Source organism: Taudactylus pleione, unplaced genomic scaffold (assembly GCF_031769625.1).
Source record: "Taudactylus pleione unplaced genomic scaffold, aTauple2 ptg000161l, whole genome shotgun sequence".
Taxonomy (NCBI): domain Eukaryota; kingdom Metazoa; phylum Chordata; class Amphibia; order Anura; family Myobatrachidae; genus Taudactylus; species Taudactylus pleione.
Window position 1 is genome coordinate 4,409,099 of NW_028284563.1, and position 72,089 is coordinate 4,481,187.

General features: G+C 45.8%; 1 protein-coding gene across 2 annotated transcripts; it reads right to left on the reverse strand.

The window, feature by feature from the left end:
• Positions 1-4,475: 4,475 nt before the first annotated feature.
• Positions 4,476-42,800, reverse strand: LOC148521525 (F-box/LRR-repeat protein 3-like). 2 transcript variants are annotated; one of them, XM_088475072.1, is made up of 7 exons: positions 42,681-42,800; positions 41,318-41,377; positions 20,742-20,837; positions 17,319-17,694; positions 14,797-14,919; positions 7,025-7,196; positions 4,476-6,885 (listed from the first exon to the last, which is right to left on the reverse strand). In XM_088475072.1, exons 3-7 carry the CDS (start codon positions 20,801-20,803, stop codon positions 6,242-6,244), a joined length of 1,377 nt encoding a protein of 458 aa, XP_088331198.1. In that variant the 5' UTR covers positions 20,804-20,837; positions 41,318-41,377; positions 42,681-42,800; the 3' UTR covers positions 4,476-6,241. The 2 variants fall into 2 exon arrangements, with proteins under 2 accessions (XP_088331198.1, XP_088331199.1); XM_088475073.1 differs by lacking the exon at positions 20,742-20,837.
• Positions 42,801-72,089: the final 29,289 nt, after the last annotated feature.

The window sequence follows — 72,089 nt, forward strand, 5'->3', positions numbered from 1 at the left end:
GCGTGCTGTCAGTCAACATTGACAGCACGCCCCCTTTGATCGGACACAACGAGCGAAGGAAAGTCCTTCGCTCGTCGTGTCTGGCGCATGCGCACGACGGAGCTCCCTCCGTCGTGCGCATGCTCAGTGCAGACCATCGACCCACTTGCGAGCGTACAGCCGCTCGCGAGTGGGTCTGAATCAGGCCCATTGTTCTCTTTGATTGGCTCTCACTGTCTCAGAGAGCCAATCAAAGCGCAGCCATCGGCTCTGCAGCAGCAGTCACTCACACAGCACAACAGGTTTTTCTGTGACTTGCTTCATTCCAAGCCGCAAGTGTTGGATGCTAAATTTCTTTTTCAGCTCCCTGCCCAGTTCTTTTTTGTCACAGATGAATGGTTCATACACCTAAACCTTCCTCGACCAATGCTGTATAGAATAATGAAAACCCCATTAAAATCCATCCAGTGATTCAAGAGATTAGTTTAAACGAACAGGCAGATCCCTAAACCAGGGACTTTATTTTATATACAGTATATATATATATATATATAGAGAGAGAGAGAGAGAGAGATCAGTGCCCACTTTAAATAATTTTAATGCCCTTTATACAAAATAAATAATTGCACTGTTTTATTAAATAATACTTTATTGCTCCAATATTTTTTGTAGTGTAGTTTTTATTACACACCTTTCATCGTTTGACCCCTAGTTCTGTAAACTCCTCTCCCCCTAACTTTTGCCCCATTAAAATAGTTGATCTCCTTATTGTTAGTCCCTATTATTACTGTAACTGGATTATATTATAAGGTCTTGATATGGCCTTAGTTCCCTTTCCAATCCCCTCCCTTTTCTCCTGTAACACCTCTGCTAAAGAAGAAAAATATTGTAATTTTTTTTATTTTTTAAATCAGCTTGTATTTAATTTTCTAGCCACTATGGTAGACCATTGGCCATTATTCCATGGCAGAGGTTTCCAAATCGCCATTACAGTCCAAGTTTTAAGGATATCCATGCTTGAGTCTTGATGATTAAATCAAACTGACAGAGGTACTATTTAAGTCATCTGTGCTCAAGCATGGATATCCTTTAAACGTGGACTGTAATGGCAGAGTTTGGGAACCTCTGCCTATATAACATGCAGGGTTGTTAATATTTCCCATTCATCCTTAGGACCTCCCCTCACAGCGCAGTTATTTCATCTCAGCTGGAGTATCTGACCCCCGATAGTGGTAATTTCTCCCCTCGCGGGCTAGCTTTGCTCGCCACGCTTCGGGGTTTAACTTTCCCCTCTATGCCCACGTGGATAGTAACTGATGACGTCTGGGTCTGTTTGGTGAAGGGCATCTAGATGCTACCCAACAGGCAGTGGCACATCAGGCTGGGGGATAAAATGAACTGACTGCTGCTGCACAGATCAGCAGTCTCTCTCCCCAACATGCTGCTGCGAGCTTGGCTGTGGAGGGTACAGGGAGGCTACTGAGGCTGAGCAGCAGTAGTCAGTCCTCTATCTCCCTGCATGATGTGATAGAGGGGGAAAGCGTTAACACTGATCGCCCACCCCCTGGATCTGCCCCTGGCTGAGCAGCCCATGGTGCCACGCAGAGTTTTTGTAACTTTTTTTTTGTAGGGGGTGTGAACACGCCTCCCTGTTTTGGCCACACACCTCAGTACACGGGCCCGTCACTGCTCTTGACAGCCGTGTACACTATATTTAGCATATCATGCCATGTTTTAACTTTGTTAATTTCTTTAAATTAGTTACATTAACTCAAGTGCAAGGTAAAGGGTTCCATCATCAAATATAGCAGATAAATGAAGTAGGCAGGCAGTCCATGGGTGATATTCAAAATAGACATGACACTATAATATAAAGGATATGTGTCCCAGCAGGATTTGTGTTTTTGTTGGACAGGTTACAAGTTGCCTGTTTCCATAATTGCTCCAACTATTACCTACTGGAAATTGAGGCTTGTTCCGCAAGAATTCTGTCTTGAAATAAATCCCCCTTGAATTATATATCTCACATTCCAAATAACCACTGAAGGTTTTGCAGCTGCCCTGTGTGCCTGTCAGAAACCCTTTTCACACCAGGATGATGATGGTCCTGGGTTATTCCCAGGTCGTCACCCGTCACACCGGACCCGGATCTTCCAGTGACCCAGGTCTTCCGTCTAACGGTTGACACTTGGAGTGATTTAATCTCCAAGCGCTACTCTGCCCGCCAATCAAGTTTTTTTAGGCCATTCAGACGGATGTAGCTATGAGGCCAACGGGCGCAAGGCCGCTGGTCTCAATCCCGTCACTGGAATCCCGACAAGGGACTTAAGATAGGTGTCAAAATACTGACACCGGAATCCAGGAGGACGCGTGACCGAACGAAGGTAAGCCACAAGTCGGGGAGCCGCAGGGGCGAGGGTTAGGTTTAGGTAAGTTAAAAGGGTTAGTGTTAGGTTTTGGAGGAGGAGGTTAGGATTAGGCACCCTTAGGGGGAGGGTTAGGGTCAGGCACCACTGGGGGAGTTAGGTTTAGGCACGAAGGGGGGGAAACAGGTTTAGGCACTAACGGGGAATGCTAAGGTTAGGGTGCAGGGTGGGGAGGGTTAGGCTACAAGAAGGGAGGGTTTGGATTAAGGGGAGAAGGGGGAGGGTAAGTATACTTACCCGACCCCTGTCGGGATACCAACCATCAGGATGCCGCTATTGGTATTGTGACAGGAGGCATCCCGATAGCCAGCATTACATACCCATTCCCTTTCAGACATAAGCTGGGACACTCACCCGGGTTGGAAGTACTGGGAAAAACCCTGGTCAGTTGCGGGATCTCGTACCCGGGACTCTGGACTGGGTAGTTTCTGTTCAGACATAGACAAGGCCCAGGTCGAGGCGCGTGCACAGGAAAAAACCCTGACAGTGGTATGAGACAAGGCAGGCAGTATTTAGTCGTCTAGTTGACATTCAGAATGTCATCGTGGATGTTAAGCCAACAACCAATATGTTGATGTAAAATTAGGTTGACATGGTTAAAATGTTGACACATTCAGCATGTCGACATTTCACATGTCGACACCATAACATCAACATTAAGGTTAGTACAGAGGTTCCCAAACTCTGCCATTACAGTCCATGTGACTTAATTAGTACCTCAGTCAATTTGATTTAACCATCTGGAATGAAGCATGGATATCCAACAGAACCTGGATTGTAATGGCATAGTTTGGGAAACTGGGTTAGGTTTAGGGTTAGGCTTAAAATAAACGGGTTGGGTACAGGATACCAGTGCTCAGGATCCTGGTGGTCAGAATCCTAATCCTCCCTCCCAGCTGCCTAAACCTAACCTGCACCGTAAACCTAATCCTCTCCCTTAGTGCCTGACCTCCCCCCCTCCCCAGTGCCTAACCCCTAACCCTCCCCCTAACCCCAATACTTACCGTCGGGATGCCGGCACCAGGATTCTGACAGGTGTCTGGATTCCGGCACAGGCATTCTAAGTGCCGGCATCCCGACTGTTGGCATTATGAGCACTTCCCTGAAAAAAAACAAAAAATCATATGCTTACTTTCTGGTGTTGGCATGTAAAATGTTGACATTCTGAGCATGTTGACTTAATAGTATGTTGACCTAACGTCCATGTCGACATTCAGATACTGATGACGTTCTGAATGTTAACTAGTCATACCACACTTAGGCAGGCTGGCAGGTGTGATTCTGATTCCTGACATCACATAAGCCATGGCTTGCCCCATTTCATGTGATCTAGTATTTCTCTGTATATGTGTGACTGGCAGCACACACAAAGCATCACAACATTTTTCTCTATAGGTGTGACTGGCAGCACACACAACGCATCACAACATTTCTCTGTATAGGTGTGACTGGCAGCACACACAAAGCATCACAACATTTTTCTCTATAGGTGTGACTGGCAGCACACACAATGCATCACAACATTTCTCTGTATAGGTGTGACTGGCAGCACACACAAAGCATCACAACATTTTTCTCTATAGGTGTGACTGGCAGCACACACAAAGCATCACAACATTTCTCTGTATAGGTTTGAGAGGCAGCACACACAACGCATCACAACATTTCTCTGTATAGGTTTGAGAGGCAGCACACACAACGCATCACAACATTTCTCTGTATAGGCGTGACTGGCAGCACACACAAAGCATCACAACATTTCTCTGTATAGGTTTGAGTGGCAGCACACACAAAGCATCACAACATTTCTCTGTATAGGTGTGAGTGGCAGCACACACAAAGCATCACAACATTTCTCTGTATAGGTTTGAGTGGCAGCACACACAAAGCATCACAACATTGCTCTGTAAAGGCGTGACTGGCAGCACACACAAAGCATCACAACTGCCAGTCAGTCCAAGACATTTAGCCTAATGTAAAATCATTGCAAAGAAGTGACAATACAGTTTACATTTTAATATACATACATGAAAACAGTTTGTACAGTATGGTCTACTGAAGCTTCACATACTCAAACACGGATAAATCCATATAATCAATAAAAGGACATGTACATATCATCTAACTCAGTATGAGCCATTTTTAGAAAAAAAATGTTTTTCTTTTTTTTTTTTTTTTAATCTTACAGTGTATGTACCACTTGGGTATAAACTAATTCCCCAATATTTCGCATGCTTCCATACCCCTGTTTGCAGCATTGTAGTATTGTTGAAATGCAATGGGAAATCTGGCCGCATAAAAGGGCTGATTTATCAAAACTTCTAAATAGGACAAGTGGAGGGGCAACCAATCAGCTTCTAGCCATCATCAATCTTGTATTTTACATAAAATAGCTATAATCTGATTAGTTGCCATGAGCAACACTGCCGCTTGCCCTCTTTGGGAGCTTTGATAAATCTCCCCCTCAGAGAATAACTAAACCCAACTTGTGTTTTCATGGCAAGTATGCAGGATGCCAACCTTTCATCTGGTGCCCCTTGCTAAACCCATCCACCCTGTGATGCCATCATACTTTTCTTGTACTAAGCCTGATGCCATCATACTATAAAGATGACAGACACAGTCCTAGTTGGTTCAGTGATAATAGGAATTTCTAATCTAATGCACTTCTGCAAATGTAGCATACAGTCCATATGACGTGCCAGATGTAAGACCCTTGATGTAATCTGTAACCACAAATGACATACCATACAGCATTATGTGCAGCTACAACTCTAATAAAGTTGACCAAAGGAAATATAAGATTTCCAAACTTTTTTTTTAAATATTACTAAATATATTCCAGTAGTATTCACACTGTATGTACACGAGCTGATAAACTACCCACACGTTACTGCACATTTATCAACCCTGGGCCAAAGTTTCTTTGATCAGCATAAAGCGTCTGAAGCTTTGGCACACTTATTATAAATGATTTATGCAGACGGGCCTGATTTCGAGTTATACGCAGCTCCCTGTGCAGCCGCATCTAGCGAGCTTCAGCAGACGGCGCATACGCTATAGCGCATCTTTGCATATCTCCGAGCAATTTGGAATGGGACGGATCTCAGCTGTTCCTCTTCTTCTGTTAAACGGGCATTTCCGGGTGTCCGCTGTGCGAACGCAGAAGTGAATCATCTCGTGGGAGTGACGCGGCAGAGTTGCACCATATTCTGAGATGTGCATCTGCCAAGGGGGCAAATATTTGTTGCACCCAGCATGGTGTACATATGAGTGCAGGTGCAATTTCTCCATCTGTGTCTGTGCTACTACAGCTTAGGGGCAGTCACTGTCAGCGACACCCCCGCGTCTGCCCAAATACCCCCCAGGAATGAACACTGAAACACAAGGCTCTTGCAACTAAATTCGTTCTGCGTCTCCCGGCGGTAAACATCAGGGCGCATGCCCAGTACTTCCAACATCGGCGAACTGCGTGAATATTAGCATTGGCCCAGTTAGCGGGCACCGCTGAATTAGGCCCAAGTCACTGCGTTTTAAATAATCATTGGTTTTTTTATAATATCTATCTTTTCACACCAAGCAAGTCAACTAATAATCAAACTCTGTGATCTGTGCAAACAATATAGTTGCAATTGGACAATACTGAATAGTATAACTGCTTTATAGATGATGTAGGGTTAGATTTGGTCCATGCACCCAGTGATGTTGATGTTGAAACATGCCTTATTTGACCTGTAAGCAGGATTCTATATGCTATGTTTATCGATGTATCGTATGATATCATTGCATAGTAAGCAAATGCAAAAAAGCGTCCTAAAACAAAGTCTTCTCCTAGTCTACCATGTGGGCATCATATCGGGAAACCACATTCTTCCAAGATGCTTTGAAACTTCATAATGAATTTGCTCCAAGTTGTATTTGTTGTCTGGGATGAGTACTTCTTCCATAATGGATAGCTGCGTCAGTCTCCTCCCGCACATTTTTACAAACTGAACAAATGCACTGCAGGAAACCTCGCACTCTCCAAGGCCAATGGCGGTCAAGTTTTTGCAACGATCAGCAATGCGGATCAACTCATCGTCCAAAGGCTGAAGTCCATTTGCGCAAACGACCAGTTCAACCAGACGCGGGCAATTGAGTCCTATACGGCCCAACATCGCCTTGCTCACGGCACGACCAAAGTAAAGGTGAGTAACTGGAGTCTCCTCTCGGAAAAATGCATCGAATTCTTCTTCGTACAGGAAAAAGTACATAACGATATTGACCTTGGGGGAGTGCTTGATAAGGGCATCCCAGCTTTGCTTCTTTATCGTGTGAAAATGCGTTTGACCGGGATTTTCACTTACGACATCGATACGAAGGTGCTCAAGGCGGACGTGTTTCTCGGTCGAGAGAGCCAACAGTAACTCATCGCTTAAGAGATGATAATTCAGTGCCAGTTCTCGAAGTCCATGGCACTGGTCAGCCACGCACAAAATTCCTAATGACAGAAGAGATGGTGGGCACAGTGTTAGTACTATGAATTTTTCCCACTCACACCTATCGTAGGTCCATGTTTGCAAAGTAAGTTTGCCATTACTTTGGCTGTAAACTTTAACAAAAAAAAAAAATGTTCTTACCAGCAGGAGATACGTGAGGACAGCTGCTCATTTTCAGCAGTTTCAGGGTATCGCTGTTATTTGCCACCAAGACCTTTAGCGAAGGGTCATCCACTGGGGTGTCATCGATCTTTATTGAAGACAATGACTTTGAGTTGACAAAAACTACAGTCAGCGCAGAAACGAAGTGAGACTGCAAAAAAAAGGGTATTTTTATTTTGGTTATACACATTAAATGAAAAACTATCATATATATAAATATTTATAGTAAAAAAACTGCTTGCAAAGGAACGACTCTTCACACCATTAGGTTATGTCAGATGGCTTTTTACTCCTTACAAATGTAATAACAACACATTTGTACATCTGCGATGGCTCCCTGACACTAGCTATTCCACACCAGCCCTTTCTATAGTCAGAAGCCCTGCCCACTGGATTCCACAATCCTATATACCTTCACACACAGAATCAATCACACTCAGTTGTGTGTAAGACCTTTGCATCCTGGCCCTGTACCTGCAGTATAGAGCTGCAATTTGTGTTATTTTTACAGCGGGGGGCAGAGCGTCATGCAACCTCCCAGCTGCCCACTTCCGTTTAGGGATGGCCATTGGTGAGACCTCCATTGCTTGTAAAAACTATGCTATAGTGTACCATTGGCTCCTACCATCGAAGGTTTGTGCATGTACAGGAGAGACTTAGGCCTGATTCCGAGATGTACGCTAACCTTATAGTTTGCCTACATATCCAATGGTTTAGAGCCTGCGCATACATAGGATCTATTCTGCGCATGTGCAGAACAGGTCTTGCGATCTTGCTCGCAAACCCGCAGCATCTCAATCGTTTAGGGAGCAGGGCGTGGGCGTGGCTGGTCACCGTTCCCAGAAATGGGGGAGTATCATCCCTGTTTTCTGGGAGGGGCGAGGCCAGGGACTGCACCGGTGGACACAGATATCCAGGCCTTACAGCTGCCAGGGCCCGGCCTCAGTCGCAGAACTGGGATCGCAGATGTAGCAAGAAGGTGTCTTTTTCCTAGAAGCACCTCCTGCTGCATTTGCATTTCAGATGAACGCAGTGACGTCAGAAACTGAGTCAGCGGCAGTTCCCTCTGCACATGTGCGGTGCTGGGCTGTGGTTGCTGATGCTGAATAAGAGCAGAGGAGAAGGTCTGCACTCAGGAGGACCTCTCCAGCAGGTTTCCTAAGCGCATGCGTGCTGGCTGGCGCAGCGCCCACTCATTCTGCTCACTGTATGTGAGTCGAGGCGTGGCCTGGGAGCTGGACTGCTAAATGACAGCTGATCTCAGCCAGTTTTAAGACACCAAAGCAAGCCAGCCCAACTCATCTCGGCTGTCATGTGTGTTTGAGTTAGGGGTGTGCACCGGCCACTTTTCGTGTTTTGGTTTTGGATCTGGATCTTTCTTCGTGTTTTGGATCTGGATTGGTTTTGCCAAAACCACCCTTCCGTGTTTTGGGTTCTGGGTTTTGTGTTTTGGATCTGTATTTTTTTTTAAAAAAGCATAAAAACAGCTAAAATCACAGAATTTGTTGGTTTCTCTGCTCCTATGCTATTATTAACCTCAATAACCTTAATTTCCACTCATTTCCAGTCTATTCTGAACACCTCACACCTCACAATAGTGTTTTTATGTCCAAAAGGTTGCACCGAGGTAGCTGGATGACTATGCTAAGCGACACGAGTGGACGGCACAAACACGTGACCCATCTAGGAGTGACACTGCAGTGGCAGACAGGATGGCAGTTAGAAAAACTAGGCCCCAAACTGTACATAATGCAAAGAAAAAAAAGAGGTGCAAGATGGAATTGTCCTTGGGCCCTCCCACTCACCCTTATGTTGTATAAACAGGACATGCACACTTTAACAAATCAATCATTTCAGCGCCAGGGTCTGCCACACAACTGTGGCTGAAATGATTGGTTCGTTTGGGCCCCCACAAAACAAGCTGGCAATTAATGTATCCCTGCACAAACTGGCTCTACGGAGGCAAGATGTCATCCTCATCCTCCTCATCCACCGATTCCTCACCCTCTTCAGTGTGTACATCCTCATCCTCACAAAGTATTAACTCGTCCCCACTTGAATCCACCACCACAGGTCCCTCTGTACCTTCTGGAGGCTGGTCTCCCTGGAAGAGCTGATAATTCATTTTGATGAACATCATCTTCTCCACATTCTGTGGAAGCAACCTCCTACGCCTTTCGCTGACAAGGTTCCCGGCTGCACTAAACACTCTTTCGGAGTACACACTGGAGGGGGGGCAACTCAGGTAAAATAGAGCCAGTTTGTACAGGGGCCTCCAAATTGCCTCTTTTTCCTGCCAGTACAGGTATGGACTGTCTGACATGCCTACTTGGATGCTGTCACCGATGTAATCCTCCACCATTCTGTCAATGGTGACAGTATCATATGCAGTGACAGTAGACATGTCAGAAATTGTTGCCAGGTCCTTCAGTCCGGACCAGATGTCCAAACTTGGTCCTGCCTGCCCTGCATCACCGCCAGCGGAAAGAGAGACACCACATAGGCTTTAAACCTAGGATCGAGCACGGTGGCCAAAATGTAGTGGTCTGATTTCAACAGATTGACCACCCTGGAATCCTGGCAAAGCGAATGAAGGGCTTCATCCACAAGTCCCACATGCCGAGCGGAATCGCTCCGTCTTAGCTCCTCCTTCACTTTCTCCAGCTGCTTCTGCAAAAGCCTGATGAGGGGAATGACCTGACTCAAGCTGGCAGTGTCTGAACTGACTTCACGTGTGGCAAGTTCGAAGGGCTGGAGAACCTTGCACAACACGGAAATCATTCTCCACTGCGCTTGAGTCAGGTGCATACCCCCTCCTTTGCCTATGTCATAGGTGGATGTATAGGCTTGTATGGCCTTTTGCTGCTCCTCCATCCTCTGAAGCATATAGAGGGTTGAGTTCCACCGCGTCACAACCTCTTGCTTCAGGTGATGGCGGGGCAGGTTCAAGAGTGTTTGCTGGCGCTCCAGTCTTCGGCACGCAGTCGCTGAATGGCGAAAGTGGCCAGAAATTTTTCGGGCCACCCAAAGCGTCTCCTGCACGCCCCTGTCGCTTTTCAGAAAATTCTGCACCACCAAGTTTATTGTGTGAGCAAAACATGGGACGTGCTGGAATTTGCCCAGATGTAATGCCCGCACAATATTGGTGGCGTTGTCAGATATCACAAATCCCCAGGAGAGTCTAAGTGGGGTAAGCCACTGGGCGATGATTTCCCTCAGTTTCTCTAAGAGGTTGTCGGCGGTGTGCCTCTTACTGAAACCGGTGATACACAGCGTAGCCTGCCTTGTAACGAGCTGGTGTTTCGGAGATGCTGCTACTGGTGACGCTGCTGCTGTTGCTGCGTAAGGTGATACATCTACCCAGTGGGCTGTCACAGTCATATAGTCCTTAGTCTGCCCTGTTCCACTTGTCCACATGTCCGTGGTTAAGTGGACATTGTGTACAACGGCATTTTTCAGGACACTGAGGACACTTTTTCTGACGTTTCTGTACAGTCTCGGTATCGCCTGCCTAGTGAAGTGGAATCTAGACGGGATTTGGAACCGGGGACACACTACCTCCATCAATTGTCTAAATCCCACTGCACTAATGGCGGATACCAGACGCACGTCTAACACCAACATAGCAGTCAAGGCCTCAGTTATACGTTTTGCTTCAGGATGACTGCTGTCGTACTTCATCCTCCTCGCTAAGGACTGTTGGAGGGTCAATTGTTTAGTAAAAGTAGTGGTGTTCCTACTTCCTCTCTGGGATGATGAACGACTCCCAGCAGCAGCAACAGCAGCAGCGGCAGCAGTAGGCGTAGCAATGCAGGATCCTCCGGAGGAATCCCGGATAGGAGAGTCAGTCATGCCAGTGACATGGCCTGCAGGACTACTTCCGATCCTGACTAAGGAGGAAATTGACGAGGAGGGAGTTGACGGTGTGGTTTGCAGGCGCTTGGATACAACAGGACAACGGGATTTAGGTGTCCCTGGACTGCTTACGGTCTTAGCCAAAGTTTCTGAACTTGACAGTAACTTTTTATGAACGCGCTGCAGGTGCCGTATAAGGGAGGATGTTCCTAGGTGGTTGACGTCCCTACCCCTACTTATTTCACCTTTACATATGGTACATATGGCAAGACAGTTGTTGTCCGGATTTGGATAGAAATATTGCCAGACCAAAGAGGTGGAATGTTTGGTCTTCTGCCCAGGCATGACCGTGATGGGCTTTTTCATCCCACGGACAACAACTGTCTCCCCCGGAGCCTGATTTAAACAAACCACATCACCATCAGAATCCTCCTCGCCAACTTCCTCCTCAGCGCCAGCTACACCAGTATCCTCATCCTGTTGTACTTCAACAGTGACATCTTCAATTTGCATATCAGCAAGTGGACTGTGGGTGCTCCTTTCAGCACTTGCAGGGGGCGTGCAAATGGTGGATAGAGCCACCTCTTCCCATCCAGTGCTGGGAAGGTCAGGCATCGCAACCACCACCACACTTGGACTCTCCTTGGGGATTTGTGATATCTTCTTAGAAAGCACAGTTCTTCGCTGTGCTTTTGCCAGCTTAACTCTTTTGATTTTTTTAGTGGGAGGAGGGCTTCCATCGTCATGTGAAGCTGAACCACTAGTCATGAACATACTAGGGATTGACCTTAGCCGTTCCTTGCCACTCCGTGTCGTAAATGGCATATTGGCAAGTTTACGTTTCTCTTCAGCTGATTTAAATGTCTTTTTCAAGGTCATTTTCCTGAACTTTGCCATTTGGGATTGTATGTGCCCTCTACTATGACATTGGGCATCGGCCTTGGCAGACGACGTTGATGGCATGTTATTGTCTATGTCATGACTAGTGGCAGCAGCTTCAGCACTAGGAGGAAGTGGTTCTTGATCTTTCTCTATTTTATTTTTATCGGAGAAAGTTTGGTCCTCCATTTATGTTATATCAATTTGATATATACGTGCGGCTAAACACAGAAAATAATTTTTTTTTTGGTTTGGACTGGAGTGTACTTTCGGGGGTTACAGCACCCTTAACGGTCAAGCCAGCCGGCCCTTTACTTATGACACAGGCGCACGCTTGGCACTACTTTGTTGATGCACGTGCGGCTACTGCGCACACAATTCACAAACACAGAAAATAATTTTTTTTTTGGTTTGGACTGGAGTGTACTTTCGGGGGTTACAGCACCCTTTAACGGTCAAGCCAGCCGGCCCTTTACTTATGACACAGGCGCACGCTTGGCACTACTTTGTTGATGCACGTGCGGCTACTGCACACACAATTCACAAACACAGAAAATATATATTTTTTTGGTTTGGACTGGAGTGTACTTTGGGGGTTACAGCACCCTTTAACGGTCAAGCCAGCCGGCCCTTTACTTATGACACAGGCGCACGCTTGGCACTACTTTGTTGATGCACGTGCGGCTACTGCGCACACAATTCACAAACACAGAAAATAATTTTTTTTTTGGTTTGGACTGGAGTGTACTTTCGGGGGTTACAGCACCCTTTAACGGTCAAGCCAGCCGGCCCTTTACTTATGACACAGGCGCACGCTTGGCACTACTTTGTTGATGCACGTGCGGCTACTGCGCACACAATTCACAAACACAGAAAATATTTTTTTTTTTTGTTTGGACTGGAGTGTACTTTGGGGGTTACAGCACCCTTTAACGGTCAAGCCAGCCGACCCTTTACTTATGACACAGGCGCACGCTTGGCACTACTTTGTTGATGCACGTGCGGCTACTGCGCACACAATTCACAAACACAGAAAATAATTTTTTTTTTGGTTTGGACTGGAGTGTACTTTGGGGGTTACAGCACCCTTTAACGGTCAAGCCAGCCGGCCCTTTACTTATGACACAGGCGCACGCTTGGCACTACTTTGTTGATGCACGTGCGGCTACAGCGCACACAATTCACAAACACAGAAAATAATTTTTTTTTTGGTTTGGACTGGAGTGTACTTTCGGGGGTTACAGCACCCTTTAACGGTCAAGCCAGCCGGCCCTTTACTTATGACACAGGCGCACGCTTGGCACTACTTTGTTGATGCACGTGCGGCTACTGCGCACACAATTCACAAACACAGAAAATAATTTTTTTTTGGGTTTGGACTGGAGTGTACTTTGGGGGTTACAGCACCCTTTAACGGTCAAGCCAGCCGGCCCTTTACTTATGACACAGGCGCACGCTTGGCACTACTTTGTTGATGCACGTGCGGCTACTGCGCACACAATTCACAAACACAGAAAATATTTTTTTTTTTGGTTTGGACTGTAGTGTACTTTCGGGGGTTACAGCACCCTTTAACGGTCAAGCCAGCCGGCCCTTTACTTATGACACAGGCGCACGCTTGGCACTACTTGGTTGATGCACGTGCGGCTACTGCGCACACAATTCACAAACACAGAAAATAATTATTTTTTTGGTTTGGACTGGAGTGTACTTTGGGGGTTACAGCACCCTTTAACGGTCAAGCCAGCCGGCCCTTTACTTATGACACAGGCGCACGCTTGGCACTACTTTGTTGATGCACGTGCGGCTACTGCGCACACAATTCACAAACACAGAAAATATATTATTTTTTTAGCACTTGGGGGGAGCACCCCTGATGGACAGTGCACCCCCGGGACAACACTACAGCACCCCTTTAGGACTGGGACACTGCACAGGACTTTGGAGTGGACACAGCCCCTATGGAGAACTGAGTGCACAACACAGTCCAGCCAGCCCCTATGGACTTTGAAGTAGTGGACACAGCCCCTATTAACAACAGCAGCACAGCACAACACAGCCAGCCCCTATGGACTTTGAAGTAGTGGACAACAGCAGCACTACACTACACTACACAGCCCTAACTCCCACCCTCCCTCTTCACTGTCCACAGCCGAGTGAGAAAATGGCGCCGACGCGGGTACCTTATATAGGATCCAAAACCCGCGAGACTCGGAAGGCGGGATGATGACGTTTTGCCTCGATTTCAGATCCGAGTCAGGCGGGAAAAGTCGAGCCTGACTCGGATCGGACTCGGATCGGGGGGGCTCGGGGGGGTTCGGATTTCAGAAATCCGAACCCGCTCACCCCTAGTTTGAGTGCTGTGTTGAGTTGAATTAAACTGTTAGAGCTGCCGGTCTTGGAGCCTAGTAGTTCTGCGCTGTATTGCAAGGATGAAAAGAAAACCACCGGGCCCACGGTTTCCATCGATGGTGAGAAACTATCTGTATCTCTGCCATCGAATATAAACCCATCGGTGGGAAACCATCAATGGTTTCTATCCATCAATGGTCGACGGCCATCCCTACTTCAGTTGGGAAGTGGGCAGCACCAAGGTACTGGCCCACTTTGTCGAGAGGCAGGTAGAGCCCCCCAAATTCGTCACTCTCCTGGTCTCTAGTCCACTGCACGCGTGTATGAACCCCCTTTTTTATTTTGTTTGGAAATATTTCCACTTACAAGGACACAATATAATGTAAATCCAGTTTTGTTAATAGACTATGGGACAAATTAAATTAGTGAAGTTTCGCCAGAACCTCACGTGGAGCGGCGTCCGCGCCCATTCCTGGGTTTTACTGTAGGTAAAACCTCAATTATTCTGGCTTGCAACTCTATCGGAAGCAAGGAAAATTTCCAGTTATATCCTGCGATCCGATAGAACCTCGCAGATAATTGAATCTGCCCCTGTGGAGTCATTCTCTGTGTAAGCAAATCTTGACATGAATACAAAGGACAGCGATTTATCTTATTAGTGTTACCTTAGAGACATTCATGAAACTGGGCTTTGCCGTTGATATCAGACCAAGCGTTTTGATGGAGCAATTCACCAGCTGAGAAAGGATGTCACACGCGGCTTCCGCTGACTCCGTGCAGCTATCAACCTGACAAATGAAGAGTATAATTAGTTACCCAGAGTCCAGTACCTATCATCATAACCTCTCCTACACTGACTTATTATTTATCTATTAACAGTTATTTATATAGCACACGCATATAACAAAACTCACCAGGAGGGGGCACATTTATAATTAGAAATAAACTATATAATTGACAATACATACGGTTTTTTTTTTTGGTTTGGTTTTGTTTTTAAAATTGGTTGTAAATGGGGTCCCTCTAATATAGAGTAATAATTATACTAATAGCTTGACTTGGACCTTTGAGTTGTGATTGCCTGAGCTTTATTGTACCCAGTGTATATTATTGGTGCTCAGTGTACACAAGCGGGTTTTCAGCACTAGTGTAATCCACAATGCAGACAAAAGTGGTTGGACATTGACAGCAAATTAGACATGTGCAGGCACGGATTAGTTCAGATTTTCCCGCCAAATTCGAAGAGGCAAAACGTTATCTTTCATGGACTATTGTCCAGGAAAGATGATGTATGTCCATGAAAGATGACATTTTTTGTTTCTTTCTGAGACCCAGTTTTTGGCGGAAAAAAAATCCGAATTTGGCGGGAAATCTGAACTAATCCGAGCCTGCACATCTCTACAGCAAATAGATCAATGAGATTTTATGGAGGTCAGTACTATGTAGGTCCACCACGTGCAGTGATTACTGCAGACACCCTTCTTGGCAAACTGTCCACACGTTCCTGGACAACAGCAGGTGGCGTGTTTTGCCATTCCCCCTTACAGTGAACAATTGTGACACTGAAGGTCGAGTGGGCCTAGAACACACCTGTCGCACCAATTCGTCCCAGCGGTTCTCATTAGAGTTAAGATCTGGGGCGGGATGCACTAACAGAGTGCAAAACTTACCGCCAGACATCGCTTTGGTACTGGTCGTATATGCACTAACATGCGATCAGTACAGCAAAGGATAGCTCTTATGATAAGAGCTGTCCTTTGCGATCTCTGCTGTACAGTGGACTTTATGACTCGGGAGTCCATCTGCGCATGTGCAGAGTGACGCGGCGGCCGCGGGGCATGCTGTGGAGGATCCGATCAGATCCCTCATAGCAGCACGATGTAGTAGAAGCCCATAGGCTTCTATAGGGTAACGCCAGCAAAAGCTGGCTTCACCCTCCACATTGGAGCCCGGCGGCCAGGAAAATGATGCATACGGAAAATGCGGTAAACAGGGGTTTTGCCACATTTTCTGTTTAGTGCATCTCGGCCCTGGACTCTGAGCTGGCCAGTCCATCCGGGTTACAGTAATAGCCTTATCAGAGCTACAACATACATATAATATTTCACAGCGCCGCCTGAGGTGCTCATAGTTACTGCTAATGGTTCATTATAAAGAGGGGGAGGGACGGGGGGATAATTATGCACTGTGAGCTCATGTGCTACCTATTATACTGTGTTTTCTCCTTCCTATTTTTGTATTAGGCTTCCTCATTTTTCCTTTGATTAGGGGTCTACGAACTAAGCCTTGGAAACAGATAAAGTGGACAGAGATAACGTACCAACCAATCAGCTTCTAACTGTCACTTTACAGGCTGTTTTTGAAAAATAACAGTTAGGAGTTGATTGGTTGGTACTTTATCTTTGTTCACTTTATTAGTAGTACATAGACCCCATGTGTTACAAAGTAATGCTCTTACGTTTATCCTGAGTATAATGTATATAGCAGATTTCTTGTTCTCCTGTTCATCTGACTTCGCTTGCAAAGAACCTGACTTTACATATCAATATTCTAATAGGTTCGTTCTCCATCACGCTCTGGCCCCACTACCCATATAAGATGAATTGTAGCTGAGCAAAGTGACTACGTGGACCAATGACTCCTTATTGATCCATGCGGTCACCCTCTAGCGGCTGTGTGTACAGCATGTGGGGGGGGTGAGAAGTGACTGCATTGGGCCACAGGTTACCCTCAGCTGGCTTATATTTTGACATATACAGTACTGCATAGTGCATTTATTTCTAAATTAGTTAGTTAGTTAATTATTATTAATTACTGACAGATAAATACTGTAAGTATATCAATAATTACTGCACAAATTCAGAATAGGGCGCACCGGGTGACTATCCAGGCTGCAGGGTGCCATTCTGGGCACTCTGCAAGACAAATACAGGTGCCACTGGGGCAGCAATGGTGCGGCCCTTCCTGCTTTGCACCCCGGGCAACAGTACCAGTCGCACACCCCTAGTTAGGGCCCTGTAAGTAACGCTGCCATTCAGTTATTGGAGAGTGCAACAAAACAAAATGGTTTGCAGACCATATTAATAATGTCGATTTTTTTTACAAGAATAATTTTATTATTTCTATTGCTCTAATTTTATTTTTATTTTTGATATGTAATTGGAACAAACGAAGTTGTGAACTGTACCTTGAAACTAACATACTGAAGGTGGTTAGCATGTTTTTTAATGATTTGCTGAATGAGATCAGGGTGAGTAGACTTCAAGTATGAAGTAGCCGGCTGATTAAGCTCAAACTCAAACTTTCTCCAAAGCTCTGGGATATGAAAGACTTCATTCCACCGGCGGCAGACAGATGACGCACGAGCCCTGTCCACAAGCGGGAGGTACTGGAACATATGCAGCACTACATGGTGCGGGAGACTCCCCCAGTCCAACATGTAAGACTGCATTTGAGGTTTGTATAGTTTAGGTGACTGAATGTCCTTTTTTTGTTTCTTTGGTCTTTGTGGTGCTTCGACAACTTGACTATCAATGGTAACAGTTAGCCTACCTCGTTTCATTCTGGAAGATACAAGAAATAAAAACACAAAAGCATTACGATCAGTATTGCAGGTAGCGTTCTCCACATGTTAATGACAGAGGGGGAGATGCATCGAAGCTTCTAAAGAGGATGAAAGGTAGGTGTTGCCCATAGCAACCAGATGCTAGCTATCATTTTATAGAATGTACCTGATAAATTCTTGCTACAACCTGATTGGGTGCTTTGGGCAAAGCCTCCACTTGTCCTCTTTAGGTTTGATACATCTCCCCCAAAAAGCGTTATTGGGGCAAAACAGCTTACAGTATATCATTACTGTGAAGATTCCAGGCTTCTAAAACGTTAGTTCTCTGCTCAATTTATTAGGCACATTTCTTAAGGGAAAAAAATATGTCTTCACATGGCTGGTTAGTTGCCTGAGGGCCTGATTAAGAGATTTACGCAATTTTTTTGCATATCGAGCGAATGTTTGCCGTTGCGCATGGGTGTCAGCCGCACTGCACGCGAGCAGCAATTGTTTTACGATTCCGCCCGCACAGAGGATCCATTCGCAAAGTGAGTGACAGGTAGTCAGCGTTTGGGGGAGGTAACGGGGGGTGGCTAGGCAAGCGCAGGCGTGTCTGACCAATGAAACAATGGCGAGCATAAATTAGCCCTCTGTGTGTCAGGAGAGCTGCAGTGTTTGCGGCTGGTCAGACTCGCCGCATATGCAGCATGGCTGCCCGATGGGCATCGATGGTACCGATGTTTACGCTGATGTACATCATCGGACAAATATGAGAAGGCAGCAGTGGGCGTCCCTATGCTTGGCGGTGCTTTGGAAGGCATTACCATATTTTAGCGACTGCGATCCGTGGGAGAATGCAGTGCGTTTTCATTAGCGTCCATCTCTGAATCAGGTTCTGAGACTCATGCAGAGCAGCTCCTTTGTATGCATGCTCCTAAACCGTCTCATTATCTGCCAGCGGGCCTGCCATGGGAATAAGTCTCCATGCCCCAAATCATAGCTGCCACTCATTTTGAAATAACATTTTTAAATAAAAACAGAAGGGTTCGGATAGGGCACAACGATCTCAATTATTGAAGGAATAAAAATTGCAAAAACCTCCAACAAGCTTAATCCAGAGCTTCCCAAATGCGGTCCTCAAGGCTCCGCAACAGTTCAGGTGTTAGAGAGATCCATGGTTGAGCACAGGTGACTTAATTAGTACCTCAGTCAATTTGATTTAACCACCTGTGCTCAACCATGGATATTTCTAATACCTGAACTGTTGGGGAGCCTTGAGGACCACGTTTGGGAACCTCTGGCTTAACCACAAAACTTAATAGTAAACTATGAGCCTATCCCTGACAAAATGGGGGTCCACACATATTCTTTGCCAGGTAGTGTGGAAATGTACAGTATAATACCTTCGAAAAAGGTAGAAAAGTTGAGCAACCAATCAGCTTCTTACTAGCAATTATCAAGTGCGTTCTATAAAATGATAAGTAAAAGCTGATTGGTTGCAATGGACAATTTCTCCACTTCTCCACTATTTGGAAGGTGTGATATCTCTTCCCCTGTATTCCTTAATGCTATGATTGGGAGTTTTGGGAGGTCTGGGTTGTCCAAATTTTGTTGCTGAATTTTATTACTATTATTATGTAAAAGGCGCCTACATATTACATAGCGCTGTAATTGATGGGATGAAGATACAAACAAATTTGACGCAATAACAGGAAATATAAAATAGGCTATACTGCTGGAGGGCAAATGGTGATTATTATTTTTTTACAATGTACTTTTCATATAATTTAAAATTATGTGTTGTTTTCATAATGTCAGGACGTCACCAGATTTTCCTATGTTTGTTTATAAAAATTCAGATATCGGAACATTTTGATGTAACATTAAATAAGCCACATCTAAAAGCTGACTAAATTCTTGTGTGAAATAATGTTCTTTGCAAACATTATACTGGAAAAAGTATATTAATACTTATTCCCTGGTGAACTTAAAATTCTAAAACATAATTTACCATGGAAGCTTACTGTGAATTTGTGCTGTGATACCTTATAACTATGTTATTTGTAAAAAGAGCACATTTACTTTTCATGTTATTTTTGTGTATGTTGTAGAATAACGTATATGTTTATATTTTCACTATATTTTGGGGGGTTAATAGCAGAAGGCTGTATTTAAGCCTGTTGACCTGTTAATTCCCGAGGTTGTGGCGAATGTGGCCCCATTTCTTGTGTCAGTGTATGTTGTTTTACATTTTTGGTGCTGGGGGGTTGCTGATTGACATCCAGTTTTGAATGAGCCAATATGGATGAGGGAACTGCTACCAAAGGGTAGGCCGGTAGATGTTTATTTAAATGAGGCTCAGCAGTGGGCGGGAAATTGGAGACTCAACCCATAGCAACCAATTGCGGGCCACACCTGGGTGTCACTGGCCGAGGGGTGACACCTAAGTGGCGACTTCTCCTCAGTGACAGGAGCCAGGTGCGGCACTCGGCTACTGACCCAGTGAGGGAGCTGGCACTGCACACAGAGAGTTCCCTGGGGCCAGTCTGCACCTCTGGGACCCACCAGAGTGATTACAACGGGGGTTTGGGCCTTGATGCCATGCCCCCTACAAACAAGGTCACTCCCCTTTTTGTTCAGAGCCATGCACATGACATCCTTCCTCACACCGCGTGTCACTGCGGGGAGTGACACCACTGCTTCTAGCTATTGTTTCTCAGGAACATTCTATAAAATGAAAGCTATAGTCTGATTGGTTGCTATGGGGAACTTCACCTGTCCTCTTTAGAAGGTTTGATTCATCTCCACCTGTGAATGAAAACTCCCCACAATGGAGAATAAACAGTACAGCCATGCACAATGCAAATGCTTTTATAACAATAATAATAATTAAAAAAAAAAAATTGCTATTATTTAATTTCGAACCTATAACTCAGCGTTCATTTTGCTTTAAACAACAAAGAGATTAACATAAGTGACAGGCACTCATCTAAACACGCATGACGGCAAGCTATCTTCCGACAGTAAGAAGTGTTTTTCCATAAGGGGAAACAAATTTCTTACCTAAAAAACGCTTCCAAGTTATAGCTTGCACTTGATGTATGGACTGATTTAGCCGCTGCCATGGGGCATCCACCAGCATCCGTCCACTTTCACTTCCTATCTCAGCGAAATACCACAAAAATAAACCCGTCAGAACATCTTGTAACTAAGACAAGACACATGTAACACAGTCCACCACTTGTGGAGTTGTACTACTAAATGCAATGTAGAGAAATTCACACCAGAGCTGGTAGAGAAAGAATTGGCAGCAACGTATGGAACCTGGAAAATTCAGACAATTTGAAAATAATTTTTTTTATTTTGATAATTTTTTGTCGTAATTTTACAAGCATTTCCAATGAGCTGGAAATCATTTGATGAGCAAACAATCATTTGATTTCATTGTTTAATTGTTGTAGTTTGATAAAGTTTTGGAGGTTTTTTTTTTTTTTTGCATCTTTTCACTTGTTAGTAAATCTAACTGAATTTTTCTAAAAGAAAACATGATAAAATAAAGCATATTTCATGTAAATATGTCTACTATGCTGCATACCCTCCAACATCTGAGGTCTGCAAAGTATGTCCACACCACATTGGGCATCTCCATTTTTTTTTCTACCTCACACCATGGAGACAGCTGCTATACATAATAATATAGTATACTATATACTATAATCTCCTACAGTGTGTGTCTAGCTGTAGGAAGGTCCAGCTCTCTCCCACCCCTCACAGCTCTCACTCGCTGGCAGACTTCTGGATACAGGCTCAATGCTGTCTCCACCCCAGCACTGATATGGCACGGCTGTTCTGTCCTATCAACACCTGCAGCCAGTAACCCCATTCCACCACAGAACCCCCCCCCCCACACTTCCCCCCCATGCAGGCAGGGGAAGCAGCTGCAGGTGCTGGCAGGAGGTACTGTAAAGGTCCTGTGTTAACAGTGTCATCCCCTGTGTGTCCCTCCCCCCATGTCCCATTGCAGAATTGGGGATAGAGATGAGAAAGACTGACAGGTGGGAAGGCAGGGTTTGGTAACGGAGATTAGAGAGACTGAAATTAAGGACACAGATGTGAGACAGTGGGGGGGGGGGCATTGGGGGGATGTAGATGGGAAACGGGCATAGGTGGTGAGTGGGACAGGGATGAGTAACAGGGAAAGGGGGAGGTCCGGGGTACAGAGATGAGGGACAGATAGACGAGGGAGGGTTCTGTACATATGTTAGACATTTAGAATGTCGACATACATTATTTCGACATGATTGTCATGTCAACATTGAACATGTCGGCATTCAACGTGTCAGCACTGATGTTATATTGACATTATTAGAATATCGGCATACTATTTTTCTAGTCATTCTGTCCCTAACCCTAATGGTAAACCTAAAACTAACCCTAACCCTAATGGCAAGGTAACCTTAATCCTAACCCTAGCAACAACTTTAATCCTTAATGGAAATATTGACATGTCAACCTTTTGCCATTGTCAACACGAATGAATTAATAGGCTGGCTGAATCATGTGACCAGAGTTGCTGGAGACTGGTTTATCAGGGCGGATCATTTCATACTGTCCAAGATGGCGGAGCCCACGTTGCAGAAGAGCAAAAACTACACGTTTACAGGTGAGTGACCGCAGGTCTCAGGGATGCTGCAGGCAGCCAGCGGGGACACAGATGGGAGTAAGGTGACAACGGACCCCGGTGTGTGACATGTCCACAGGAACTACCTCTTATCTAGAAACTCAAATATGGGCACGTGAGCTTGCTTGGCCTTGTTGTTTTATAACAGGGATGGGGAACCTCAGGCCCGGGGGCTGTATAAGGCCCTCGGGATCATTTGGTCTGGCCCTCTGAGCTTTTTTCTGCTAGCCTCATCTGGCTAGCAGGGTGCCTAGAATGGCACCTTGCAGCCAGAATCTATGCAGCAGTGCCACCTGGAGCATCCTTAGGATGCTTCAGATTATCACACCACTGCCCTTACATCTACCCGGAACATCCTCAGGATGCTCCGGGCATTTCTGTAATCACCGGCAATTTTGACCCCGGCCCCATGTGATGTCACACGGAGGGGGCATAGCCTGCAACGGGCCCACAAATAATGTTATGTATATCAAAACGGCCCTCTGCAGAATAAAGGTTCCCCACCCCTGTTCTATAATAATCAAGAGATTAGTCCTCTGGTGCACACCCCCTCTCCACTACCATTTAATGTTAGTAAACAAAATTATTATGCCAGTTGAGTAATACACAAGCTTAAATGACCGCCATATATACAATATTTTCAGAGTGAGGCTTTAGAAAATGTAACCTAGTTAATATGGCCTAAACATTTTTCTCTTGTTTTTAAATGTAAGGCATGGGTGTGGGGTTGGGTGGGGAATTAGCTGTTTATTTAATTCATGAGAGAAAAAAAATAATCTTAAAAACACCTGTTCCCAAGGGCGCAACTATAGTAGGTGCAGAGAGTGTGGCTGCTACGGGGTCCAGGCCACCTCTGGGGCCTGACAGTGGCGGTTCTAGGGGTGGGCTAACAGGGCCGTCGCCCGGAGCGCCGGCCCCTAGAGGGCGCCACTGAGTCCCCGGGAGGCAAAAAAAAAAAAACAGCTTTGCTTCCCTCCCGCTAGCCGCCGCCACAGGGAGGCTGCATTTGCCGGGCACCCGCTGATATTTGTTATCAGCAGGCACCCGGCTCCCTCCCTGCAGCGCCAGCCGAAAGCTAGAGCTCATTCCTGAGCTCCGGCTTCCGGCAGAGAGCACTATGGGAGGGACATCATGATGTCATGACGTCTCTCACATAGATGCGAGGAGCCGGAGCTCACTTCTGAGCTCCTGCTCCCGCAGAGAGCTCTATGGGAGGGACATAATGACGTCTCTCCCATAGATACGTGGTGGAGCCGCGGTCAGACCGGACAGCAGCGGATGCAGGAGCGGGGCTTAAAGTAAGTATTGTGTTTGTATTTTAATAGTTTTTTTTTTTTTTCAGCACCAGCACTGGGGCATGGCTATAGGGGGGCATTACAACTGGGGGCATGGCTATAAGGGGCATTACTACTTGGGGCATTGCTATAAGGGGCATTACTACTGGGGCATGGCTATAGGGGGGCATTACTACAGGGGGTATGGCTATAAGGGGCATTAGTACTGGGGGCATGGCTATAGGGGGCATTACTACTGGGGGCATGGCTATAGGGGGGCATTACTACTGGGGGCATGGCTATAAGGGGGCATGGCTATAAGGGGTATTACTACTGGGGGCATGGCTATAGGGGGCATTACTACTGGGGGCATGGCTATAGGGGGCATTACTACTGGGGGCATGGCTATAAGCGGCATTACTACTGGGGGCATGGCTATAGGGGGTATTACTACTGGGGGCATGGCTATAAGGGATATTACTACTGGGGGCATGGCTATAGGGGGCATTACTACTGGGGGCATGGCTATAAGCGGCATTACTACTGGGGGCATGGCTATAGGGGGCATTACTACTGGGGGCATGGCTATAAGCGGCATTACTACTGGGGGCATGGCTATAGGGGGCATTACTACTGGGGCATGGCTATAGGGGGCATTACTACTGGAGGCATGGCTATAGGGGGCATTACTACTGAGGGAAATGGCTATAGGGGGCATTACTACTAGGGGCATGGCTATAGGGGGCATTACTACTGAGGGAAATGCCTATAGGGGGCATTACTACTGGGGGCATGGCTATAGGGGGACATTACTGCTGGTGGCATTACAACAGGGGGCATTACTACTGGAGGCACATCTATAGGGGGGGGACTACTATATTACCAATACATTAACAATGGGGGCATTAACACTGTGAGCATTACCACTGCGGGCACTACTAATGAATGCACTGCATGGGGGACACCACTAATGACCCCATTGTGTAAGGGGCACTACTACTGTGGGTATTGTATTAGGGGCAATACTACTGTGGGCCTTGTGTATAAGGGGCACTAATTTGGGCATTGTGTAAAAGGGGCACCACTGTGTGTCATAACATGAATAAGGGACTTCTGTGTGGCGTAATTCGAATTGGGGATAATGTATTATAAAGGGAATTACTGTGTGTGGCACAATGTATTATACAGGACATTACTGCGTGTGGTATAATGTATTATACAGGGCATTACTGCGTGTGGCATAATGTGTTACACAGGTTATTACTGCGTGTGGCATAATGTGTTATACAGGGCATTACTGCGTGTGGCATAATGTGTTATACAAGGCATTACTGCGTGTGGCATAATGTGTTATACAGGGCATTACTGCATGTGGCATAATGTGTTATAAAGGCCATTACTGTGTGTGGCATAATTTGTTATAAAGGGCATTACTGCGTGTGGCATAATGTGTTATAATGGGCATTACTGTGTGTGGCATAATGTGTTATACAGGGCATTACTGCATGTGGCATAATGTGTTATACAGGGCATTACTATGTAAGACATACTGTGTAAGGTGCATTACTGCACATGGCAATTATTCGCCACGAGGGGAGAGCTTGGGGGAAGCCCAGCACCTTTGTAAGTGCTGGGCACGCCCCACAGTGTGATGAATTGGGGGTGTTCCGCAAGGACACGCCCCCTTTCCGGATGCGCTCGCGCTTTCAGCACGCGCAGAGGGACGCCATCTAATAAAAGTATTTTTTTTTTGAGGGGGGGGGGGCGCAACTGGGAACTTTCGCCCTGAGCTCCACAATGTCTAGAACTGGCCCTGGGGCCTGACCCCCTCCCTGCATTGATTAATACTGCCATCTCCTGAGACCCGGCTTTACTATTCTCACCACAGTGCTGTTGCAGGGCATCTGTGCCCAGAGCTGATCTCAGCTACTGCCATCTCTAGCTGCTGCCTGCAGGCATTGTGATGTCACAATGCAGGTCACAGCCCTATATAAAGGATGCCCAGCTACTGGCAGCCATTTTGTGGTGACATTTTGTCCTACATTGGTTCTCTCTGAGTAGTTCCTGCTTTATTTAAGCAACTTTGGATAACGATTACTGATATGAATTTTGGATTATATCTTCCAATAAGGTCCTGAACAGCAACATCTTCAGGTAAGGACTTTATAACAAATGTTGGCCTGTCACCCTTACCCCTTCGGAAACTTCCTTACGTAATATCTTCAGTTTTTAATTAAGAGTGGATAAAGTAAATTATTCATCTGATATGATGCTGCATGACTTAAGATGGGTACACACACCAATCCTCTGAGGATTAAACTCCTATTGGAAAACCTGGATGCAGAATTAACACCCAATATATGCCTACACACCTGTCCAGTTTTGCAGCAGATCTCAGAGAGTAGGGGCAGAGAATGGGGCTGCTACAGGGCATCTGCTGTCACTGGCCCAGCTGTCTCTGCCTCCATCTACTCACTAACTGATTTACTAGTAAATCACAGACTTCGTTCTTATATACCATGTTATATCATAGACATTTAAGATTAGGGAGACTATATAATTTAACAAATATATGTATTTTTCCATTTATAATACTTACTGTATGCTAAACACCATTCATTTAATCCTGCATGTCAGCTAAGTAGGCAGATAGTGCAAATATTAGATCATTTACAATCAAACTTGATAAATTGCAAAATAATTTGCACAGGGGGGCTCTTTGCAAGTTTTGCCCCATAGGTATTGCTATGCCTCTGCCTGTTCCATTCATATCACACCCCCATATACCTGTCCCACATCAATTAACCCGTTTCCTCCACTTTGAGACTTTTTCACCCCAAAAATTATGTAATTGTTGCCCAAATTAAGCTAATTAAACAAGTATGTTTGCCTAATTAGTCGTTAAGGAGGGTGACCCAATGGCTCCGAACCAAGTCCCGACATTTTTACCTTGAAATAGGGATTTCCACAATTTTTCACCTGCTCGGGAGGTGGTGAAAGCTGCATGTCGAGATTCGCACCCGCCAAAACTGCGGCTAATAGGGTTGATCTATGAGTATAAACGCGCACAATATGCCATTTTACGTGAAAAAGCGGCTTATTGCAGCTAATTAAACTCCCCCCCTAAATGTTTAGAAAGATCCTGTTCCTTGTTAATATAATTAAGAGCACTGTGAAAAACCACAAATAAATATAAAGCTCTGTTTAAGGTGCTAAAGGCTGGCGGAAGTAGGTCTACTAGCTATTAATTTATCTTTCATCCCAGTAGGTTTCTCTATTAAAATAAAAGGTGAGGTTTCCTAAATTAGACCCCAGTGTTCCAATTAAAGAAGAGAGAGGCATTGTGTGACTACAAAGAGACATTGCAAGAGGCGGCAGATGTCCAAAAATGAATCACGACCTCGACCTAATTACCAAACACTACGAGACACGATGTTCCCTTGTATCTGAGGCCAGGGGTGTGTGGGGAAGGGGAGGGGGGCAGAACCAGTCCATTCAAGCCGTTCTTTTAATATTTTTTTCTCGGAAACAGAAAAATATCTTAAACTCGTTTTCGTTGTGACTTGATATCCATTTCTGCCGCTACATCTCTACAAATGATATGGTTCATTAGTGCTAAATCATTTGGGGCAGTTATGGGGGAGATGTAGTAAAGTTCCTAAAGAGGACAGGCGGAGAAGTTGCCCATAGTGACTACGATCCCAATTTGATGTGCGTATCTTAGTGGAAATGAGTCCTGGTCTCGTGTTCTCAGGGATTTCTCTATTGCACATGTGCGTATCTCCGGGAAAATAGCACCTGCTCGCTTTTATCAAGAGATTTCTTGTGCAGCAGCCGCAAGGTAAGTATATTTACTGGGTCCAAAGTCCCTTGTACGCGGGTGTGGTATAATAGATCCACACCAGATGGTCAACAGCCAATAGGTCCAAATTATCGACACACAAATGGTCAACACTTTTTTTGCTGTTGTAATTTAACCCTAATCCTAACCCTCCCCCTAGTACCTAACCCTCTCTCTGGTGCCTAACCTTTTCTGGTGCCTAACCCTCTCTCTGGTGCTAACTCTCTCTCTGGTGCCTAACCCTAACCCTCTCCCTGGTGCCTAATCCTCCCCCTATTGCCTAACCCTCCCCCTAGTACCTAATCCTCTCTCTGGTGCTTAACCTTCTCCCTGGTGCCTAACCCTAACCCTCTCCCTTGTGCCTAATCCTTCCCCTATTGCCTAACCCTCCCCCTAGTACCTAACCCTCTCTCTGGTGCTTAACCTTCTCCCTGGTGCCTAACCTTCTCTCTGGTGCCTAACCCTCCCCCTGGTGCCTAACCCACCCCCTAGTGCCTAACCCTAACCCTCTCTCTGGTGCCTAACCCTATCCCTAGTGCCTAACCCGTCCCCTAGTGCCTAACCCTAACCCTCGCTCTGGTGCCTAACCATCCCCTTGGTGCCTAACCCTCTCCCTGGTGTCAAACCCTAACCCTCTCCTTGGTGCCTAACCCTCTCCCTGGTGTCAAACCCTAACCCTCTCCCTGGTGTCAAACCCTAACCCTCTCCTTGGTGCCTAACCCTCTCCCTGGTGTCAAACCCTAACCCTCTCCTTAGTGCCTAACCCTCTCCCTGGTGTCAAACCCTAACCCTCTCCTTGGTGCCTAACCCTAACCCTAGTGCCTAACCCTCCCCCTAGTGCCTTACCCTAACCATCCCTTCAGACAGCCTAACTCTCCCCTAACCTTTAAAATGTTGGAACATGTTTTGATCACTTGTGTGTCGACCATTTGAACCTGTCGACCTTTTAAGCCTGTTGACCTTCGGCACTGTTGACCATTTGTCAGTCAACCTTTTGTCCCTGTCAACCTTGTGACCATGTCGACCTATCGACTGTCGATCTATTGACCGTTAATCTTCTATCCTAATACCCTTGTGTACCGCACACCCGGCTCCCACTGTAGTTATGCCAATGGCCGCAGTGCTCCACAGAGCAATGGGGAAAACAGGGCATACATAAAATAGGGAACTACACGGTATAGAAAATAAATTCAGGCATAAAAACAAAGAATGGGTCAGGGGAGCAATATGAAAGCGTGGGACCACAGTCTATATCAGAGGTTGCCAAACTCGGTCCTCAAGGCACCCTAACAGTCCAGGTTTTAAGGGCCTGACTCAGATTTGACAATAGAGTAAGATACAGCTAGTAATTCTGAACCTGGACAAACCATGTTGCAATGCAAGGAGTGCAGATAAATACTTTTTTTGCATGTGGAGTAAATACTGGCTGCTTTTGCATGTAGCCTACAAATGCTGGACAGCTTTATTTTTAAATTGGAATTAAGATTTCAGTTTGGACACGGCCCTCCCAAATCTAAATGTCTCTGCACATGTTAAATCTGCCCCACCTGCAGTACAGCATGGTGTTACCAAGGTGCACAGTTACTTTCTTACTCTATTCCCAAATCTAAATCAGACTTAGGGGTAAATTTACTAAGATCCGTGTTTGTCCCTATTTGCAATTTCGGGTGATAATATCACTTTTTTGCAAATCAGGAATTTACTATCATTAAAGTTGGGTGATTTCTTCATTTTTTCAGGTTGAAATCGGGTGATTTAATGCACCAAATTCGTCCGTTTTGAACAATAGAAATGATATCACCATCAGCTCAAATTCGGAAGTACTTTTCACTTTTTTAATAAAAATCGGGAATTTACCATTATTCGTTTTGCTAAAGTCGCCCGTTTTACACTCAAATCGGGGACTCAATAGAAGTTTTAAATGCCCCACCTCCAGAGCTGCGAGTTGCCATCGAACATACACAAATCAGTGTATGTTTCTGAATGGCAAGTGTATTCGAAGGGTTAATAAAAAAAAAAAATGATGTAAGGTCTCCCCAAAAAGGCTAACCAGCCCCTGACTTGCCAGCCTGTCCTGGTACCTAAAGTTACGGGAACAAAACGAGTAGTGTTCCATTGTAAATAAGGTACCAGCACCAGGCTGCAGGGCCAGTCCTTGTTTTAAGTACAGAGGGGAAAAAATTTGCATAGGGGTACCCCTATAATTAAAAACCAGCACCGGACCCTTTCACCGGGCCGCCCAGCCACCGCACCAGTCCTGACCGCTAGTCAGCCCAGGCCAGGAATCCCTGGAGAGTTGGGGACCCCCACAATAAAGGTATCCCCCTCTCTAGGGCACCCCTGGTCTAGCCTGATAGCCCGGGGCTATACCCGCCACCCCTGGCCGGTGGGTAGCGGGTTGATAGTGTATGTGGTGTGTAAAACATAGAAATATCAACATTGTCTTTACAGTGGAACTACAGGTCCCAGCAAGCCTCCCCTGCATGCTGGTACTTAGAGAACCACAAGTACCAGCATGCGGGGCATTAAGGGCTCGCTTGTTCCTGTAGTTCACCTGTAAAGAAATGTGTAAAAAAACACACACACAAAACAGCAATATTTTCGCCAAAAAACAGGCGAAAACGCAATTGGAGTAAAAAAACAGGAGAAAAGGTTTCTCCATCCCAGATCAGGCGAAAAAAAATTCTAAATGCCTATTTTTGGCTAAAAATGTGGGGATTTCTTTCAGAACCCTTTGGACAGCCCCCCTAATAATACTTTAGCGAAAAAAAATTGGAAGTTGCGCACTTTGGCGAATAGCGACCGCTGAAATTTCGGTCAAACTTTTTTTTTGTCCGTGAAAAATCCATTTAACGTATTGTAGCTGGGTATTTCGTGGTGCCATAAGGATGCGTCAAGTGTTCTAAACTTCGCACGTGGCTGGCGCAGGTGTTTTTTTAGCGGTTATAAAAAACCACCTGCGCCAGCCACGTGCGATGTTTAAAGCAATTGGCGCATCCTTATGGCCCCCTGAAATACCAGCCCCAATACGTTAAATGCATTTTTCGTGGAAAAAGAAAAATTTTGACCGAAATTTCAGCGTTCGTTTTTCGCCAAAGAGCGAACTTTTGATTTTTTTTCCCACTAAAGTATCATTAGGGGGGCTGTCTAAAGTGTTCTGTAAGAAATCCCCGCATTTTTACCCCAAAATAGGCATTTTGCTAATTTTTTCGCCTGCCCTAGGCTGGAGAAAAGTTTTCTCCAGTTTTAGGCAAAAAACAACCGTTTTTCGCTGTCGTTGGCGAAATTGGCTGCAAAATCGGCCGCGATATCGGCCGATCGGATGGCCGATTTCGCCAATGACGGCGAAAACGGACGATTTTGCCTGTAATTGAATACCTTCCTTAGTGTAAGATTAGAGTTTCTTCAGTGACTGCTTCACTAAAATAGTCACTGCTCGGCTCCCTTTTGTTACAGAGTAATGGTTCATACACCTAATCCTTCCCCGACTAATGCTGTATAAAATAGTGAAAATCCGATCAAAATCCGTCCAGTGTTTCAAGAGGTTAGCCCGGACGGACACACAGATCCCAGAACCAGGAACTTTAATAGATATAAATATATAGAGAGAGAAACATTAAAAATACAAAAATACTAAGAATTCTAAATTATTTGTAATTTATCTCAAACCAAGTGGGGTTTAGATGACAAGACCTACAGCTTTATTGACAATGTGGACTGCAGTCTGATCCCTATGTACCAAGCCCCAATAAGAGTAGCATTTCTGAGCGCTCGCAACCTGGTCGATGGTGGCCCAGAGTGCATGCGCACGACGGAGCCGGCTCTGTCGTGCGCATGTGCAAGACCCGGATAGCGACGAGCAATTCGTCGATCTGGGTCTCGCACCAAAGGGGGCGTGCTGTTGATGTTGAGTGACAGCACGCCCCCTTTGGTGGGCGGGCCGGGGGAGGTGGCTGCCCAGACGGAGGCGTTCCCATGAGAATGCCTACCGTCTGGGGGCGGCCCCACTGACATCACAAGTGATGTCAGTGGGAGAGCTTTCGGCTCTGTTAGAGCCGAAAGCTCTCTGGGGCTTGTGGCAACGAGACCCTACCACAAGGGTCTCGTCGCAAGCCCGATGGTCAAGACCATCGCCACCATCATCCTGGCCGCTCGCATTAGCTGTAGGTGGCAACCCACAGCAATGCGAGCGGCCAGGAGGCCGCTCCATAAAAAAAAAAAAGAGACGGCCTGATTCAGAGCGAGCGCTCTGTCAGAGCGTCTGGCTCTGAATCAGGGCCTTAGTCCCGAAAGCTACCACCATCCTCACTTGCTTATGGAGATATTTTGTTAGGAGAGGGAACTTATGATCACTCTCCAGCAGCTTCCAAGTTTCAGTACTAGGCCGGGATGTACTAAAGGAAAAATGTGATTTCGGGGTTTTTACCGCATTTCCATATGTACAAAGCCCCGGCCGCACTTTTATCAGTGCAGAGGGTAATGCCAGGAAAACTTGGCGTTATCCTATAGAAGCCTATGGGCTTCTTACTGCACCCCGCTCCCGACGCTTCGCCACCGCCTCGCCACCACGCCGTCGCCCAGCGCTGGCCCCCACTCACCTGCTCTCCATGGTCGCTGGCCCATGCTCCTCCTGGGTCCTCCGCCTCCTCCTAATCTTCTTTCAGGTGCAGGAAGGAGGAGGAGGAGCCCGGAGGTTCCTGCACAGGTGACCAGCAGGAAGCTCCCGGGGCTTGTAGGGGGCGGGGTCCCCCGCCGTCACTCGGCGTCTGCTGCTATGCAAAGGGCAGCTCTTATCGCAAGAGCTATCCTTTGCGATGCTAGTACATATGCAGTTAATAAGGTTGCGGTGACTGGCGGAATGGTCACTGCAACCTTAGTACATCCCGGCCCTAGTCACTGCAGCGGAGTCTTTCGAAAACACAAAAGACTCCTCCATTGTCATGGGAATTATTTTACAGTGGCAGTGCTTTATCGAAAGCTCTCTCCCTGTAGAAATTGTTAGTACATAGCAGATAATAAAGTCAAAAATTATTCCTGCCGCGATGTACACTGAAAGAAAATTGTGCACACCCACGATTTTTTGATACATATGCCCCTAAATAACTTCCCTGCTAGCAGATGCAGTAACTGGAGTCTCTGGGCCAAGGTGCAGTTAGGGCTGATTAAGCTCTAGTCCTCCCTCTGTGAGTGTGGAAGGAGCAGCATAACCTGTTTAGCAGTTATAGGATACTTTCTAAACTTGAATGACTGCAGCAAGAAATTTGGGCGCAGTAAATAAAATTACTTGATATATAATGTTTATATAAATATATATCAAAGCTCTGCTGATCTCCTGTTTATATTAATTGGCTCTCCTTAAGAATAACTCTGAATTACGCCAGCTATAACCATACTTGCCGACCTTTGGGCTGCCCCTTCCGTGATTGGGGCAGCCAGGTCTACACTGAGGGAGGCGTGGAGTTGCCCCAGATAATGCCACGATTACCGCATTGTAAAGTGAGAGTGAGGCCAAGGGGATGCGATTCACAGCTAATTGCATCATCAGCTGCCTGTATCGGCCACTTCACTCTAGGGATGTGCGCCGGACCATTTTTGCCGGATTTGGATTTGGATTTGGTTCTAATTCGTCGTCCGGCTTTGGATTTGGATTTGGATTTGCCAAACTGCGGTGACTGGCTTTGGATTTGGATTTGGATTTGGATTTTTTTACAATAATTGACAAAAAAAGCTAAAATCACATAAATTGGTCTTTTTTTTCTTCCTAGAGTATTATTAACCTCAATAACATTAATTTCCAGTCAATTTAGACCATATCACAGCTTATAATATTGTTTTCAACATTATTGGCCAAAGGTTGCAGTGAGCCGACTGGTTACACTAAGCGACAAAGCAGCGGCACAACGACACAGACACCACAGTATAAAGCACATCTATGACACATTGCCACACAGCAGTGGCAGAAATGAAAAGTAGTGCACCCACCCAGTGGGGTACGGCCAGCAGAGTCACAGTACTTGTTTACAAAGTGGGCTACGGCCCTAGGAGTCACAGTGCACAATCTTATTCGCATTACACCGCACATAGGGCCTGATTCACATTACACCATAAAGTAGTGTCTCTTATTTATGTTACGACACACAGTAGTGCCCCTTTTACACAATGCCCACAGTAGTGACCCTTTTACACAATGCCCACAGTAGCGGTGTCCCTTACACAATGTCCCTCAGCAGTGGTTCCCCCTATGCAGTCCCTTTAGTAGTAGGGTCCACTATGCAGTGCCCCCAGTAGAATGCCCCCCAGTAGTATGCCCCCCATTAGCAGGCCCCCCCAGTAGTATGCCCCCCATTAGCATGCCACCCAGTAGTATGCCCCCCATTAGCAGGCCCCCCCAGTAGTATGCCCCCCATTATCATGCCACCCAGTAGTATGCCCCCCATTAGTATGGCCCCCCCAGTAGTATGGCCCCCCCAGTAGTAGGCTGCCCCAGTAGCAGGCCCCCCCCAGTAGTAGGCTGCCCCTGTAGTATGGGCCCCCCCTGTATTATGGCCCCCCCTGTAGTAGGCTGCCCCAGTAGCAGGCCCCCCCCAGTAGTATGGCCCCCGCCAGTAGCAGGCCCCTCAGTAGTATGGGCCCCCCAGTAGCAGACCCCCCAGTAGTATAGCCCCCCCCAGTAGCAGGCCCCTCCAGTAGTATAGCCCCCCCCAGTAGCGCCCCCGGCCCTTGCACAAATTAAAAAATAAAAACTTACCTGTATCCCCGCTCCCGCGCCGTCTGCTCTGTCACACGCTGAGGAGGGAGCCGGAAGACGGAGCTCATGTGTGAGCTCCAGCCGGCTCCCTCCGTGCAGCAGCCAATGAGAGTCTGTGTGACTCTCATTGGCTGCTGTAACAAACACACAGCTGCCGCTGGCGGCTGTGTGTCTGTGTCTGTGTAGGGCAGAGCGCTATAACTGCGCTCTGCCCTACACACGAGGAGACCTGATGTCGGATTCTCTAGTGAGAATCCGACATCAGGCGGCCGCCGTTCGGCCCCGAACGGGGATCCGAGTCAGGCGGTGAACACCCGAACAGAGTTCGGGTGGACTCGGATCCCCAATGTTCGGAGCGGTTCGGATTCCACAGAATCCGAACCGCTCATCTCTACTTCACTCAGGAAGCAGTGGTCTGGTTTGGGGGCATTCCGGGAGACCTGATTTCTCTTCCAGGCGTCCGGGGGCACCACCTGACTATCGGAAGTTCATCCAAATAAATAGCAACTCCAAAGTCACTACGATCATCCAAAGATGCTTATTATGGGATGCAATCAGGAAGCTGGCTGACATTATACCGACAGCCAACTTCCCGACTGTCATATCCCGGCGGGGTGAAATGACCGGCGTCTAGATGTAGACGCCGCTCATTTTACCGACGCCGGGAGACCGGCGCCCGGCATCCCGTTCGAAGGGATGCCGGGCGACGCGAGCGGACAGCCGCAGGGGGGGAGGGTTAGGTTTAGGGCTCCCGGGGGGGGACTTAGTTTAGGCACCCACCCCCAGAAGGTTAGGGTTAGGCTAGGGGGAGGGAGGGTTAGGGTTAGGCACTACCCCGGAGGACTTAGATTTAGGCAGCGGGGAAGGGGGGGTTAGGTTTAGGCACTTAGAGGGGAAATTAGGGTTAGGCACTTGAGGGGGAGGTTAGGGTTAGGCACCCCTAAGGGAGGGTTAGGGTTAGGGGGGCAGGTTAGGTTAGTTAGTACTTACCTTGGGACGATCGAGATTTCCAGCGCTGTTGGGCTGCCGCTGCCGGGATCTGTTCCTCTGTCGGAACTGACGCTGCCGGAATTCGAACTGCCGGCCATGTGGCCGGCGGTATTACATACCGATTTACTTATTATATAGCTGTGAGATGCAGGTAATTGCCAGGTTACAGCTCTGGGCCCTGCTCAAACTCCCAATCCCCCACACCCGTATATAGACTCACTGCTACCAGATTTTCCCTGCTGATAAGGTAAACTATCTCTTCTCCCCGGTGCTGCACCAAACTTGTAAATGTTTCCACAGTGTTTAGGATTCTGTATAATGGGGACCCTGACCGGCTTCTCCGCATCCACCCAACAGCGGTTTCCTCACAGGGTTTGGCGCATAAAGCTTGGGTTGCTCAGACTTCATGTTTATACATAGGATAGCCAATGACATGATTCTTTTGCTTATTGGCACCTGAGTGCAATAAAGTGCTTTGTTTCAATGCATTACAATCAGGAGATCAGTATAAAGCAGATTTGTTAAGAATAAACTGATTGTACAAACAAAATTACCACAATTCTATAGCAGTCTTTATTTACTTTAAAAGGGATATATAAAAAATAACACAGGCATCACTTTAGGAATTCACAATATGTAGTTACTATGGGGTCTGTTCATTATGCTAATTTTCAGGGTCCGGGCTTACCCCAATAATTAACATTTCAATTAACAATTCATCATTGCACCGGAGCGGAGACAGCTGATCTGAAAATCTTCTGTTTTCCCGAACGCTTTCACTGATACTTTTGGAGCAGTAAAACTTAGCATTGGCGAGTCTGACTCCTCAGTGCTAGTGCGCAGGGCTGGATTATGGGCGGGGCGATAGGGGCGGTCGTCCAGGGGCCCCCACACATAGAGGGCCCCCACACAAAATCAGTGTAGTGCGGACTGCAGTAGTGCGGTCTACACTACACACAAAGCAAAGAACACACTGCCGCCGGGTGCCGGTGGTGGTGTGTTTGTTATTACTACAAACACATCGCCGCTGACACCCGGCGGCAGTGTGTTTGTTTTGGCAGCCAATGAGAGTCACACAGACTCTCATTGGCTGTTGCACCCACGGTGGGAGCCGGGCTGGAGCTCACTCATGAGCTCCGCTTTCCGGCTCCCGCAGTGGGTGATGGGAGAGATGTCATGACGTCTCTCCTCATGACATCTCTCCCATAGACTGCCTGCCGGAGGAGCGGATAGCAGCGGTCGTGGCAGGATTCAGGTAAGTGGGAACTACTACAGGGTACTGCATAGGGGAGCATTACTGGGGGCACTATATAAGGGCCTGCATAGTGGGAGGCACTACTGGGGGCACTGCATAAGGGGAACTACTACAGGGGGCACTGCATCGAGGAGCATTACTGAGGGGACTATATAAGGGGCACTACATCGGGGGGTCTACTACTGTGGGTACTATATAAGGGGCACTGCATAGGGGGGACTACTACTGTGGGTACTATATAAGGGGCACTGCATAGGGGGGACTACTACTGTGGGCACTATATAAGGGGCACTGCATAGGGGACCTCGATTGGGGGCACTGCATAAGGGGAACTACTACAGGGGGCACTGCTACTGGGGAGATTGCATAAGGGGCACTACTACAGTGGGAATTGCAAGAGGGGCATTACTACTGGGGGCATTAAGGTGCATACAAAGAAATAAATATTCCTAGGGTGACAAAAAACGGTGGTATATAGGGGCCCCAACAAGTTTGTTGCGCAGGGGCCCCCACAGACCTTAATCCGGCCCTGCTAGTGCGCCTGCGTGAACTAGTGTTCACGTAGCCGCACAAAGCCCCAGCGTTCGCGGGAAGAGTCGGAGAGGGGAAGAGGGACCTGAAAGGTTTCCTCTTCGCAACCCTGGACCCTGGAAGGAGTGGGGTGTGGGAACAGACACCATCAGAACTTTGGCGAATGCTCCCGCAGTTGATAAATCTAGGTCCCCATGCTAGTGTATGGGGACAGCGGGCCATGCAAACTGCCTGCACTCTTTACAGGTGACATGTCTATATTGCGTAGTAAGTCATTGTAACTCAATGGCTGTGCGTCACCAATCCTGTGTTCAGTCAGAAAAACAATGTAATGCAATCCTATTAAACATCCTACAAACCATATGATAAACACAGAAACATATGCAGAGGCGTCTTTAGAAAGGAGTAGGCCCATGTGCCCGTCACGGACCCCCTCCTCTCACCCCGGCGGCCGGCAGCTGACTGACGTGGCTGGCCGGCCACCGCAGAATCAGTAGATTCTGGGCACAAGAGTGTGCCCAGAGTCTACTGCACATGCACAGATCGCCAGGGAAATGGCGCGGCTGACATTTTTCCGGCGATTTCCTCATAGCGCATTCGCAAAACGCTGGAAAATGGCCACGACGGCCATTTTCCGGCGTTTTCAGCAGCGCTGAGGGACCCGATGCGGGATCTCGGAGAGGTAAGTTTTAGATAATATGGGTGCAGGGTGTGCGCTGCGGGCCCCCCCTGGACCAGGTGGCCTGTGTGCACCGCACACCATGCACCCATTATAGATACGCCTCTGAACATATGCCAATTGATACATAGGGGTGTATTTACTAAAGTGTTGGTTTTTAGAAGTGGATCTACTGTATGGTGACAGCGGGTCATTCCGCCAGAGGAAGGTAAGCAGGAGATATCTGTGATACTAGTGTATGGTGACATCGGGCCATTCCGCCAGAGGAAGGTAAGCAGGAGATATCTGTGATACTACTGTATGGTGACATCGGGCCATTCCGCAAGAGGAAGGAGCACCCCTCTCCCAGCAGTTTGCATCACAGCACCCCAGCCCTCTCCCAGTTTCAAATTTACTTGCGCAGAGCCGTCCGACTCAAGGTACAGCAAGCCACGGGCGGCGGAACCGCTTTTCTCATTTCACTGGCAGGCCGCAGCAGTGTGTGATGATTGCTGGAGGCGGAACCCAGAGTCGTTAGATATGACTTACTACTCCAAGCTCCGCAAAGGCCCAAGGGGCAGCAGCCCTCTTGTGACCACTTTCTAATAGTCCTGAATGAGCCTCTGTCCATGCGCAGAAGCTCATTCTGAAAGTGTGATGCCTCAGAGTCGGCCCGACACTAACCACTAGCCGCCGTCCAGGTGCTCTGCCGCAGCAAACTACTGCCGGGTGTTCCGCCACTGCCCACTCACTGTTTGCTGCTGCCAGGCCCGATCGAAACTGTCAGCTGAGCTCTGATCATGGAAGCTACACAGAAGTAGCAGCTGCCAGAGTTTCTGCCCAGCCGGCAACAGGTGCCAGGTTTGGTATTCCTGTACCAAACCTCCACCAGCTCTAGGCAGGCTTGGATGCCCCTAGGCATTCCAAATGCCCTAGGCATTTGCTTAGTTTGTCTATGCCTAGGGCCGGATCTGGCTGGAGTGAATCTTCTCGCGTGCTGAAGGCGTGGTCTCGGTCCGCAAAGTCACGCCCCCTTATGAGTGCCAATGTTGGGTGCATGATCGCATGTCACGCCCCCCCGTTCTCGGCACACACAGTGGGCTTGCCTTACCCAGCGCTCCAGCAGCTGCTGGGGTAGCCCCCAGCCTCTCCCTACCTGCTGTGTGGCTCTGCTATTTTGGTGTCACCTCCTTGGACGGTGTCACCCAGTGCGGCCCGCACCCCACTAATGATGGCCGTGAATACACCCCATATCTCAAATTAACACTACATAGATTTACTAAAGCTTCCAAAACACACAAGTAGTGGTGTCGACGTAGCTACCAATCAGATTATCACTATCATTTCTTTATTGCATTCTAGAATATGATAAACAGAATCTGATTGGTTACTATGGGCAACACCTCTACTTGTCTGTTTTAGAAGCTTTAGTAAATGTTCCCCTTTATATAAATTGCAATGTCCCAGTGGTCTAATGCAGCAGCAAAACCAACAGAGAGTCACTGGTTTGACTCCCACCTAATCTTATTATTGTGTAATTGGGCTATTTTAATATTAACTAACTCTAAAATTAATAGAACTTATACATCTGAAAAATCTTTAAGACTTGTTCACACGTCTCACTATTAGCGAAATGCTGGGGCGTTTTCAGACAGGAGGGGGCCCGTATGCAGTCTCCATGCAGACCACCTCCTCTCCAGCAGCGCAGTAGACTCTGACTTTGTGCCTGAGCCTACTACGCATGTGCAGGTCTCCGGAAACATGGCGCCTGTGCTATGTTCTTGGAGACATCTTTAGTGCGCAACTGCACATGCATCTCCCCCTATAAATCTGATTTTCATTTGCAAAATAATGCCTGAAGAACGTATTAATGATATGATGAAGGGTATCTTTGATGATATGATGAAATGTATATTTGCAATTTAATTTTTTTACAGAGCAGCAGCCGTTTATCATGGCATTGATAGCATTTTAACATTGCAATAGTTTGCATTAGTCGAAGTGCAATGAATAAAAAGTGCATTACAAATGTGTGAAAAATGCATCAATGAAAAGCAATTTGCTTTTCATTTAATTTTTCCCATTTTCCCACAACGGTAGAATTTAAAGCAGCAATTGTTAAAAGCAGACCCATGCTGGGTTCACTACTAAGAAAAAAAATCCTGTGACAAAAATTGCCAAAGCCTCTCACAAAACAAACCTGTAATTATGACAAATCGCTGGTCGTTATATTGCACATCACCATGTTTGTAAATAATCCTTTAAAGTGGTTCTGACACCTACACACATCGGATAAACTAATATTCACTTGGAACCAGGACCTCACAGATATCAGTGATGTCACTGGGTTTCTAGAAAACTGCCTGCACTCTTTACAGGTGACATGTCCATATTGCGTAGCAAGCCATTGTAACTCAATGGCTGTGCGTCACCAATCCTGTGTTCAGCCAGAAAAACAATGTAATGCAATCCTATTAAATAAGCCATCTGATAAACACAGAAACATATGCAGAGGCGTCTTTAGAGAGGAGGGGGCCCGTGTGCATATCCCGTCACGGCCCCCTCCTCTCACCCCAGCAGCCGGCTGACGTGGCTGGCCGGCCAACGCAGAATCATTCGATTCTGGGCACTAGAGTCTGCCCAGAGTCTACTGCCCATGCGCAGATCGCCAGGGAAATGGCGCAGCCGCCATTTTCCCGGCGACTTCCTCATAGCGCATGCCACGGCGGCCATTTTCCCACGTTTTCAGCAGTGCTGAGAGACCCGACGTGGGACCTCGGAGAGGTAAGTTTTATATAATATGGGTGCAGGGTGTGCAGTGCGGGCCCCCCCTGGACCCGGTGGTTTGTATGCACCGCACACCCTGCACCCATTATAGATACGCCTCTGAACATATGCCAATTGAGTGTGGGTTTTTAGAAGTGGAGAAGTTGCCCATAGCAACCAATCAGATTCTAGCTATTATCTTCTAGAAGGTGCCAGATACATGATAAGTAGAATCTGATTGGTTGATATGGGCAACAAATCCCCTTTTAAAACCCGCACTATAGTAAATATAGCCCATTGATACAGTATATTGCCATAAAGAAAACTACCCCCACCTAAAAGTAGAGATGAGCAGTTTAGATTTGACCCGGTTCTTTCCACCAATTTATCGCAAGTTCGTATCTGAAAACGAGGCAAAACGTAATCTTTCATGAATGTTTTGTATCTTCCGTGGCGGTAAGATAACGTTTTGCCTTTTTTTCAGATCTGAGCAAACCGAGTCAAATCCGAATCTACCTAAAAACATCAAAGCAGACACTAAAAAATTAACATATATAATATGCACTCCTTAAAAATGATACATCTTATAAATGTATAACTGAGCATCTGAAGAATCATTTTAGGCAAATGTGAAAAAAAAAAAAGTATTATATCAGTTTTATATCTGATAGATACAAGAATAGTTCGATTGACCAGAGATAGAAGCAGCTATAGCTACAGAGACTCAATAGGTAAGTGACATGTCTATACCAATTCTACTAAAAACACTAAAGACAAACAAAAACAAGCACAGTACTAAAATAAATGAAATAATAAAAAATGTTCAACTTTTATACATTTACACATATGTAGTTACATAATACAACCATAACATTACAAATAACATAAAACTTACCTGTAATCGAAGATTGAACTTGCGTTTGATAATAGTCCTCAGTCGTCTTTTAAGATGTCTCTGGAAAAGAAAACCACAATTATGGGAAACACGGATATTTCTTTGTTTTACTCTCTGTTCCAAGCAGCTTTAAAAGTAATCTGGTGTAAATGATAAAAACAAAAACAAACAAAAAGCCCAAAAATATCAGATGAAAAAGGAAACGCAATATAACAGAACGATCCGTCTGTTATATTGTTATATACCTGGCTACCAGGGCTGCTGGTTTTCTATAAAAGTGTCCCACACTTCTAAATCACATTTGTGTACATTATTTGTATTTTGCGACATGGTGTAACTGAGACATGGAAAATAAAAAAAAGCACAATTTTATCTGTAAAATGGACGAGGTAAAAAATATTTAAGGTATTATTTTTAACAACTGTAGAAAATTGCACATTTTTTTTTGCATTCTATAATTTAAGTAGAGTATAACGTGGAATAGCATTGACATCTGATTTTAGTGCTAGCAGCCAACTATTCAAACCCATCACTCTTACAGTACAAACCAGGCTGAAATTTCACACCATAGTTTCCTACAATATCTGGAACAGGGTAATAAATCTCTTCTGTCGTCTTGACCTAAAGCCCCCATGCTCCAGAGACTGGAAAGGATATTTCTCCTCTTTAATCCATATACCTTCTCAAGTGCGTCATACGAGTCTCCAAAATAATTAACTGATTTAGGCGACATGTCGCATATACAGTATACATACTGTACTTCCCCACATGCGTATAATCACATATACACACGAGAAGCACAATAACAGTCATTATAATGCAATCCTATTATATATATAAAAAAAGCATCTGTTAAACAAAAACATATGGCAATTGGTACGTAAATATATTATTGTAAAAACAAAAACTCCTCCCACTTTACAACATTGAGAAAGGCACTTAAATATATTGACATATATATAATGCACTCATTGAATAATGATACATCTTAAATGTAGAGCTGAGTATCTGAGGAATCATTTTACGCAAATTTGAAACAATAGATTTATTATACGTGTTTTATATCTGAATCGGTAGTCACAAGAGGAGAGGAAATATGACTCATGTACTAACCCAGCACAGACATTGTTCCTCAGGGGTAATTTAAAAATCCTACATTTCAAAATGAAATAATAATGTTTCTATATTCCGTGAACCAATTGAGAACACAGTGACCTGTACTTACTGGCCTTTACGTTTAATGTAATAAATCCATGTATGTAATGTACGTAACGTATATACGCAAAGACCAAAAACATCCAACCACTGCTAAAAGACCATAGTAAACACTGAAAGAATAGGAAATACAAACAGCTTATTGTACCTGCAACTTGTTCCACCAGCACCTACAGCCAGGAGTAGAGTTATTGTTCCCGGTATCCCTGTGAGAGCAGAATGTCTGTGTTTGTGACTTGGCGACTATTCCTCCTACGTCTATCTCCCATCCCTCTCTGTGGAAAGTAGGTCACTGTGTCGGTGAGGTCTCTGGAAAGGAGGAGACCTGGCAAAGCTCCAGTGTGGGCACAGCAGTCACTTAAGCGTTCTAGCAGCAGGGTTAGTACGCAGCTTTAATAAAGTACATTCTGCCTCACAAACAATACAGATATGCTCGCTTTAATAAAGCTATGCATTATTGCAGGTTTAGAGCGGCAAAACCTAAACTATATTAATAGTAACCAACATACATGTTCGTATCAAGCCACATCTAAAACCTTGTTCAGTATTGTCTGCCATTAGTCAGTTTCATATGTGATTTTCATATTTATATACAACAAAGGGACTGAACAAATCCTTCACTAGGCAACCGTTCGGCTTGACTGCAGAGAGATGAGTAAAGAGTTTATTTTTAGCCAGGCCCAACAGCAGTACAGATTTTTATCATCATCGTTATTATTATTATTATCCGCTATTCATATGGAACCACAAGGGGCACACAGCACCTTACATAGTACATACACAGAAACAGTGCATAACATGGATTGCATAACATTAGAGATGTGCGGTTCGTTTTATGAGAAATATAAACACACCAGAATTTAGGTGTTCCTGGTGAATCCGAGTACCGCCTCCGGTCTTCCCGCCATGTTTGGATCCCAGAACGAGGCAAAATCGGCATCCCGGAAATGTTGAATCTCGTATGTTTTGGATTGCATAGAAGAATCCTTCCCCCATGATCAGGAGCTATTTCACACAGGAGAGTGGAGGGAGAGGTTCTGGAATGGTGGGATATGCATAAAAACCGCCATTAGAACGCCATTAGGGCAGAGAAAGTTGTAGTAGATATGGATGCTGTGCTTGGGAAGCAGGGGCGTGGTTTTAAGAGAGGAGGTTGCCCGTGTGCAGACTCCTGTTTGTGGGCCCCCTCCTCTCTCCGGCGGTCCTGCAGTGCAATAGGTTCTGGCTCAGTGCCAGAATCTACTGAGCATTTGCAGGTCTCCAGGAAAATGGCGCCCCTGCTGTTTTCCCGGGGACAGCGGTACTGCGCATGCGTGAGTCACCGGGAAACAGTCCGCCGCAATTTTCCCAGAGCAGCACTACGGACAGGTAAGTATAAGACTATGGATGCAAGGTGTGCAGTGTGGGACCCCCTGGACTCAGGGACCCGTGTGCACCACACACCCTGCACCCATTATACAAACGCCCATGGTGGGAAGGATGACTGCAGGCATCTTTGTCACTGCAGTATATATATATATATATATATATATATAATCATGTGGTCGCCAAGCCCTGGCACTCCAAGTCCAATAGGCAATAACTCGCTCTGCTGCCCTCCTAGGGGGTCGGCACCCTCACAATATAACAATGTGCAGAGGGAGGCGGCACTGAGACTTTCTACCAAACAATGGGGTAGATGTATGATAGCGTTACTTAAAGTGCCGCTATAATGCTTCCCGCTTCGCCTCTTTACCGAGGCGAAGCAGGAAGCACTACCGATGAGATGTAAGAACATCTCATCGGCCGGAGAGGGGGAGCGATATCTCCCCCCCTTCGGCGCTACCCGCTAAAAACAGCAGCGCGTCAGCCTAGTGCTGACACGCTGTGCCTCTGTCCCGGCCGGCTCCACTGAGCATGCGCGGGATCTCGTAAGTATCGCGAGAACCCCGCGTGCAGCCTGGGGGATAGGCTAGCGCCAGGCTGTAGCTGTCGGTAACGACAGCTACAGCGGGCCGAACGCTCAGACGATCTGACCATTCGTACATAGCCCAGGCTATCGGCGCTGCTATATTGTAGATAGCAGCGCCGATAATGACAGGGGCGCATAGCGCCTCTGTCATTTACCGCCCAGACCCCCGATCATACATCGGGGAGAAGCGGTACCAGCGCACCTAACGTGCGCTTATACTGCTTCTGGGCTTCTTACATCTCCCCCAATGAACCCTACACCAGAGCCGCTAATTGGCTATGGCTCCTGACTCACTGACCAGCCCACGTCGGAACTGTAAGGAGCCGGAGCCAGTCAGCGGCCGCTCTACAGTTAGCGGCTGTTGATTAGCTGGTGGCTCCTGACAGTTCACACTGATCAGTCAGGAGCCGGTTAGCGGTGTGTATTTGGTCACACACGTACACCGCTAATGTAAGTATATGGATCGGGTGCCGGTTTGTTTTTATGCCAAGACCCCTGGATGCTACAGAGACCAGCACGAGGATGGAGGTGAGTATAGGATCTTTTATTCAGATACTCCAAATGGGATCTGCGGGGACAAGTTGATGTGAACTTCTGGCAGTAGGTAAGTATGTGTGAGTGAGGTAGGTATGTAATAAAGCTCTACTATATACGGTGTGTGTGTGTTCTGTCTTTTATTAACTGTTTATTTTACAGTGGGGGTATGGTTGCCGGCCGTCTGTGCCAAAGGGCAGGCATGCTGACATCTGTAGTTCCACTGTAAAATACAATAGTTTAATACTATTTTACACTTTATTACCCCCGTACCCACAGCTCAGGGGTGCGGGGAAGAGCCCCGGGCTTCAGACCAAGCCTGGGATTTCGGGAGAGGGGGGACCCCTTTTTTGTGGAGTCCCCACCTCCCCTGTGATCCCCGGCTTGGCCTGACCGGTTTAGAATGAGAATGCTTTGGCCATGGAGACCCGGTAATAGGGTCTCCTGGCTGTGGCATTACACCCCGGTCGGTTTGGGTCTGGTGCTGGTTTTAAATATATGGGGACCCCTACTCAATATTTTTTCCCCTCTATTTAAAACCAGCGCTGGCCCTGCAGCCAGGTGCTGGTTCCTAAATTGCGGGGGAACCCTACTCGTTTTGTTCCCCGTAATTTTTGGAACCAGGGCTGGCTGACCAGTCTGTGGCTGGTTATTGCTTTTGGAGGGGGACCCTATGTAATTTTTATTTAATAAAAACACTATACATTAACTACACATGCAAAAACATACACTAATCACACTGATCTGTGTATGTTTCTGGCAAAGTCGCAGCTCTGGACGGTGAGTGTTTGAAACTCCAATTTCTCAGCGAGTTTGCTGTAATCTCACCCGAGATTGAAATCTTGAATCTTAGTAAATTTGTAAACTGCATCTTTTTCATCAAAAGTACTTCCGAGTTTGCCCGATGGTGAGAAGATTTGAGTTTGCGATCTCACCTGAATTTTACAAGTGATAATTAGAGAACTCTCTCCCAAACTCACTAGAGTTTGCCTTTAGTAAATTTGCGAGATGAAAAACATAACTAAACTCACCTGAGATTGCAATCTCGACCAAACTCGAATCTTAGTAAATTTACCCCCTGTAATGATGAATGTGTTGGACAAGAACAAATTGATAAAATTCAGGAGGAGGATGTTGTTTGTATCAAAGTAAGTCAGCCACCAGTGGCAGGAGTTCTTTCCAGTGATCAGAAGAAGGTCATTGTCATGTCTGGGCATAACACCAAAAAAGCCTCCTCTTCCGTGTGGAATAATTATTTCCCCAAATCCTGACAACACTTTCAAGGCATCTGCACAGTTTGTGAGGCCAAAGTAAGTAGAGGTAGAGACGTTAACCATCTAGGCACCTCCTCCCTGTTACGTAATTTGCATGTTCATGCAAATTATTTAGAAAAATCTCAAATTTCTGTAAAATAATAACAAGAATTCCAGCATCAGCTGCCAGCAGCATGGATAGATCCCAGCACATGCAATCTCCACTGCCTATACCTTCATCATCAATCTCCTCCTTAATGATCAGAGGTAGTCCTACATCCAATTTGCAAAAGGAAACTGACCTCCCCTATACAGGATTCCCATGATGAATCCTTGCACGCTAGGGCTGCTGCTACCGCTAGGGGTGAATCTTCATCACAGAAGGGGACCAAGAAGATCCAAGAGGAATTATGTATGACAGCTGCCATCTTGTTGCACAACGGACCACTGAAGCCATGATGGCTTTGCTAGCATTAGATCTGCATCCAATATCTGCTATCAATGCATCTGTTTTTAGACAATTAGTTAAGGTCATGTGCAGTGTCAGACTGGGGCATGAGGGGCCCACCGGGGAATGCAGTGATAGGGGCCCATACTTAGGGGCGTGGCCAGCCTCCAGAGGGAGAGTGGCTAACCATTAGAGAGTGCACAGACTGGGCCCCTTTAAAAAGATATTTAAATACTGCTAGTGCATGCATGACAATGTACCAGATTAATGACAGCAATGCATTGTGGAAAATACACCATAGTCCTGTGCAGTATAATGCAATATGCAACATATGTATAATGTATTGTTCAAGTGCAGTCTTTATCCCTAGAGAAGGGGGAGGGCCTCAGGCAGTGGGGCCCACCGGGAGTTTCCAATGTACCCCTGTGGGCCAGTCCAACCCTGGTCATGTGTTAATGCTACCAAATTCCATCTCAGGGTCTGATTCAGAGCCGGATGCTATTTGCGCTCGCTCGTTCAGAAAAAGGGGGTGGCTATTTAAATTAACCGTTCGCTCTTTGCGGTCTGTTCACGCCTCTATGTCTGAACGAGCGAACAAAACATGCGGTCATTATTTTGAAAAAAACGCCCCCTGGCCGCTCGCATCATACGTCATGTCCGCTATTTATAAGATTAATCGAGTACATCGAACGGCGTATGAACTGCTCGCTATTCTTGTGGTTGGTTTTTCCTACCGCAATCATGCAAGCAGTTCTGACTATAAAACAACCAAGTGACGTGGTCGATGACGCTGCTTTATTAATTATGCACACCCTTAAAACGCCCGTTTTGACCTTTAGGCACGCCTGCGTTCTGAACTCCACTCCCCGTTTTCAAGCACCTTCCCCTGTTACCACCCACATACGCCTCCTCCTGTCACTCAAAATAGCAGGCATTCGCTATTTAGCGAGCACATGATTTTCGGCCGCACTGACTGGTTCGCGTATGCGTATTACAATCCATACGCATGCGCATATGTGCGAACATCGCTCGGAACGAACAAGCGGCCGCTTACGAGCGGCTCTGAATGAAGCCCTGAATTCCTTTTTTACCAGAACAGCAATTCCTCACCTCTACCAGGACACATTCTTGGAATAGAAAATGCCATTGCACCAACTATCCACTTAACTACAGATATGTGTACAAGTGGTACTGGTCAAACTAAAGATTATATGTCACAGCCCATTGGGTGGGTGTATCACTTGCAGGAGCAGTAACAGCAGTATCTAACACACAACACCAGCTCATTCACTACTCTCTGTATCACCGGCTTCAGTAAGAGGCATACCAGTGTCAGTCAAACTCAGGGATATGATAGCAAAATGGCTCTCCTCAAGATTTGTCTTATCTGATAACGTAAGTAACATTGTACGAGCATTAAAACTGGTTTTGAACACATACCATCAGGGTCGGTGCTTGGGTGTTCGGTGCGCCCCTGCAAACTATAAATTTGTGCCCCTCTTCCAGCTTTTATTAAGGGACAGAGCGCACCTTCAGCACGCACCACAAAAAAGGCGCGTGGTCTCACAAGGAATGGGCGTGGCTACACAATAGTACCCCTGATTCCAATTACTCCACACAGTAGCACAATCTTATTCACAATACACTGCACTGCCGTTTCATGGGCGTGCATAAATTAGCCACTGCTATGGCGTACTCCGCTTGAGTACTCACTGCGTGCGACGAGGCTTGCAGTTTCTGTGTAGGGTCTGGACATGCTGTAATTGTGCGTCGATGTCCGTCGATGTTACCAATGTTTACACTGGATCGCGAGGTAGGACGGATGTGAGAAAGCAGAAGTGGGCGTCTTTATAGCGACTGAGCTTCTTTTAGGCATTAGCATATTTTCGCAGCTTCACTGCGTGCGGAATCGCAGCTGCGATCGCAGTTGTGAACCATGATGAATCGGGCCCTTAGTACGAAAGCAGATTGCAGTACTGTTTAGCTTGGGTGGAGTTAATTTTAAAGTAAAGGTGACTGCTAGATAAGACAGTGTTGTAGTGATCCCCAGATAATATAAAGAGCATCACAGTGATCACCAGATAATGCAGAGATCGTTGCAGTGACCGTTACATAACGCACGGAACATCGCAGTGACCATCTGATAATGCATAAAGTGTAACAGTGAGCGCCAAATAATACAGAGAGCATCGCAGTGACCACCAGATAATGCAGAGAGCGTAACAGTGACCGCCAGATAATGCAGAGCATCACAGTGACCGCCAGATAATGCAGAGAGCGTCGCAGTGACCACCAGATAATGCAGGGAAACTCGCAGTGACTGTTAGATAATGCAGAGATTGTAGGAATGACCGTCAGATAATGCATAAAGCATAACAGTGAACGCCAGATAATGCAGAGATTGTTATTTAAATATCGCAGTGCAAATTTAGGTGAATTTATCACATCCCATCTGCATCTGAGATGCGGATTGTGATAAATGTACCCCTTAATCCGCCCCTGGACCCATGGCTTACTTTTCATCATTCATTTTTCTACATAATTATTTATACTGCACAGAATTACAATTTTTGGAATGGACGAATGCAATTAGAAATATAACTTATTTACAAACAATAGCACAGTATATTTTTACATTAATTACAAAAAAATATTACCACTAGTTACTTTACTGTACAGCTCCAATGAATAGAATATTGGGACATGCTGCAGGTGAATTTCATTTTCACTGGGTTGCACTGCATGTGTACCTTAGCAGTATCAATTCAGGCTATCAGGCAGTGGTGCAAGTAAATCGGTACGGGCCGGTACGGTTTACCATTAAGAGATTAGTAGCCGGTACACCGTACTGCCCGACCACTTTTCCGCCGCCATTAGCTGCACGCCTGTGTTGCCGAGCAAGTCACAGTGTTCGGTGGCGAGACGGACCCCGGTGCGTGCGGGCCAGCCCGTGAGTGACCGGGGGCAGCCCAGCAGCCCCTGGAGCATGGGCATGCCCCAGAGTGCCGAGTAGCAGGGGCATGTCGTGCAGACACGTCCCTGTGCCATATGGCCACAGCCTCTTGTGACTCAAGGCGACAACCATTTTGCTTGCGCACAGAGTACCAGCAAAAAAATTTATATCACTAAGTAATGGTGACATACCCTATGGCCTCCAATAGAATGAGCTTTGCTTCGGGTGTAGGCACTCCCACAAAGTATGACGTGCAGCAGGTAATCTAATGAAGCAGATCAAGCTCCCAGTCTGACGAATGCATATGATTAGGCCTTAGTAAGTAGGTCAGTGTGTCATGTCAGACATGTACCAGCAATCTTAGGATACCGCTTCCAAAGGCATGCGACAACAAGCAACACACTGCACAATGCTTAATAATAATCTACTTCATAATATTTAATTGCGACAAACTGCATTATCAGCACATTTGCACTATATACTGTACATGCCACATATATACATACTGACACATACATGCGCACTGTATTTCATGCAGATGATTTAGCTTATTGGCAAATTGGCTCCAACAAATTATAATCCTATAGGGTTTTGATTTTTCAGATCTTTCAGAACGGTCTGACAATTTGGTTGAAATTGACCGGATTGGCATAACAAAGTAATATGTGTGGTCATTTTGCAGCCTTTGTAATGGCATTTCTAATGTCTAGATCTGAACAAAAACAACAACAAAAAAACATTCTCTAAAAATACTTGCATTCCAATATTAGAAGGTCAGCCACTTAGGACCTTTTAAAGAATATTAAACCTTTTAAGGAGTAGAGAAGTGCAAAAGTAGAGAAGATGCCGACAGCAACCAATCAGCTTCTTGCTAGCATTTATCAAGTACCTTCTATAAAATGAGAGGTAGAAGCTGATTGGTTGCTGTTGTAAACTGCTTCATCTGTCCACTTCAGCACTTGTCCACTTCCCCACTCATTAGAAAGTTTGATACATCTCCCCTTAATGCAATCACGTTCCCTGGACGAGGGTCACCATTGACTGGGCCTATGGTGTAAGTGACCACCTCACCATTTGGACAGACTCCCCTGAGCTGGTCAGTTGTTCAGAGGAAGCAATGCCTGGTAAACACAAGGACAATAGCCAGTTGGAAACCAAAAAAGGGAAGGGATCTAGTAAACTATAAGTTTAATCACTTGGTGTAAAATATATTTACTTCCTGTCTGGCCACCAGAAGTCCCCATGAAGGCACATCCAGATGCTCAGTAGACTGGGACTTATGCAAATGAACAAAGTTCAGCATAATGGGCTTGGGTATTAAATATAACAACAGCAATGTATTAGATGTAATAAATAGAATGGAAATCCAGTAGAAGAACCCTTTTTTTCTTTTCTGCTGCCAGGTGACCACTTTATGTCACATTCCTCCCCCTTATAATGTATAGGGTACTGGGTACTCATGCCTGGACAGTCCATCAGCATTGCCGTGATCCTTGGCATTTTTTGCAAGGAATTACCAAGGACCATGCACATCCATTCTAACTTTCCATTGTCATGTGCAACCAGCTAAGCGAGAGATGATGAGCGGATTGGCCATGGTTTTCACCGGGAGTTTTCTCAGGATGTCGGGGCTGTTTGGATAGTTTGTTGCCCTGGTTTGGGCAGCCCGGACACATCAGGGCTAGTTATGTGTAATTGGTGGCCAGTGCCAGCATAGTTATGCTTCATAGAGGCTGGCACTTCACTAGTCACGTGCCTCCTTAATACTTAATCTGCACAACTCTCCCCTGCCTTCCCCAACGGTTAGGCTTGGCCTGCTGATATTTCTCCTTCTCATTAATACCCACCACTCAATAATATAGTCCTGCGATCCAGGAAAAAAAAAATTCACCCCTCACCTGTTAATTGTTCCAGGCACTTACCGGCCTAGTGCAGGAACACAGCTGTCAGAGGCATGTGATACATTTATTACACACTGGCACGGGAGCTCATAGTGAAGGTGCCAGAGACTACGCTATAGGGAACTGGTGGAAATGTAAGGTGGAAGACTGAAGGATGGGTTAGTATAGGAATATGTAGGAAATAGAACTGAGCTACTGTATATAACCGTGACTTCAGTGATCTCGGCTGCAGATTTAAAGCGCCAATCATTTAAATGGCAAAACCCGCCTGGTTATGCTTCTGAAAACTTGGGCTCTATGACATAACTCCCGATGTGTGAACAATGGGAACTGCTTGTTCCGGATTTACCATCCTTGCTGAAATATATTATTTGTATAACGCCTTATTTTCATTTATGTGCTACATTTATGCTGGAACTTTTAAGGGAGGTGAGACTCAAGGGGTGATTCTGAGTGGCTGCATCTTTATGAGCATCCTATTGAGAAGCCTTCCGACTGCAATGCGATTCTGACGATGTGCGTACAAAGATGCACTATCGACAGACTACTGGCCTGGCCATCGGACAATGCACCTGCCCATGGTAGGCAGAGAATGTCCGACTCACCATGGCCATCAGTGTCAATGGAACTGTCTTCGGACACAGTTGCTGACACTGACACCCCCCGACATGCTCCCGTCACGCCCTTGACCTGTAGCCACCACCCAACCTCCATTGCCACCCAGAAACGCCTACCGAAATTACATGGATCTCCAGGCAATTTCAATCTGCGCCCCCTGGCGGTAAACATTGGGAAACATTGGGCACTTACGACTCTGAATCATCCCCCCCCCTCCGTTTTTTAATTCACATGCTTATAATAGATTACTGGAAACTGGCCAAATAAAATACACATTAAGTATTTAATTTGGTACATCTAGAATCTGGGACAAGTTCTGCTATTGTATTAATAAATATTAGAGATGTGCACGACCCCCGTGTTTTGGTTTTGGATCTGGATTCATTTTTGTGTTTTGAGTTTGGTTTTGCAAAACCACCCTCAAGTGTTTTGGTTTTGGATTCAGATATAAATTGATAAAAATAAATTAGAAATGTCTAAAAATCAATAAAAAAAAATCGATAAAAAAGCAGCTAAAATGTCCAAATTCAAAACCTAAGTTAGGTTTTTATATCCGAGTTCCAAACTGGCAACAGATCCGAGCCCGGGACTCGGTTCGAATCGGGTCACAAAAGTAAATCTGAACCTTGATCTGGTTCTACTTGGAACCCCTAAATTCAGGTGTGTTCGGATTTCAGAAAACCGGACCCGCACATCTCTAAATAATATATACTAATTATTAACACTATATTATTTTTGTTCACAGATAGACGTATCATGACTGAAATTTATATTTTATATTATATGTGTGTCTGTGTTTATTCTCAAATATATATGTGTATTTTTGAACGTTTCTTATATTTATGAAAATAGCATTGAGAGAAATTAGTAGATGCAGTGTGCCATAGTGTGGTGTTCACATTTTCTTTCTGTTTTTCATTCGCAATTACTAGGAGGTACAGTAGCAAGTCTCCAGAGACACTACCAGCTGTGGTTTAATTAACTGACTTAATATTATCAGTTTACTCAGTACGTACCTGAAAATTTTTTTTTACTTGAGGGAAATTTCAGCTTAGTATGAAGGGTTTCAAAGAATGCTTTCCAATTGGTCAGAGGAATAAATTGTACCATTTTGGAAAACCTGTCTACAAACTAGGGGTGTGCACCGGCCACTTTTCGTGTTTTGTGTTTTGGTTTTGGATCTGGATCTTTCTTCGTGTTTTGGATCTGGATTGGTTTTGCCAAAACCACCCTTCCGTGTTTTGGGTTCTGGGTTTTGTGTTTTGGATCTGTATTTTTTTTTAAAAAAGCATAAAAACAGCTAAAATCACAGAATTTGTAGGTTTTTCTGCTCCTATGCTATTATTAACCTCAATAACCTTAATTTCCACTCATTTCCAGTCTATTCTGAACACCTCACACCTCACAATAGTGTTTTTATGTCCAAAACGTTGCACCGAGGTAGCTGGATGACTATGCTAAGCGACACGAGTGGGCGGCACAAACACGTGACCCATCTAGGCGTGAAACTGCAGTGGCAGACAGGATGGCAGTTTGAAAAACTAGGCCCCAAACTGTACATAATGCAAAGAAAAAAAAGAGGTGCAAGATGGAATTGTCCTTGGGCCCTCCCACCCACCCTTATGTTGTATAAACAGGACATGCACACTTTAACAAACCAATCATTTCAGCGCCAGGGTCTGCCACACAACTGTGGCTGAAATGATTGGTTCGTTTGGGCCCCCACAAAACAAGCTGGCAATTAATGTGTCCCTGCACAAACTGGCTCTATGGAGGCAAGATGTCATCCTCATCCTCCTCATCCACCGATTCCTCACCCTCTTCAGTGTGTACATCCTCATCCTCACAAAGTATTAACTCGTCCCCACTTGAATCCACCACCACAGGTCCCTCTGTACCTTCTGGAGGCTGGTCTCCCTGGAAGAGCTGATAATTCATTTTGATGAACATCATCTTCTCCACATTCTGTGGAAGCAACCTCCTACGCCTTTCGCTGACAAGGTTCCCGGCTGCACTAAACACTCTTTCGGAGTACACACTGGAGGGGGGGCAACTCAGGTAAAATAGAGCCAGTTTGTACAGGGGCCTCCAAATTGCCTCTTTTTCCTGCCAGTACAGGTATGGACTGTCTGCCATGCCTACTTGGATGCTGTCACCGATGTAATCCTCCACCATTCTGTCAATGGTGACAGTATCATATGCAGTGACAGTAGACATGTCAGAAATTGTTGCCAGGTCCTTCAGTCCGGACCAGATGTCCAAACTTGGTCCTGCCTGTCCTGCATCACCGCCAGCGGGTTGCTTAGGATACCTAAGTTTTTTCCTGGCAGCCCCAGTTGCAGGAGAAAATGAAGAAGGAGCTGTTGACGTGTCACGTTCCGCTTCAGCTGACAGTGTGTTCACCAGCAGGTCTTTGCACCTCTGCAGGCTTGTGTCGGCCGGAAAGAGAGACACCACATAGGCTTTAAACCTAGGATCGAGCACGGTGGCCAAAATGTAGTGGTCTGATTTCAACAGATTGACCACCCTGGAATCCTGGCAAAGCGAATGAAGGGCTTCATCCACAAGTCCCACATGCCGAGCGGAATCGCTCCGTCTTAGCTCCTCCTTCACTTTCTCCAGCTGCTTCTGCAAAAGCCTGATGAGGGGAATGACCTGACTCAAGCTGGCAGTGTCTGAACTGACTTCACGTGTGGCAAGTTCGAAGGGCTGGAGAACCTTGCACAACACGGAAATCATTCTCCACTGCGCTTGAGTCAGGTGCATACCCCCTCCTTTGCCTATGTCATAGGTGGATGTATAGGCTTGTATGGCCTTTTGCTGCTCCTCCATCCTCTGAAGCATATAGAGGGTTGAGTTCCACCGTGTCACAACCTCTTGCTTCAGGTGATGGCGGGGCAGGTTCAAGAGTGTTTGCTGGCGCTCCAGTCTTCGGCACGCAGTCGCTGAATGGCGAAAGTGGCCAGAAATTTTTCGGGCCACCCAAAGCGTCTCCTGCACGCCCCTGTCGCTTTTCAGAAAATTCTGCACCACCAAGTTTATTGTGTGAGCAAAACATGGGACGTGCTGGAATTTGCCCAGATGTAATGCCCGCACAATATTGGTGGCGTTGTCAGATATCACAAATCCCCAGGAGAGTCTAAGTGGGGTAAGCCACTGGGCGATGATTTCCCTCAGTTTCTCTAAGAGGTTGTCGGCGGTGTGCCTCTTACTGAAACCGGTGATACACAGCGTAGCCTGCCTTGTAACGAGCTGGCGTTTCTGAGATGCTGCTACTGGTGACGCTGCTGCTGTTGCTGCGTAAGGTGATACATCTACCCAGTGGGCTGTCACAGTCATATAGTCCTTAGTCTGCCCTGTTCCACTTGTCCACATGTCCGTGGTTAAGTGGACATTGTGTACAACGGCATTTTTCAGGACACTGAGGACACTTTTTCTGACGTTTCTGTACAGTCTCGGTATCGCCTGCCTAGTGAAGTGGAATCTAGACGGTATTTGGAACCGGGGACACACTACCTCCATCAATTGTCTAAATCCCACTGCACTAATGGCGGATACCGGACGCACGTCTAACACCAACATAGCAGTCAAGGCCTCAGTTATACGTTTTGCTTCAGGATGACTGCTGTCGTACTTCATCCTCCTCGCTAAGGACTGTTGGAGGGTCAATTGTTTAGTAAAAGTAGTGGTGTTCCTACTTCCTCTCTGGGATGATGAACGACTCCCAGCAGCAGCAACAGCAGCAGCGGCAGCAGTAGGCGTAGCAATGCAGGATCCTCCAGAGGAATCCCGGATAGGAGAGTCAGTCATGCCAGTGACATGGCCTGCAGGACTACTTCCGATCCTGACTAAGGAGGAAATTGACGAGGAGGGAGTTGACGGTGTGGTTTGCAGGCGCTTGGATACAACAGGACAACGGGATTTAGGTGTCCCTGGACTGCTTACGGTCTTAGCCAAAGTTTCTGAACTTGACAGTAACTTTTTATGAACGCGCTGCAGGTGCCGTATAAGGGAGGATGTTCCTAGGTGGTTGACGTCCCTACCCCTACTTATTTCACCTTTACATATGGTACATATGGCAAGACAGTTGTTGTCCGGATTTGGATAGAAATATTGCCAGACCAAAGAGGTGGAATGTTTGGTCTTCTGCCCAGGCATGACCGTGATGGGCTTTTTCATCCCACGGACAACAACTGTCTCCCCCGGAGCCTGATTTAAACAAACCACATCACCATCAGAATCCTCCTCGCCAACTTCCTCCTCAGCGCCAGCTACACCAGTATCCTCATCCTGTTGTACTTCAACAGTGACATCTTCAATTTGCATATCAGCAAGTGGACTGTGGGTGCTCCTTTCAGCACTTGCAGGGGGCATGCAAATGGTGGAAAGAGCCACCTCTTCCCGTCCAGTGCTGGGAAGGTCAGGCATCGCAACCACCACCACACTTGGACTCTCCTTGGGGATTTGTGATATCTTCTTAGAAAGCACAGTTCTTCGCTGTGCTTTTGCCAGCTTAACTCTTTTGATTTTTTTAGTGGGAGGAGGGCTTCCATCGTCATGTGAAGCTGAACCACTAGTCATGAACATACTAGGGATCGACCTTAGCCGTTCCTTGCCACTCCGTGTCGTAAATGGCATATTGGCAAGTTTACGTTTCTCTTCAGCTGATTTAAATGTCTTTTTCAAGGTCATTTTCCTGAACTTTGCCATTTGGGATTGTATGTGCCCTCTACTATGACATTGGGCATCGGCCTTGGCAGACGACGTTGATGGCATGTTATCGTCTATGTCATGACTAGTGGCAGCAGCTTCAGCACTAGGAGGAAGTGGTTCTTGATCTTTCTCTATTTTATTTTTATCGGAGAAAGTTTGGTCCTCCATTTATGTTATATCGATTTGATATATACGTGCGGCTAAACACAGAAAATAATTTTTTTTTTGGTTTGGACTGGAGTGTACTTTGTGGGTTACAGCACCCTTTAACGGTCAAGCCAGCCGGCCCTTTACTTATGACACAGGCGCACTCTTGGCACTACTTTGTTGATGCACGTGCGGCTACTGCGCACACAATTCACAAACACAGAAAATAATTTTTTTTTGGTTTGGCCTGGAGTGTACTTTCGGGGGTTACAGCACCCTTTAACGGTCAAGCCAGCCGGCCCTTTACTTATGACACAGGCGCACGCTTGGCACTACTTTGTTGATGCACGTGCGGCTACTGCGCACACAATTCACAAACACAGAAAATAATTTTTTTTTTGGTTTGGACTGGAGTGTACTTGGGGGTTACAGCACCCTTTAACGGTCAAGCCAGCCGGCCCTTTACTTATGACACAGGCGCACGCTTGGCACTACTTTGTTGATGCACGTGCGACTACTGCGCACACAATTCACAAACACAGAAAATAATATTTTTTTTGGTTTGGACTGGAGTGTACTTTCGGGGGTTACAGCACCCTTAACGGTCAAGCCAGCCGGCCCTTTACTTATGACACAGGCGCACGCTTGGCACTACTTTGTTGATGCACGTGCGGCTACTGCGCACACAATTCACAAACACAGAAAATAATTTTTTTTTGGTTTGGACTGGAGTGTACTTTCGGGGGTTACAGCACCCTTAACGGTCAAGCCAGCCGGCCCTTTACTTATGACACAGGCGCACGCTTGGCACTACTTTGTTGATGCACGTGTGGCTACTGCGCACACAATTCACAAACACAGAAAATAATTTTTTTTTTGGTTTGGACTGGAGTGTACTTTCGGGGGTTACAGCACCCTTAACGGTCAAGCCAGCCGGCCCTTTACTTATGACACAGGCGCACTCTTGGCACTACTTTGTTGATGCACGTGCGGCTACTGCGCACACAATTCACAAACACAGAAAATAATTTTTTTTTGGTTAGGACTGGAGTGTACTTTCGGGGGTTACAGCACCCTTTAACGGTCAAGCCAGCCGGCCCTTTACTTATGACACAGGCGCACGCTTGGCACTACTTTGTTGATGCACGTGCGGCTACTGCGCACACAATTCACAAACACAGAAAATAATTTTTTTTTTGGTTTGGACTGGAGTGTACTTTCGGGGGTTACAGCACCCTTAACGGTCAAGCCAGCCGGCCCTTTACTTATGACACAGGCGCACGCTTGGCACTACTTTGTTGATGCACGTGCGGCTACTGCGCACACAATTCACAAACACAGAAAATAATTTTTTTTTTGGTTTGGACTGGAGTGTACTTGGGGGTTACAGCACCCTTTAACGGTCAAGCCAGCCGGCCCTTTACTTATGACACAGGCGCACGCTTGGCACTACTTTGTTGATGCACGTGCGACTACTGCGCACACAATTCACAAACACAGAAAATAATATTTTTTTTGGTTTGGACTGGAGTGTACTTTCGGGGGTTACAGCACCCTTAACGGTCAAGCCAGCCGGCCCTTTACTTATGACACAGGCGCACGCTTGGCACTACTTTGTTGATGCACGTGCGGCTACTGCGCACACAATTCACAAACACAGAAAATAATTTTTTTTTGGTTTGGACTGGAGTGTACTTTCGGGGGTTACAGCACCCTTAACGGTCAAGCCAGCCGGCCCTTTACTTATGACACAGGCGCACGCTTGGCACTACTTTGTTGATGCACGTGCGGCTACTGCGCACACAATTCACAAACACAGAAAATAATTTTTTTTTTGGTTTGGACTGGAGTGTACTTTCGGGGGTTACAGCACCCTTAACGGTCAAGCCAGCCGGCCCTTTACTTATGACACAGGCGCACTCTTGGCACTACTTTGTTGATGCACGTGCGGCTACTGCGCACACAATTCACAAACACAGAAAATAATTTTTTTTTGGTTAGGACTGGAGTGTACTTTCGGGGGTTACAGCACCCTTTAACGGTCAAGCCAGCCGGCCCTTTACTTATGACACAGGCGCACGCTTGGCACTACTTTGTTGATGCACGTGCGGCTACTGCGCACACAATTCACAAACACAGAAAATAATTTTTTTTTTGGTTTGGACTGGAGTGTACTTTCGGGGGTTACAGCACCCTTAACGGTCAAGCCAGCCGGCCCTTTACTTATGACACAGGCGCACGCTTGGCACTACTTTGTTGATGCACGTGCGGCTACTGCGCACACAATTCACAAACACAGAAAATAATTTTTTTTTTGGTTTGGACTGGAGTGTACTTGGGGGTTACAGCACCCTTTAACGGTCAAGCCAGCCGGCCATTTACTTATGACACAGGCGCACGCTTGGCACTACTTTGTTGATGCACGTGCGACTACTGCGCACACAATTCACAAACACAGAAAATAATATTTTTTTTGGTTTGGACTGGAGTGTACTTTCGGGGGTTACAGCACCCTTAACGGTCAAGCCAGCCGGCCCTTTACTTATGACACAGGCGCACGCTTGGCACTACTTTGTTGATGCACGTGCGGCTACTGCGCACACAATTCACAAACACAGAAAATAATTTTTTTTTTGGTTTGGACTGGAGTGTACTTTCGGGGGTTACAGCACCCTTAACGGTCAAGCCAGCCGGCCCTTTACTTATGACACAGGCGCACGCTTGGCACTACTTTGTTGATGCACGTGCGACTACTGCGCACACAATTCACAAACACAGAAAATAATATTTTTTTTGGTTTGGACTGGAGTGTACTTTCGGGGGTTACAGCACCCTTAACGGTCAAGCCAGCCGGCCCTTTACTTATGACACAGGCGCACGCTTGGCACTACTTTGTTGATGCACGTGCGGCTACTGCGCACACAATTCACAAACACAGAAAATAATTTTTTTTTTGGTTTGGACTGGAGTGTACTTTCGGGGGTTACAGCACCCTTAACGGTCAAGCCAGCCGGCCCTTTACTTATGACACAGGCGCACGCTTGGCACTACTTTGTTGATGCACGTGCGGCTACTGCGCACACAATTCACAAACACAGAAAATAATTTTTTTTTTGGTTTGGACTGGAGTGTACTTTCGGGGGTTACAGCACCCTTAACGGTCAAGCCAGCCGGCCCTTTACTTATGACACAGGCGCACGCTTGGCACTACTTTGTTGATGCACGTGCGGCTACTGCGCACACAATTCACAAACACAGAAAATATATTATTTTTTTAGCACTTGGGGGGAGCACCCCTGATGGACAGAGCACCCCCTGGACAACACTACAGCACTCCTTTAGGACTGGGACACTGCACAGGACTTTGGAGTGGACACAGCCCCTATGGAGAACTGACTGCACAACACAGTCCAGCCAGCCCCTATGGACTTTGAAGTAGTGGACACAGCCCCTATTAACAACAGCAGCACAGCACAACACAGCCAGCCCCTATGGACTTTGAAGTAGTGGACAACAGCAGCACTACACTACACTACACTACACAGCCCTAACTCCCACCCTCCCTCTTCACTGTCCACAGCCGAGTGAGAAAATGGCGCCGACGTGTGTACCTTATATAGGATCCAAAACCCGCGAGACTCGGAAGGCGGGAAGATGACGTTTTGCCTCGATTTCAGATCCGAGTCAGGCGGGAAAAGTCGAGCCTGACTCGGATCGGACTCGGATCGGGGGGGCTCGGGGGGGTTCGGATTTCAGAAATCCGAACCCGCTCACCCCTACTACAAACACTAATATAGTAAAATAACCCTACGATGGAGGAAGGTTGGTCTACGGAAATGTCTTTCCAAGAAGCAGAATGAATTCGTAAAGGTTCAAATTGACCATTAGGTGGGGTATGAGACAACTTATTCCTGGCCTAAATTGGTCTACTGCATATTGCCGAACTCTTTGAGTGAATTGACGTGCAGTTGCTCAAACAATTTATTAATACCTGGATACCCGGCAATAGGTGAGTGATGGAATTACTGTAGAACTTCTTTTTGCAATTTCAAAAAGAAGACATAGAGAATTCATCTCCAACCAGCCATCTCTAAAAATCCCTGCACCTGTGGACACCAGATCAAATTTTACTTTTGTCTTCATTCATCAAGTGGCTGTAGCAATGTGTTTCTTTACAACTGAAGGAGTAAGAGTAGAAATTCTCTTCAATTAAAATTGGCAAAATTACTTGGGAATTATCTTGAACTTTTTCAAAATTCGTCTTTAGGTGCAGGTCTATATGTTACCACAAAGTTGCCAAAAATAAGGCCTGTATTAACAAATTTGATGTAATCTAGGTTACAATGATCTAAACTGTTACAGGGTAAATGGGTAGTTCAAGTAAATGTCTCCATTCCTTAAGAGTCATGACAATTGCTAATAATTCTCGGTCACCAATTTAATAGTTTCGCTAAGTAGCTAGCAATTGGTTTAAACTGACCAGTACAACTAGCTTCATATACCTATAATTACAAAGCTTTCTATTCAGAGTAATATATCTTCATGTGTTTTGTGTCTGACTATAGTATGTGAGGTTGAGAGTTTGAGTCCTGGGTAAGGCATGCTGGCCAATGTGTGTTTTAAGTACAAAGGCGGATTTAAATAGAGGTGCCAGGGCCGGATTAATGGGGGGGGGCAACAGGGGCAGTCGTTCCAGGCCCCCACACCCACCAGGGTTACAGTGGGCTGGAACGGGAGATGGAACCAGTTCCACCTCCTCCGGCCCACCTAACCCCGGCGCCGCAGGGGGGCTCCATTTGCCGGACGCCTGCTGAGATTTGAGCTCCGGCTTCCGGCTCCCGCAGTGTGCAGTGCACTATGGGAGAGAGACGCCATGATGTCTCTCCCATAGTTCCGAGGAGCGGCATGCCGGACGAACATGGGAGTGAGGCTTAAGGTAAGTATTGTGGGTTATATTCACTACAAGGGGCATTGCTACAGGGGGCACTGCTACAGGGGGCATTGCTACAGGGGGCACTACTACAGGGAGCATTACTGCAGGGGGCATTACTGCTTGGGCGCTAGTACAGGGGGGCACTACTACAGGAGGCATTGCTACAGGGGGGCATTACTGATGGGGAACTGCTACAGGGGGTATTACTATTGGGAGCACTACTACTGGGGGCACTAAAACAGGGAGCATTACTACAGGTGGCGTCACTACTGGGGGGCATTTCTACAGGGGGCATCACTATTGGGGCATTACTATTGGGGGTGCTACCACAGTGGGCATTACTACTGGGGGCAGTACTGGGGCATGACTACTGGGGGCACCGCACAAGGGGCACTACTACTGGGGGCATTGCATAAGGGGCACTACTGCTGTGGGCATTGTATTAGGGGCACTACTACTGTGGGCATTATGTGTACTAGGGGCAGTACCACTGTGGGCATTATGTATAAAGGGCACTACTGTGGGTATTGTGTGTCATAACATGAATAAGGGACACTACTATGTGGTGTAATGTGAATCAGGGGCACTATGTGTAGTGTAATGTGAATAAGATTGGGCATCAGGTGAGTAATATTTCATGTGGGTGCCTATATGTGTTTTTTTCCCTGTGGGTGTATATTGCATGTTTTTTTCATATGTGTGCCTGTGGTTTTTTTTCATGTGGAGCCCATGGGCACAATGAGACATAACCCCTTTAGCGCTAAAGGGGTTATGTCCTCCTTTCAGTATTTAACAAACAGCACTAAGCTTAGTTTATAGCTGTTTGTCAATGTACCGCTTACGAGCGATATGATCCCAATTGCGCATACCCCCATTTTGTCCATATTTAAGGGACCCCACATGTTTGTTGCCCGGGGGCCCCCACAGACCTCAATCCGGCCCATAGAGGTGCACATATCTCCTGTATGTAAGGGAGGCCTGAGAGCCAATCAAACGAGACTGTTTTACTTCCCCCGACCTCCAATACATCGGTAGAACATTGGAAATAATTCTTACATTGCTGAGGAACAATTGGACCTTCATATTTTCGAAGTGCTTTTGCACATTCGTTCAGCCTAGGACGTTCTGTAAGTACATTAGGTAATAACTATTACTCATTTGGTATTTAGATACCAATAACGTGGAATCCAGGATCTTTTCAATATCAGGAAAATAGTACAATTCAATATTTTTATTGATATAAAACATTACAACCATTTTGCTCAGACTGCGCAGTGTCTAACCAACCATGTAAAACAGTACAATCTAAAACATTCTTCAGTATTCATAACTTAAGACATTTTTATCATAAGTAAAGTATCTAAAATTATAATAAAGTTATAAAATAGTTTACATAGAAAATAATAAATATTTAGGAACGCTTCATAGTGTTGATTTGTCGAAAAACGTTTTCAACTTCATTCCAAAAGATGGTGGCATTCACAGCTGTCATATTTCTACATTCCCCAGCACATGACGGAAACTAGGGAAAGAAAAATACAATAAAGATGCTTTTAGAAATGAAACGTTTTTGAAAATGATTGTTGGTATTAAAAAAAAAAAAAAATGCTCCATATAGTGCAAAAAGCATTATGTGACTTAGACGCTACGCCACAGGTCGCGATTCCCAGACTGTCGTGACTCTTTGCTGAATTTCGCATCTTATTCGCATAGTGGCTGCATCCAAAGTTGCTTATAGTGTCCTAGGTCCTCAGTATTAGTGTTTTTGTCACAAAGGAAATAGTATAAAGTCGCACTTATAAGTTATTGCCCAGGTTAGCGTCCAAGACCCGCCAGCGCCAGTGTCCAGTTTACCCATACATTGTATTTTGTTGCATTTGTAATACGCATAATATGCATATCTCGTACAAAAGTGCGTGGCAGGACGCATGCCGTGGCTTAGTCGCAGAGTCCATGGCACGCCATATGGGGATATTTGGAGCAATTTGAGGATAGATATGTGTGTACACATCTATATACTAAGGGGCATATTCAATTGGGCGCGAGGTTTAGCGAGGTAAAAAACCTTGCGTCCCTCGCCCCCAATTTTGGAATACTGCGGGTATGCGCGCTCCCAATACCCGCAGTATCCAATTAAAAAAAAAGTGGTTGCAGTGTTTTCAGCTCTGAAAACCCCGAGGCGCGAGAAAAAAAAGTGTTCACTTACCTGGCCGGGGGTCTCTGGTGGTCTCCGCGGCTCCCGGTGGCCTCCTCTCCATCTTCTCACTGGAGAGGGGACTGCTGGGAGCCCCGGGGGCTGCTGGTAGGCTCCAGGGGCTGGTGGGAGGGGCAAGGGCTGCTGGGAGATGTAGTTCTCCCAGCACCCATTCCAGGGGGGGGACAAACACACACTGGGGGGGCCACACACACCGGGGGTCACACACACAACACTCATACACACTAACATGCTCAGGGGCGTTTCTAGAGAGGATGGGGCCCGTGTGCAGTCTAAAACACTGGTCGCCTCTTCTCCGCCCTGCGGCCGGCAGCGCACTGAGCTGTGCGTGGCCAGCGCCAGAGTTATAGACTCTGGGCACTAGAGTGTGCCCAGAGTCTATAGTGTAGGCACAGGTAACCGGGAAAATGGACACGGCGGCCATTTTTCCTGTACTGCGCATGCGCAAACGACGGGAAAATGGCCGCCGCGGCCATTTTCCAGTCGTTTTACAGCACCGGACGCCCGCGCCGACGTGGGACTCCGGAGAGATAAGTATTATTATGGGTGCAGGGTGTGCGGTGCAGGGCCCCCCTGGACCCAGGGGCCCGTGTTGCCCACACACCTTGCACCCATTATAGATACGCCCGTGGACATACTCACCCTGCTGCAGAAGAACCGGCTTCCGACTCTAGATTAAGAAGAAAATGCAGGAGACAGCACTGCAGAAGGTGAGTAATTATGAACTAATTAAGCTAATTGGATACTTCCAATTGCTTAATTAGTCCCCAGGAGGGGTGCCGCCGGAGTCCCAGAGCATGCCCCAGTGATTTCCCCAAAAATTTTTGAGAAAAATCACACTTGCTCTGGAGTTGCAAGAAAAAAAAACTCCCGGGGCACAAAAATGAAAAAACACGCACCTAATTGAGTAGCAAAAATCCTGCACCTTCAGGTAAAACCTCGCAGGTGCAGGATTTTTGCTGTTCACGCACCCAATTGAATATGCCCCTAAAATGCCTTGCAGACCTTACTATTGCTGCTCTGTAAATCATAATCTCATTATCTTCTTCCAGAGACTTCCTGTCAATCTTATTCTCAGTATGCAATAGTTTGGTGATAGGTGTGACCGTACTGAGGGTGTGGCCATATCAAAGAGTCCAAAATATATGACAAAAAGCAGGCGGTAAGGTGTCAGTGTATCTCCCAGAGCTTGTATGCAGTCCCCGGCAAGAATGAGTAAAATAACGCAATCCTACATTTGCTACAGAATCCTTATAAGTAAACGAGATTGAGGATATAAACTGTTACCAGTTTATGGAAACTATTATTTCCATTCTAAAACTACCAGGGGATATACGTTATTTATGGAAAGTTCTGTGTTGTCAGCATTACATCACAGTGACACTAAAAGTACTTATAAAAACAATAAAAAAAATTCTGTACTAACCTATCCATGAACAATTTCATATTGTCGTGACAAAATCACATTTTACAGTTTTGCTATATGTTGGTAAAACTAAAAATAATTTTCGGTATAGATAAGGGGTGTATTGCTAAATGCAGGTAACACTGTATCTATGATAGATAGACAGATAGATAGATAGATAGATAGATAGATAGATAGATAGATAGATAGATAGATAGATAGATAGATCTTTTTCTGCCAATAATTATTGTATTATAGATCAATATCAATGTTTGATAAATAATTATTATTAATGATGGCCATGTAGTGGTTATATTCCACTTTACTCCCTGCTTCATATATGAAACATTCCATCTTTGGACTGAGTTATCTGGCTTAGGCTGATAGTTCAGCTGATCTTATGGGAATAATGTTGCAAGAAAAAAATGTACAGTATTAGAATTATTTTCTCATTTTGCTTTTACATTTAAATATTAAAGGGGGAGATGTATCAAGCCTTGGAGAGCGATATAATGGAGCAGCTGCCCAAAGCAACCAATCAGTTTCTAACTGCCATTTACCTAGCATAGTCTTTGAAATGATAGTTAGATGCTGATTGGTTGCTTTGGGCAGCTGCTCCAGTTTACACACTCTCCAAGGCTTGATACATCTCCCCCTCCATGCACTAACTATAGTAAAAAAAACAAAAATGATAACTTACAACACACTTTTTTGCCCTTTTAGAGAAAGTAGAGTTGATAAAGTTTCCAGGGTGTCCTACTGTAATGATTCCTTTGTACTTATCAATCCCATCTTGGAAACAGGTCAGATTGCAGTTATTTTCCTAAAAAAAAGATTGTAAATTATACAAATCTACAATACTCCGCACACAAAGAACACACACACTGTTTTACGGTATTGACTATGTAATATATATAATATGTAACTAACATAATTTTTCACTTAACTGTAGTCAATAAAAAAAAAGAATAAAAACCTTAATTCTCCCTTCAAAATGGAGATTTGCCAGGTTATAATTCCTGATAAGTTATAATTTGAGACAGATGTACTAAGCTCTGGAAAGTGATCAAGTGGAGAGTGATAAACGACCAACCAATCAGCTCCTAACTGTCATTTTTCAAACACAGCCTGTAACATGACAGTTAGGAGCTGAGGGATTGGTAGTTTATTACTCTCCAATTTAACACTTTCCAGAGCTTAGTACATCTCCCCCATAGTGTTATAATGAGTAACTCCACAGATAGAGGTTGTGGTAACCCAATCTTGGCTCACACTCCACTGTGCTTAGCCATCTCACAGACAAAAAAAGAATTCCCCTAGCACACTGCCATAAAACAGTATAACAGACAGTATTCTATATGTCATTTGATTGCTAGATTCATGGGAACAGTAATTGACATATATGAGATCAGAAGCTGGCAGGGAGTTCTTGTACTTTTAGTGCCATACTAGATGTTACTGGTAACGTGCAGTATCTCTCAATTTTAAACACACAAATGTATGACATAATATAGGGACTCACAGGGGGTAGGTTTACTAAAGCGTGGGTTTTTAGAAGCGTAGATGTTTCCCATAGCAACCAGTCAGATCCTAGCTATTATCCTCTTGGAGGTGCCAAATAAATAAGTAGAATCTGAAACCTTCAATAAACCCGCATTTTAGCAAATATACCCCTAATTGTCTAGAGCAGTGGTGTCAAACTCGGGCCCACCAGCTGCAGTGGAACTACACATACCAGCATGAAGTGCCACAGTTTTGCTATTAGGGCATGCTAAAACTGTAGCAGGGCATGCTGGGATATGTAGTCCCACACTAGCTGAAGGGCCCGAGTTTGACACCACTGGTCTAGAGTTAGAACCACTCTTAGCTAAAGCAGGGTGTAGTGCAGGGCCGGCTCTAGGGGTGTTTGACCAGTGCGGTCGCACAGGGGCGCCACCCATAGAGGGTGCACCCCTCCCCAAAATCAAAAAGTACTGTCCCACTTTTCCACCCATGGGCCAAAGTAGCCCGCGGGTGGTCAAATCGCGTGGTTGAGGACCCCCACCGCCACAGCTGTGCGGCGGTGCCGGACCCCAGAGTCTGAATAGATGCTGCACGCACGGCATCCATTCAGTGATGGGAGAGGGCTGGGGGAAGCCCAGCTAGTGAGGCTCCCCCCAGCCTGATGTAATTTAAGCCTCCAAATAACGTCACGTAGGGGGTGTGGTCTATGGTAATTAGGCCACGCCCCCATTTTCGGTCGCACGTGATATAAGGGCGCCCTATTAAGAGCCGGCACAGGGTGCTCCGGTGTAGCTTATCATATAGTCGCAAATGTGTGTATAGATTTCTAAACGGTTACAAACAGCGGCGGTTGCAACGCCGGGGCTGCAGCGCAGACCAACACTACCAGAGTTGGATAACACAGTAACACTAACTGTACCTGCAAATGCTGCTTAATATTGCCGGGAGTCAGTGGGAACGGCAAGTTCACCTGGGAGCAGCTGGATGTAACACAGCGACGGCGGATTAGCCCGCTCCCCCAGACTCCTGTGTCAGCAAGCTCCCATTGGCTAGTTCTAATTGCGTTAAGCCAGAGGAGGGCAAAGTAAACCTCCCCATATTAACAATTGCCAATGTATCCACACAGTGTCCTTCCTGATCCCACAAATGGCAATCATGTATTCCCTAAACCAATGAGTCCCATGATATATACTACTAATTATAGCTAGAGAACGGAACGCTTGTAGGGAAGGCATCCAATTCATTTTAAACTTCTGTTGGTGAATTTATCATCGTTAATAGCAAAGATCCCTTTCTATCCTGCTTCTTTCTTCTAGTCGCAATTAATGATGGCATTAAAACCATTTTATCCATTTGTTTTCTAAATAAAGTTTATACATTACAGAGTTTTCAATCAATACTTCCTTACCTGGGGAATTTGGAAACAGGAACATGTGCTTTGATTGTAGTGATTCTAAAATACAAAATCAACAGAAAGTATTGGTTATTAAAAAAATGTTACTGTTGTTTCAATTAAGACTTTTTTTTACAGCCCCCCCAAAAAATTTATAATAATAATTACCCACAATTCAAACATGCAGAAAATCCAGTTTGCTGTTGGTCTCGATGTCCCACGGCACTGATTAAACATCACATGATCTGGTGGTTTGGTCTGATTGCCAAACGACCGGCTCAGTGGACAACAGAAGCAAAAGGGGACAGAAGGGTGCTCAGGTTCACCAAATTGTTGATGGGGTCAATATATAGAGGGGTTGGGGAGAACACAGCGGTCGCGCTACATATCGATTAGAGGTAGACGGACCGGTCTTAAAAACTATTTCAGGGAATTAAACTGTAAACGTAAAGCAATGACCTACAATGAGGTATTCCTTTGAATATTAACTGTGTCACTTACCACACGTGAGAGACGGCGGGTTGTTAAAGTGATATGTAAGTGGCTAAGGAGCAACGAAGGAGAGGGACGATACAAAGAGATTTGTAAATATGTAAAACAATATTTAAGGCCTGCCCATCATGAAACCATCTTTGAGGATTAAGACAGTATAGAGCTGTTATGGGTAGATATACATGGAGGACAAGACACCAGTTGGGGTTGGATTATAAACCACTTAAAGATTTAACTGAAATGAAATTATTATTTTTTAGTATTATTAGTGTTATTATTATATTATAAATTGACTGGAAGCCCCCCCCCCCCCAAAAAAAATGGTCCTTCTCATAAAGGGGTAGATGTACTAAGCTTTGGAGAGAGATAAAGTGGATGGAGATAAAGTACCAACCAATCAGCTCCTAACTGTCATTTTTCAAACTCATCCTGTAACATGACAGTTATGAGCTGATCGGTTGGTAATTTATCTCTCTCCACGGCTTAGTACATCTCCCCCATATAGTTTTAAGTATCCAAATATAAATTGGGACAATAAAATTAGTAAGTCACAGTAAGACAATATTACTTTGAATTCAACTTACTTTCACACGTGGTAGAAGAACCAACTAAAAAGGGGCTCTAATTAACTTGGTAATATACATTAAAACTGGTGAAACTTGGGGAATAGTGATCACAACATGGTAACATTTTACTATCAGAAGGGGAATTCTTAGTCAGCACTGAAATTAGCAGACTGGGAAGTTGAGGATTATGGGGGTTATTCAGACCCGCTCGTGAGCGGCAGTACACTCGCAAGCAGGTCGATGTTCCCCCACTGTGCATGTGCACGACAGAGGGAGCTCCGTCGTGCGCATGCGCGAGACCTGGCGAGCGACGGGCTCTCCATCGCTCCTGGTCTCGCACCAAAGGGGGCGTGCTGTCGATGTTGATTGACAGCACGCCCCCTTTGGTGGGCGTGCCGGGGGTGTGCCTGCCAGACGGAGGCGTTCCCATGGGAACGCCTACCGTCTGAAGCCGGCCCCACTGACATCACTAGTGATGTCAGTGGGAGTGATTTTGGCTCTGATAGAGCCAAAATCACTCCAGGGCTTGCGGCAGCGAGACCCTACCGCAGGGTCTCCGTCGCAAGCCCGATGGTCGCGATGGTCTTGACCATCGCGACCATCATCATGGACACTCGCATAAGCTGTGGGTGGTAACCCACAGCTATGCGAGCATCCATGAGGACGCTCCTAAAATAGGTAGGAGGGCCCTGATTCAGAGCGAGCGCTCTGGTCAGAGTGTTCAGCTCTGAATCAGGCCCTTTATTTCTAGACAATTGAAAAAAATGAGTTTAAGAAATTGCACTTTTTGCTGCAAATTGTTTTGAAATTATTATGCTATTTATTTATTTTACAGTGCCAGGACAGACCAAGTGGTAACTTTTGTCCCAGTGAATACTTACTAGGTGAGGCACGACATTTTTTGCAATATTGAGTCATTAACATTAATACACATCCATTGATTTTGCTCTCGTATAGTGCAGCCATATGACTCATCTCTTGCGACGTCAGACGCCAATTCAAGAGGAAGGGGTCAACACATATTGCAGGGCGTTATTTTTAGGAAATAAATTTGGAGAAGAGAATATTTTCTCTTCTCCATAAACAACGTTATTGATCGGCCTCCATTGCAATTTATGGAAACAGCATCAGTAGGTGAACCGGTATTAAAGGTTGATGAAATTGGGGATTTTACAGAAGTTTTCTGTTTTCAGATAGGGAGAGGGAAAAAAATGCCTTTCCCCCAACTAAAATGCTGGAGAAAATATATGTTTTAGATTTACTAATTAGAGCGTTTAACAAATGCGCAAAGACCAAATGGGAAATGTGCACAAATACTTTACATAAACACAGTTGCACATATTTAAATATTTTTGGAAAACTAAACTTTGACACAAAGAAATTCAAGCGATGTGGTTAAATAACAATTTGAAGGTGAAAAAGAGAAAAGAAAGACTTAGGGCTCAGTCCAATTAGGAGCGAATTGCGAGTAGCGAGTTATTTCATGAAACTCGCAGACTTTGCACTAATGCGCGCTCCCGAGAATTCACCAATCCAATTAAAAATGACTATTCGTGATACTTGCAGCGGAGGTTTGCAAATTGACTGGCCAAATGCGATGTGAGAGAAGTACATAAAAAAGTGGGGAGACCATCCTGGACCCCCCAAAATATATAATTTTGTTAGCATGACCATATAGAAGGCTGTTTGTGGGCATTAGGAAGGTACTGTAGGTTTCAAATGGCTAATTTGATTTTAAAAAAAAAATGCAAAAAAAATGCAAAAAAAATTAAAAAAAACTTTTTTTTTTTACATTTAATCTCAAACAGATTAAACCAAAAATGCAAACAAAAAAAAAAGAAAAAAAAGGTGATTTGGGGCTACTTTGAGGGCACCTTGAAAAAAATTGTAAAAAAAATAATTAAAAATCAATTGTTTTTCAATTTAAAAAAATTATTGTAATTAAATTTGGCATGCCCAAACCAACAAAAAAGTTGATAAGTAGTTTGAGGACATTTTTTTTTTGCCCCCCCCCCCCAAAAAAAAAATTACATTTAATTATTGGACTAATTAAGCTAATTGGAAACATCCAATTGCATTAGGGGGGGGGGTCCAAAGGGTTAAGCACAGTGTCCCAACATTTTAACCTTAAAATAAAAAATGTCCTTTCCATCTCTGCGAATGGAAAAATGTGAATTCAGTCTGACTGGTTCAGTGCAAGTTGCTAATTGCAATACAAAATTAATTCGCTATGCAAATTCAAAGAGAAAATAACAACTCGCAATTTGGACCTAATTGGATTGACCCCTTACTGTGACAAAGCTAGAAGTACAAATATTGCAATGACTGATGACCTCCATCAGAGATCTTTAAGGGTTAGTCATTGACCCCCTTCTCTTCTCCCTCTATGCCTTCCTCCCTCAGTGCACTGATCAGCTCAGCTACCGTCTCTATGCCAATGATCCCCACATTTATCTCTTTGAACTCTCCCCTCTGAGCCATCACTCGAGTCACCTCCTGTCTGTTATCTGTCTCCTCCTGGACGTCAAAATG

Coding starts and splice junctions, on each gene's coding strand:
- LOC148521525 (XM_088475072.1), bottom strand. CDS start 20,803: ATGGCAGCGGCTAAATCAGTCCATACATCAAGTGCAAGCTATAACTTG. Junction 14,920..17,318: donor TTCAGTATGTTAGTTTCAAG/GTACAGTTCACA, acceptor TTCATTTGTCAG/GTTGATAGCTGCACGGAGTC. Junction 7,197..14,796: donor GTTTCATGAATGTCTCTAAG/GTAACACTAATA, acceptor TTTTTTTTGCAG/TCTCACTTCGTTTCTGCGCT.